The 60,948-nt window shown below is 40.2% G+C and overlaps 1 protein-coding gene across 1 annotated transcript; it reads right to left on the reverse strand.

The window, feature by feature from the left end:
* Positions 1-38,300: 38,300 nt before the first annotated feature.
* Positions 38,301-58,866, reverse strand: LOC117595356 (NACHT, LRR and PYD domains-containing protein 12-like; the record flags this gene model as incomplete). The annotated part of the gene is made up of 11 exons (XM_034295679.1): positions 58,656-58,866; positions 54,533-55,535; positions 53,853-54,026; positions 49,861-50,034; positions 48,802-48,975; positions 47,715-47,888; positions 46,556-46,729; positions 45,424-45,597; positions 41,946-42,119; positions 38,970-39,016; positions 38,301-38,809 (listed from the first exon to the last, which is right to left on the reverse strand). Coding segments are annotated over exons 1-11 (2,988 nt in total), but the record flags the coding sequence as incomplete, so codon positions are not given.
* Positions 58,867-60,948: the final 2,082 nt, after the last annotated feature.

Consider the following 60,948-nt stretch of genomic DNA (forward strand, 5'->3'; position numbering starts at 1 on the left):
AGTTGCGATGTTGAAAATGTTACCCAAGTTAAACACCTGATCACAGTTAAAGGTCAAGCCTTGTGGAAGGTGAACCTTTGACATTTTCTTTCTTTAACTGCAAATTGACTTGTTATACTCCTATTTATAGAAATACACATTTTGAAAAGGATTGCGATGTTGTAAATGTTCTTATCATAATCAAAAAGGATTGGAAGCAGTTGCTTGCAAACATATATTTAATATAGTTTCATCAGTGCCATGACACAAGCACATACCAATGTTAATTTGTTTTAAACAGAATATCACAACATTAGGTTCATTAATAGCCATGAAAAAGTAATCACCCTTTACAAAAAACATACAGTATAACATTAGATCAACTACATTTTTTTTGTACATACAATACAGTAATATAAAAGCACTTCTATTTACAGTCCATCTAGCTCACTCAGGAAATATGCAACTTAAAGTTGACAAAAACATCTGACTGGTTTGGCTCCTTTAATGTCAAAAGGTCCCTGAATGTTCGACATGAGGCAGCAGATGGCCCACAGCTGATTCAGTAAACCCACTGTGGAAAGAGGAACAAGCCCATCCCAGATATGGTACTCCTTCACCCTTCCGTATGGCCCTCTTTACTAGTCCACAGCCAGGCGATGGACTGGGTCTTCAGGGTGTCCTCCCTGCTGAGCTGAGGCGATTTCTTCAGTGGAGGGATGATGAGTGTTGCCCCCACTTCTGACAACATCCTCTCGATCAGGAAACCCTTGTCAGCCATTACTTCATCTCCGATCTGACATTTCCGTGTTATTTTCATGTTGGAGATGGAGCCTGTGTAGAGTTTTGATACAAATGTGATATCACCACATGGTGCTACACCAATCAGCCCTTTAAAGGTGGTGGTCTTTTTGTAGCTCGAAAAGGTTTCTGACTGTATTGAGAGGGAGCATGGTGTTTCACCGCGGATCTCGGTGCAGTCTGCTATAACTCAGCTGAGGGCAGTGGAGCTTGAACTTATCAGGCATTGTGGCCTGCATCTGCTCTCTTGTCATCCACACCAGCAGTTAGCCAAGAACCTGGTAAAGGTAGCTAGTCCATGTTAAAATGATGCGGCTAACTGTGGAAAGGGTGACCTCAGAGATGGTAGACAAGGTTTTCTCCTGATGTCCAGCTGCAACATAAACAGTTAATCAATAAGTGGAAGTTTTCGCTGAGGGCTAGGTGTCACTTGAGCCATTTGCTGTGCCTCAGACCAGTATACAAGCTGTGAAGCAGAGGGATAAACAGACTCCCAAAACACAGTGAAGACCTCCTTTGAGCTGAATCTGGTGTAGTAGCGATAGTCCTCATCTGTGATACAAAACCTAAAAAGGAGTGGATGCTGCTTCTTAAATGTCAGGTGCTGGATCTCAATATCTAGGGACAACACTTGCAGCTCCAACTCTCAAATTCTTTGAGTAGCACTGTCCAGTTTACCTTAAGGGGAAGAAAAAGCATCCATGTTGGTAGGTTAGTTATTATCCATTTTCAATAAATAAAACTGAAGGTTTAAAACGTCTTTTCACAGAGAGATCAGTTACTCCAAATACTGCTACAAAATAGTAATTTTACTTAACAGCCATATACTTGTACTTTTTTTTGCCAAACAGATAGTAAGTGGTTACTCTTATTTGTAATACTAACCAGGAGAAGGATGGCAGGTATAGTCGTGATCATTTGCCAGTGCAGGCAAAGTACCGTCTGTGCTGTCAGGCATCTCATGATCAGAATCCTCCAAGACAGCAACACCAAGACGCTTTCTTGCTCGATGGTAAACTGATTCCCGAGCTCGTGAGCCGCCTCCTAGATGTGTGAAATTAGCCATACACTTGTCATGATACATTTTGGTAATCCTTTTTCAGTCCCCAAAATGAAAACAATTTAACAGCTTTATTGCATCAGGATTAAATATTTAAACATGTTGTACAAGTACAATATATTGTACAATATATTATTGGATTAGTATTTAACACTGTCCACCTACCCTTACCCCAATCATTCCAGTGGAATCTAGACAGCACTGATCCCTGTTTAATACGGATCCGTCCACTGGCCGATGTGCATCTATCCTCAGAGGGAAAGTGCTGACTGCACACAAAGGTGCTCCCATGAAGAATCCTAAAACTTGGTCCCTCATCTCTCCTGATCGCCCTCACCCAACGGGCACGTATTTTTCCATCAACAGGGAAATCATGAAAACTCAGATATGGGAATTTCTGTTTGTTGTTTGAACAAAATGGTACACTGCAATAGCATCTCCTCGAGGATTGTGCCATGTTTAGGTGTTGGATGGGATACTGTTGCAACACAGACACCGGGAGAAAAGAAACAGCTAAATTAGCATTCAGCTTTGACCAGGAATCAATATTTATCTAGCTATTCTGCACAACAGTATTGAAATAGGTGAGTTACTACACATTCATGAATAGAGTTACTGCCTAACAAAGCGTTAAGTAAACTTACAGTACAGGCATCAATGTAACGTTATCGGCACCTGGTACTAAAGTTTTTGCTAGCTAACGTTAGCCCACTTTCCTAAGGCAGTTTACAATTGTGAATTAACAATAATGTTAGCAACTTACAAACCATTGCATATATACGTAAACATTATTACTCTTAACTTGACTAATTTAACTTAAATTAAATTTGAATTTCTTCAAATAGCTAGGTAGTTTGTGGTCAACAGTTGTATGTTCGGTGAGAAGTCTCAGGTTACCATGGTAAAACGGAAGTGAAGTTGAACTGCTACGCAAAAAGGCGGAAGTTAGATGACGTCATCGTGAAAAGGGCCTATTTCAGAAACAAACGTGACGAGTAGGACCATAGACATCATATATAAAGGCTAGATACCTTGTCCGCGCTAAAGGCTAATGGAGGTCGACGTCTGCACATGGCGGCCATCTTGCCACAGGCCGCTCGCTCACTCGTAACATTGTGTTTTATGGTGCATGCACATTTAAATAACCATAACCTGCAAATTTTTCTACCGATTTTCAAACGGTTTGGTTTGTTATAAACGTCAGAGATAAAGTTATGACACTGCATACATATGAACCATTAAAACCATGGACTTCCATATGAAAATATCATTGAACAGAACCAGATAGGTGTAATGAATATACAAACAAGGTATGCATGTTAAATCAATAAATAGGCTACAGACTGGCAACAAGACATTCACTTTTGTACTATTATAATAAAATTACTATTATAAAATAATTTTAATTACTACATGTTTTTTCTTTATGCTGGATAACAAGCATCTCTGAACTGACCACATTTCAGCCCTCTAGGTCACTTGATATGACTTTAGAACAACAACTGAGCCCTAGCACCAGGTCTTGTGAAGCTGTGTGCAAAAGCAGATCAATATCGAATGAAATTGAGTACTTGAGACCATCATTTGCCAAGGTATGGTCATGCGTATTGTAAAATGCCCTATGGAAACTCCCCATAGGACTTAGTCAGACAAAATGCTGACAATAAAATGCTTACTGTGGGGCAACCTCTTCGTGTAGAAGCATAATCAAATCAAATCAAATGAAAGGTAACACTGATGTTACTTGTAGACTATTTGGATTGTATGTCAGGGGTTCTGATATAGAATGACTACAAGAAATATGGAATAATTACACAAGTCTCTATTTTTAAACTATTATAAGAGTGACATTTATTTGCACACAAAAAATAGGTACATGATTCCCCTTTACAAATATAAATAAATAATTTATATATACAAATAAATAAATTCTGTAGAGAGCACTACACTACTGTTGAAGTAAAAGAGGACAGTACCTTGAAAACACATACCTTGGGCTAATGCCCTTTGAAAAGGACAGTTTTATTAAGTTTCTGTTGCATGTTGTTGCTCTGTAAGCTGAGGATTGTAATTCTGGCGATGTGGTGCAGCCTTAACTTAAAAAACAGGGACAGAATTATTTTTAACAGCCTATGGTGGTGGATGTCTATCCCATACTGTCTATCCCAACACAAACATCCTCTGAACTGATCCTTTTTCAGACAATGTAAACAACCTCAAGCAGTGTGATGGGCTGTGATCGTCTGGTACTGCCTGATGACTGCCGAATGACCCATTCTGCTGCCCTGACGACACTCACGGTTCCCTCTGATGGAATCACCAGACCTCCATTGTTTTTTAAAATCAGCAGGTGGTAGCTCTGGTCCTTGATGGCAGATGCAGCATGTCACCAGGCTGGCACGGCAGACATCACACGAAAGCTTCTTCAGAGCCTGTCGCACAACAAATCCTGAAATTTTTGTTAGTAATATCATAACTAATAACAATAAGCATGGGGAAATTAAGGGAACACTTCCCTTTTTGGACAATCGTGAGATGTTTTTTCCCCAGATTGTGACTATTGTGACTTTCAGTTAGCCTTCACCTGAAATGTACATGAGAGCGTTGTCCACAAGACCATCGAAGTGTACGGGAAGGTACCTGTGATCATGTACTAGGGCAGGAATGTCAGCAAACAGGGATGGAAGATCTTCTCCTCCTGCTGCAGAGGACACATCTACAGCTGACAGGCTTGTAGAGGTGTCGATGACAGCTGGTAGGGACTCTGCGTCATCCTGTGCCGTCACATTGCCTCTGCAAGGTTTAACAACCCCACACTGGGCCATCAGCTTTACATCCTAAAGATGTACTTGAACTGGCTGGCATTAGGGTTGTTATTCGTTTAAGGAAAAAAAAAAGATATACAAGAATAGTACACAGATATTCAATACATGCTTTAAAATGTTTTATGCTTAAAACATGACATTATCATACAATTCAGACTGTATCAGTGATGACAAGTTCTGCAAAGAAATAGTCAAACACAGGCATTTTTCTAAATACTCTAAATGGTTTGTGACCCTTCCAGGTATTGTGTGTCTTAGGGTTAAGGTGTGTCTGCAGAAAACACATGTTACCAAAAGTAAAAAAAACATATGGACCGACAAACTGAAAACAATACAAGTCACTTAGTGTTGCGGCTGGTAAATATAAATTATGAACCCTACCAGATACTCTGATGGAGTTGAAGAGAAGCTCCAAGTGGTCCTGGCTGAACCTGTAGGTCAGGACATATTGCTGTCCTTCAAGCAGCACAGGAACCAACCGGATTGAAAAGCATGTGCAACTTTGCTGGTTAGCAGCTAAACTGTAACGTTAGCTGCCATAGGTCTCACTCAAAGCTTATTGTTATTAGTCAGCAAATAACTACAACCACATCCACAAATATTGTAATTTAGACAAAAGATTAGTTGTCATAAAATCGTTATTGGTGTAAGTAAAACCTCTATAATCGAACAGCTCGTTTGTGATATCTGCCTTGATAACTTGCGCAAGTAGCCGTGATCCAACTATGCTGCACGATTTAGACGTTTTTAGAAAAGAAAAGCTGCAATTTCAACATTTTCAAGCATTCAGAATTATAGCCACGTTAATAACGTTTGTAAGAAACCAAACTGTTTGTAACTCCGTCAAGGTTTCAGCGAGATAAGAGTATTTGTGTTAGTGCTGATCACTCACCTTATATTAGGTACCACAGAGCCCGCCAGGAAGCCTGCCTGTGACAAGATGGCCGCCGGTGATGCCGGAAGTGACTGCGCCTTGAGACGTCTAGCCTTTAAATAAGATGTCTATGAGTAGGACCGTTCCTTTGAGGTTCGGACCATCCCTTTCAGGAGACCTCTTGAAGCCCAATTGGTAGGTAGGAAGATCACAGGGTATACAGCTACGGAAAAAATTAAGAGACCAATGCACCTTTTTCTTTCCTTTCCAAAAAAGTTCAAAAGGAAGGTTTTGAGTGAGGAACAGAAGGGTTAAAATTAAGAGACCACTGCAAATTGAACAATGTTGGAACAGACATTAAACATAAAATGACAGACTAGTTTGACAGACAATATTGTTAACTATATTGCGGTATATATTTCAATGATGGCTTTTATTTTGAAAAAGCAAATCTGAGTTAGCGCTGCTAGCTTTATATACAGATGCTGGGAAGATTGATAATGAAGCCTGGAGTGTCCATCACTATGTGCGCATGTCAGGGTTTACGTTAGCCGGCAAACGCAGGCGGTATCATGTTTAGTTGTCATGCAGATTAAAATATCAACGACCAAAATGTCACTTGGGATGTATGCCAAATTAAAAAAATGAAAAGCATATTGAATAGCCTAATACTGTGGGACCTATATGATATGTTGCCAAGAAAAGAGTGAGCTCGCTCGCTCATACAATAAGATATCACTGAGTGTTTGGTCGTATGACTAAACAAAATATATTTCAATGTTTAATATGCAATGGGACATTGCAATGTATTTATATATGTATTTATATCCATACATTTTAATGGGCATTATCTAATTGGGAAATAGGGTTGGAAATGACAAAATTTGACATAGAATATTAGCCATAATAATTTAGCCATTCTTGAGTGTTTTTCTTTGGTGGATCAGAGTTGATGCCACAAATGGGACTGAAACGTTTGTCTAATGATAATGTTTCGAAATTAGGTTACATTACTGTTCATTGCAAAACATTTCTAAACTATGTTTAAGCATACTGAAATTAATACGCAAACGCGTTTCGATAAATTATCTGATCCTATAACTTTCAGCAGAGCCTGTCAAACACTCTTCTGCACGCATGGGCTAGACATCCTATGGAAATTTACATAAATCACGTGGTATTTGTTGAGACGTTTATAATGTCCTAAAATACTGTAACTCCCCTGGCCGGGATGCTAAATCAGGAGTTGGAATCAAAGAACACCAGGTAGAATTTATTAACCCTAGCAAAGACAGCTGTTTGGCCACTGTCTACACCCAACAATATCAGTTAACACCATAGTCACTTGACAAACTCTCCCCTAGATCTGTAGCTAGCTCAACGGGTATCTCATGTTACAGCTCTCTGTCACACACAGCAGTGGAGCCATAAGAGAGAGAGATGCCGGCCAAAACCCTACCTTATATAAGCTATGGCCAGAGACCCCTGGGCACGCCCCTGCTGTCCCAGAGCACCCAGAGATGCCCTCCTCGCTGCGGGACGTCCCACCCGGTAAAACAGATCCATTTAACTGTAAGAACCTGCCCCCTAATGAAACATAACTGAACAACTTAGTACAGCATTTTAAATGAACACAGGGTCGCCACAATACCTTATTCAGACTGGAAACATGATTTTGGAATCAAAATATTGTGCAAGATCTTTGTCTATAAAAATAATTGTGATCTGGCTCGCATAATTGTGATCAGGCAGTTGTGTAATAATTGCAACAGCCCTAGAGCCTATTATGCTCACCCAGCAAAGATTGTGAAATAGTTCATTCTTCTAACTAATTTAAATGAAAAACATTGTTGAAACAGTGAAAGATGAATTATAGCCTTGCAAAAGCATGTAGATGGCCTAAAAGTGACATGTTTACCCTATCATGTACACTATTCAATTACACTGTTCAATGGCAATAAAGTTGCATCTAATTTAACTATTATGTACACTATAATTATATATACAATATCATGTATATGGCCTACAATTAACCACTGGGATAAAAATGTTGTTCATATTCTTCAAAGTGTGAAACACATCAGTCTCTCAGCATTTTATTGTTACAATAGTTAAATTAAATACTAGATAAAAAAAAATAAGAAATTGTAAAGATGCATGTTGCACTGTTTCCTTCCATTAATATCGGCATGTCGCTTATGTGTGCGACAAAGGCCTCAACTTAAATGATCATACGTTATGATCTCCCAGAACTCCACTGTCCACTGTGAGCAGTTTATGTAATACAATACACACAAATACAATAAATACCATGTCTCAGAAATAATGGGAAAATGCATGCTTCAGTTTCATATCAGCAAACAAATTTTTGGCAATCCGAATGTTTCCATAATGTGCGATCGAGCCACACATTATGGAAACATTCGGATTGTCCTGCCAACAACTGGCCGTAACCCCACAGCCTCCTACTAATTACAATGCCACACGTCCACACTCAATGCAGACTTTTGGTGCATTTCAAGTAAAACTGGTAAACAATCCCAAACCTTGCTTCTCTTTGCCTCTTTGAATCTGTAGATAAACAGTAAGCTACTAAACTGTAATTTCCAATTTACCCTGAATAACAAGCTGTGCATCCAATCAGCGACAAATGTCTTGTATCTACCCTTTCTGTTTTGACTTAATGCTGTTTTCGTATTTTGGGGGAATGCGTTTATGTTTGGGGAAGGTCTATGGTATTGGGAGTGTGTCATTGTATTAGTGGTTATGTTTTGCGCTATAGGGGGGAGTATTTTTATTGGGGTGTGTTAATTGTATTAGTTGTGTTTTGCACTATTGTGGTCAGTATTTTTATTGGTTGTGTGTAATTGTATTTGTGGTTATGTTTTGCACTTTTGGGGGAAGTATTTTTATTGGGAATGTGTAAATGTATTAGTGGTTATGTTTTGTGTTATTGGGGGAGTATTTGTATTGGGGGTGTGTACTTGTATTAGTGGTTGTGTTTTGCACTTCTGGACCACCGTATAATTGAGCGACACTTCATCAACAGATGCTCTCTTGTGGGAATTCAAAAAGGATTTACTCCATTAGTTGCGCTTTATTGATCTGATAGCGAGCAAATGCATAAACAGTGGTGTCTACATGGTAACACTTGTTCAAAACTGTGTCAAGAAAGTTAGGTTTATTTCAATGGGTGAGCAACGTATAACTACGAATGGTGACATTCCTATTAGCCAACGTGAATTCCCCCGGGACACATAACATTAAACAGTAGCCTATGGTGGGAACCATGGGTGTAGTTCTCAAATTATATAGCCTACAGTGGATATAAAAAGCCCTATGAAAATGCCAGGTTTTTGTGATGTAAAAGAATGTGACAAAGATAAATAATTTCAGAACTTTTGCAATTGTTTATGTGACATATAAAGTGAACAATCTAATTAGACTCCTATCCAAAAAGATTGGTGTTTCAACAAAGTATTAGTTTAAGGATGTGTACACTTATGCAACCAGGTTATTGTAAGCAATTACCTCCATGTTTACACGAATAGGACCTGAATGAGCAAGCTAACAAAGTGCTTACCAAAACTAACAAACACTTGACTGGAGCCAGCATACAGCTACCTGGAGCCAGCTAATAACCAACCTAAGCCAGCTAACGGTTAACGGGAACTAGCTAATCGCTAATCCTTACAGTGCAACAATTGCAAAGTTCCTAAACAATGCAGTTACAAAATTCAAAAATGAAATTACAAAATAGGTAAATTGTCAAGATTGTTGTTTTTACAGTACAGTAACATATTCTTTTTTTTTTAAAGGAATGTTACGATGCTTTTCTAACACTTTACATACAATCTAACAGACAGGTTATCAAACTGTATAGACATTTCCTGTGTACTTTTGTACTTCACCAACCTGGAAAACAGAATAAATGATCAGAAAGAAAACTTTTCCTTCAAGAGTTCTGATAACACACAGTCGTTTGGATCATTTACAGTCCCAACGCAACGTGACCACGTCTCTGTCTGCCCCTACTGGCCATCATAACCTTTGAAAACTGACATTTTCAATATTATTCCCATTACAAACAAAAAATACTTAACCCAAAATTTCGACCACACATTTTGTGTGCGAGATGCAAGTAGCAACTATTATATCATACAAAATATTCGAATGATGTTAAACTATCATTATCTAATCTACCTTATTAATTATGGTTAGCCTACTGTAAACATCATAACAAATTGGATTATCTCATGAATAATGTATATTACTTAGCCTATTGTTCATGCAAACAACTAATTACATGAATGGATGTCCTGTGTCAACACGGACAAATGAAAGTACACATTTTGTTCATGCATTTGTAAATCATTATTAAAGCAAGGGTTATCATTATTAACTTTTTTTTGACTTCTTTGTTCATCATTCGTTGACGTTAACTACTTTATTTGTTAATAGTCATTCATGTACCCTTATTGGAAAATGTTACCCCGAACTGTTCTGTTCTTCAAAATACTTTTTTCCTTACAATTTAAATTCTTAGAAGTAATAATTCCCAAATATTTTACCTACATATTATGTATGTACAGTATAGTGGTTAATGGGTGATATTGGATTGCCATTAACTGACAGCTTCGCCAATTGACTGAAAACCAATTAACTTCCCATTACATTCAACTGTTGAATATCCTCACAATGCTTTATCCTAATTTCTAATAGCTCAGCAACCGTTAGGAAGTGCAGGGACAAGGCTGGGTGTCAGGTGCTGGTTGAGGGCCTCTAGGCATTTCTATGTGCCTGGGGGCCACAGTCAGGGCCTGACCACAGAGGTGTTTCTAGGCATCACTGTGGTGCCATTTTGACTGTCCCCAATTAGAGACAGCTCCCCTTATTTAAGTTGCCTTTTTGGATGTTTGTGTTGTGGATCATAGTTTGTGCCAGTCGTGTTTGTACCTAAGTTTGCGGTTGTGCCTCTCCTTTTGTTATTTTATTTTACAAAGAACATTAAAAGGATGTTACCCTCATATATATAAAGCATGGATGGGACATATTGTTCTATCTGACGTCTCAACAGCTCCGCCATCTTACCTGGGACCAGTTGGGAAAAATGTCAAGCCACTTAACACTAGTCACGGTGGTATTTTGTGCAGCAGTAATTTGGTCCAGAAAAAGGATGAACGATACAAAGCAGGTGGGAAACATTGTTCCCGCATCAGCAATAGTGTAGAAATGTATGATAACATACTTAACTGTACACACCATGTTTTTAATTAATGAACAAGCTAATCCAGCCTAACCTTAGCTGTTGAGCTACGTAACTTTAGAGTATCAGAATTATTATTTTAAAATTATTATTATTATTATAATGGTCTCAGCTAGCTTGCTGCACTATGTTGAACACAACGTGAAATAACGCGTTTTTGTCGGAAAACATAATTACTTTATATAATCAGCAGATGGTGAAGTTGCCCTTGTCCACAAAAAGGTAGCCTTGTTACACCTATTTCCGTCCTCCAATTACATTGCTGCTGTTAGCATACCATATTCAGTGAGCTAGCTTGCTCCATTTAGCGTAGTGTTACTAAAAGTGATTTCTACAGTGAAATGAAATGATAATATGTATATGCATATACAATATATATAATGTATTATACAATACATATAATGTATTGCCACTTGTACCAACTGTTTGTATTGTAGATTGTTTAGAACAGGTCCCAGGTCAGATGGCTGTCAAATTGCCATACTGATTTATTGGGCCTTTATGACATCAGTCCATCTGCTGTTCTATTATCTATGGTTACCCTACTCTTGCTCTGCGCTTCGTGTCCTGCCTTCCTTTGACTGTGACACTGGGCATCCTTGATGAATTCCCCTTCTCGCTTCAAATGTTTTGCATGCACCCAATGGTAATATCACAAAAATATTGATATTACCATATAACATCCTAATTACCTTTTGGAAGTGTTCTTTATAACCAAAATGTTCCACTCAATCAAATGCGTTACAAAAATCCCAAAACAAAATTATACCACAATCTTCAATTTATTCACCATAATCTACTAAATCTAGTACGTATCTAAAGTTGTTATGGATAGATCTCCCTTTAAGCAATGCTGAGTAAGGATCTGTTTTTGAGTTAAAAGCTTTCCAGAGTAATAGCTTAACTGTTTTTACACCATTCTCAACCAGCCCGTTAGACTGTGGGTATAATGGACTGGATGTGACATGCTTAAACCCGTAATGCTGAGCGAAATCACTGAAAGCTGTACAGCTGAACAGGTCTATTCCTACTTTACCCCACGGCCTCAACACCTTGTTTTCGTCAACCCACATTGGCTCTTTGCTCTGTTTTGACCTGTATTTCTGTCATGTTTCATAGGCTCTGACTGAATAACACTGTTTTTGCCCGGCTTTTACATTTCAGCAGTGGCACATGAAATCACTGTCCACATTTCATCTTATACAGGGCAACTCTTTCTGATAAGATTTACATGTGTGGTATTTTGTTACTCATACATGTGGTTTGGTTCTGAACTATCAACAGCTCTGGATAATGTATCGGCTATGAGCAATTATTTTCCAGGTCGGTATTCGAGTCCTATTTCAGAAGTTTCAGGAACAGCCTCTGTACCTTAGAGGTGTGAATGCTAGAGCCTTCTTGGCTATTGGTTACCAGTGGTTTATGATCTTTTTTGGCTCAGTCTGTTTTACCATAAATGAACACATGGAATTTCTCACATGCATATGACAGAGCCAATGCCTCTTTATCAATCTGCGCATAGTTACACTCAGATGTTGTCAGTGCCCTGGAGGCATATGCCACTGGGCGCCATCTAGTGCTACACTGTTGTAAAAGTACAGCACCCACACCTGCTTTAGAGGCATCTGCTGAGATTTTGGTCATGCGTTTCTCATCATAAAACCTTAGTACTGGAGCATTCGTGATTAATGCCTTGAGCTCCTTAAACTCTTTCTGGTCCCAGTGCCACTCAGTAGATTGACGCAGTAGTTGACTCATCTAATTGTAATGTCAATGTGGGTTACCGGCATAGTGTTACCAATTGTTTTCATGGTGACTATGGTCTCAGCTGCCTTGAGATCATTGACAAGATCCTCCTGTGTAGTTCTGGGCTGATTCCTCACCGTTCTCATGATCACTACAACTCCACGAGGTGAGATCTTGCATGGATCCCAAGAACGAGGGAGATTGACAGTTATTTTGTGTGTCTTCCATTTGCGAAAAATGGCACCAACTGTTGTCACCTTCTCACAAAGCTGCTTGACGATGATCTTGTAGCCCATTCCAGCCTTGTGTAGGTCTAGAATCTTGTCCCTGACATCCTTGGGCAGCTCTTTGGTCTTGGCCATGGTGGAAAGTTTGGAATCTGATTGATTGCTTCTGTGGACAGGTGTCTTTTATACAGGTAACAAGCTGAGATTAGGAGCACGCCATTTAAGAGTGTGCTCCTAATTTCAGCTCATTACCTGTATAAAAGACACCATGAGCCAGAAATCTTTCTGATTGAGAGCGGATGAAATACTAATTTCACTCATTAAAATGCAAATACATTTATACAATTTTTAACATGTGTTTTTCTGGATTTTTTTGGTCTCTCACTATTCAACTAAACCTACCATAAAAATTAAAGACTGATAATTTCTTTGTCAGTGTGCAAACGTACAAAATTAGCAGGGGATCAAATAATTTTTTACCTCACTGTATCTGCCAAAACTCAGAGGAGGCTTGAAGCTTTGTGAAGACTTTAGCCCCTGCTATGTCCCCAAAGATCTCACCCCTGCTGGGTAGTTGAAAGTGATCCCTTTTTACATATTTGTTTAGTTCTCTGGGATCCATAGCCTGAGTGAGCCATCTTTCTCCTAAACTATGACTAGTGAGTGTACCCATTCAGTAGGCTCTTCCATTTTTTCAACACTGTCTAACGACTCCAGTCTGCCTTTGCTAATATACTCTGCTTTGCACTCTGTGTCCCCCACAACACCACTGCCCATCGATCGTATACAATTCGGTGTCACTTCCCTAGCTTGACTCTCTACTGCCCGTTCCAGCGTCAAATCATTCTCACCAAGTAGCTTTTCCCTGAGTGCTTTTGTCCCTTACTCCGATAACAATTAGATCTCGTATTAACGAGTCTGCAAGTTGACCGAAATTACACGACTGACATTTTAATCTTACACCCATAATAAATTCTTCAACAGTTTCAGATTCATTCTGACATCTACTTTTGAAAATGTACCTGTCAAATGTCTCATTACTCTTGGTAGTGCAAAAGGTCTGAAATCGGGCTAATACCAATTCACAGTCCATTTGTTCGTCATCCGTCAACTGAAAACTATTGAAGACATCAATGGTGTCCAAGCCAGCCACTGTAAGAAACAGCGCAACATTCTATTAGTCATCTTTTTCTGCTGCTCCTATCGCCATAAGGCATTGCCAGTAAGTTTCAGTTCCGCTGGAGGCTTTAATTGATCAATGGCAGTAACGTTGGTACACCGCTGAAATCCATAGTTATGGTAGGCCAGTTAACTAGCTACCATCAGCCAGCTCCTCACCTCACGTCTTTCCTTAGTTTTGTACTAAAATCCAATCCAAGTTCAGTCACTTCTGGTACCATGTTGTTTCTTGAATATGAAAACCCGAGATGAAAAAATGTAGACAATTAAATAAATTATTTATTTTTGTATCTCCACATAACGCGTATTACAAAGTCTGCGTCTCCATGTTCCCGCCACACTCTGTCTGACCTCGCGCCCACTGTTGCCTACTTCTCAGTAAGGAAAGTAGCTATTGGCTGTCCTAAAAGTCACTAGAATTCGCTAAATGATGTAATCACCTAATTTGCATAATTGGCCATGTGCATGTAATTGGTGGACTTAGACATCGCCAAGCAGATTCCACCTGACTGTGGAGATGAAATCTCAATCACCTTCAAGACCTTTCAAAAGATGAGGTTTTCATTCCAGGGACAGGAGGAAGCACCTCTGTCCCTGTCCCAGACACTGGACACACTCATTTACACACTCAAGAGACCAGAGTCGTTAAAAACTAATTTAAACCACAGGATTAAAAAATTGTCCTTACAATTTACATGTATTGTGACTGGAAGAAACTGGACATAATAATAAAAGTATTATTTTAACAATATGATTTGTTCATTTAATCGCTTCTTTTACCTGATTCCAGCCTGCTGAGGTCAATAAGAGATTGATAAGGTGGAAGGATCCTTGACCCCTTGATTCCATCCCACATATTAGAAAGGTAATAAAATAGAACCTTTTGGAAAAACATTATGAAGAAGCATCTTTGTAGTTGTGGTGTTTCATAATTGGAAAAGTGTGATCATTTACTTCTTTTAAACTTTATTTTAACAGGGAAATCAGACTGAGACCTGGCTCTCTTTTTAGGCTGTGTCCTGTGTAAACATGTTTACATTTACATTTTAGGCACATAAACATATTTATAAATTGAACATTTCAAAACATATAAAACAAAGGCAGACAATTCAACAGAAACCATCACAGACATCACCATAAGGATCCATTAAATTTTTAAAAGGTGTGTAGGAGCCATTTCATGTATTGTATTTCCTGGTTGTTTTGGGACGTCACTCTTCCAGGGCACTAGGTGTCAGTCATGTTTATGTCACGAGGTGGGTATTTTGTAAATGCTTATATGGAAGAGATGACTATTGTATCTAACTTAAGGCTTGTTATCATGAAGTTGCCATACAAACTAAGGGAAAGATGGAGAACTGTAGCTTGCGAGCAACAGGAGCGGCGTGGCTACAGAGACATGTTTTCTGATGTAGTCAACTTTATTGAACGACAATTCAAGTTCCTGTCTGACCCAGATTTTTGGGAATATTCAGGCTTCACAACTAGGCTCTGCTGCTAAGTCAGCTGGCAGGATTAAAGTACCATTGAAATCAAGTAACAGAAGCAGTTTTGCTTATACATCTGTTTGCTTATGCAACTTTTGCAGCTGTTAATACAGATGTGGATTTAAAACATATAAAACAACAGGCAAGTGGAAATAAAGGCCCAACTTATAACAGTGCAAAGACTTCTTGTTTGTTTTGCAATGGTGGTCATTTATTGGGATGGTGTCTACAGCTGGGGAAAAAGATGCATTGGGAAAAGATCTACTTTCTGAGGGAGAAAGGGGTTTGTTTTGGCTGCTTACGGACTGGCCATATAAGCAAGGACAGTAGAAGTCGCTTATCTTGCAATGTGTGCAGTCAAAACCATCCAAGCATCCTTCATATTCCGACCAGAGACAAAGAAAATAAATTGGAACCACCAGAGGAAATACGAGTGGATAGTGCTCTCGTCTCCCTACAAACATGTGGTCATATTGGGGCCAGGGACCAAGACTGTGTCCTCTCCATCGTACCGGTGCAGTTCAAATCTAGGAAAGGAGACAAGGTGCTGCAGACATATGTCTTTTTGGACCCTGGAAGTTCAGCTACATTCTGCACTGAACATCTGATAAAACGGCTTAATCTAACAGGGACAAAGACGAGCATTTTGTTGCGTACAATGGGTGAGGAAAACTCTGTTACCAGCTACTTTGTTACAGGTTTGGATGTGTCTAACCTGGAAGAAAATTGTTTCATGGAGTTACCAGAAGTCTACACTCAAAACATACCTGTTTCAAAGGACAACATTACCACACAGAAAGATCTGAGACAGTGGCCATATTTGGATAGTGTTCGGATTCCTGATCTTGATGCAGATGTTGAATTGTTGATTGGCATCAATGCTCCAAAGCTGATGGAGCCATGGGAAGTAATCAATAGTCATTGCGATGGACCCTATGCTGTGAGGACCCTATTGGGGTGGGTCGTTAATGGTCCTTTTGAGAGGAGGCAATGCCAGTAGGGACAAAAATGGCTGCCCCATTGTCAATGCCAATAGGATTTATTTTGACTATTGATTGCTCAGTACAATCAAGACTTCAATGAGAAGTTCTCAGAGGAAGAGCTGGAGATGACAAGGGAAGATGTAATGTAAAAAAAATTAATAAACATCATGGGGACTTGCCATTCAAAAAGGATGACATCACCTTGCCAAACAACCGCACCATTGCAGAACAGCGTCTGGGAGTATGTTTAAAAGAAATGACCAGTATCATGAGGAATATACATCTTTTCTCTCTGATGTAATCAGAAAGGGATATGCTGAGATGGTACCACAACATCAGTTGAAGCTTAGTGATGGTAAGTCTGGTACATTCCACATCATGGGGTGTATCATTCTAGGAAGAAAACACTGAGGGTGGTATTTGACTGTGGAGCGGTGTTCAAAGGAACCTCTCTTAACTTCCAACTGCTACAGGGTCCTGATCTCACCAACTCTCTCTTTGGTGTCCTTACAAGGTTTAGACAGGAACCTGTTGCTTTGATGCCAGATATAGAACTATGTTGCACCAGGTGAAGGTGTCTGAAAAGGATGTAGACTTACTTCGCTTCTTGTGGTGGCCTAAGGGGGATGTGAATAAAAAACTTATGGAGTACAGGATGACTGTGCATTTTTTTGGAGCAACATCATCACCCAGTTGTGCCAATAATGCTTTGAAGAGGACTGCGGAGGACAACAAGGCTTTCTTCGAGGCAGAAGTAATTGACACTCTTCGGTGTAACTTCTATGTGGATGACTGCCTGAAATCCATGCCCTCAGAGGAAGAGGCTGCACAAATGGTACATGACCTTACTACTGCTTGTATGCAGGGTGGATTTCACCAATCAAAATGGATCACGAACAGCCCTGCAGTGTTGGCTACTATTCCAAAGGAAAATAGAATAAAGACGACAAAGGAGCTGCAATTGGATAAGGACAGTTTACCTGTGGAAAGTGTGCTTGGACTCTGCTGGTATGTTGAGACCGATACATTCATGTTTACGTTTTGTTATTGAAGAGAGGCCCCACACAAGATGTAGAATTGTATCTGTGGTCTGCTCAATTTATGACCCTTTGGGATTTTATCTCCCTTTACTTTGCTACCTTTTGTTGCAGGAGATGTGCAAACATTACATTGGTTGGGATGATAACATATCCCAAGGATTTTCTCAGCAGTGGAAAGAATGGTTGCTGGATCTAGGGAAGATAGCAGAGTTCAATGTGGACCGATGTATCAAGCCCAGAGATTTTGGACAGCCTAAGTATGCACAGTTACATAATTTTTCAGATGCCAGTGAATATGCATATGGCACAGTGTCGTACTTGAGACTGGAAAACAACAACAAACGGGTGCATGTTGCATTGATGTTGGGTAAAGCCAGAGTTGCCCGATTTGAAGTCGATAACAATTCCAAGACTTGAACTTACAGCTGAGGTATTGTTGGTTCGAGATGACAAAATGCTGAGGAAGGAGTTAAAGATTCAGTTGGATAAGTCACATTTTTGGACAGACCGCATGATTGTACTTAAGTACATTAGAAATGAGACTAAGAATTAAGAACTAAGAACTAAGTATGTGCTGTAATTTTCAAGAATTCAGAAAATGCTACTAACCAACTTATAAAATGTCATTCAACATGGACAGGCTTCAGGACTTCAGTTGCATGGTTACTAAAACTCAGAGACACCCTTCTAGAACTAAGGAGAAGAAAGAAGGAGATTGTGTATTCATGTTATCTTTACTGGCAGTTACAAAACACTGTCACTCATAGTGGAACAGGAAATGCAAAAGGTTAAAATAGCACTAGGTGATCGATCATTGACTGTGGAAGTTCTCTTTAATGCTGAAAAGGCAATCATTCGCTTTAGTCAACGAGAAACATTTAGGGAAGAGATTTCTGTGTTGGAAAATTTAACTTTAACTTTTGGATTGAAAAGAAGCAGTAATATTCTTAAATTGGATCCTGTGCTCGAGGATGGGTTGTTGCGGGTGGGAGGACGACTCTGTAAGGCAGCGATGCCTGAGGAAGTGAAACATCCAGTAATTTTGTCATAAAATCAACACACATCTAGACTCCTCTAGCAACACACCCATGAGCAGCTGGGACATGCTGGAAGAAATCATATGCTTTCTACTCTGCAAAGAAAATATTGGATTACCCGTGCTAACTCGGCCTGCAGAAAAATATTTTCTGATTGTGTTTGCCGTCGCTATCAAGGAAAGGTCGGAGAACAAAAAATGGCTGATTTGCCAAAAGAAAGGATTGTTGCTGATTTACCTCCTTTTACTAATGTGGGGGTTGACTACTTTGGTCCAATTGAAATCAAGAGGTCGTAATCTGGTGAAGAGGTATGGAGTAATTTTCACCTGTATGACAAGCAGAGCGGTGCATCTTGAAGTTGCCTACTCGTTAAACACTGACTCCTGTGTTAAATGCAATAAGGAGATTTATGTGTCGTAGAAGTCAAGTGAGTCATATGAGGTCTTATAATGGAACATATTTTATTGGTGCAGAATGGGAATTAAGCATTAGCTGCTTTGGATCACAGTAAAATACAGCATACTTTACAGCAAAGAGGAATCAGTTGGAGGAAGGTTTTGTACTCCATTCTCCATCTACAGACATTGGATGATGAGGGATTCCATACCATTCTGTGTGAGGTGGAGGCTATTCTCAATGATCGTCCTATTACAAAGCTTTCGGATAACTGGAACGATTTGGAAGCACTCACTCCTAACCATATTCTGCTTTTGAAAGGGAAACCGCTCCTACTTCCTGGACTCTTTCAGGACAGTGATCTTTACATCAAGAGAAGGTGGAGACAAGTAAAGTACATGGCCAACCTTTTCTGGAAGAGGTGGGTTTAAAGAGTTTTACCTTTGCTGCAAGAGCGGCAGAAGTGGACCAAGCCAAGGAGATGTTTTATTCCTGGAGATATTGTAATTATTATGAATGCTACAGCTCCTAGAGGCTCTTGGATAATGGGAAAGGTGTTGAAGACCTACCCTGACAAGAAGGGTTTTGTACGGTCAGTGCAACTAAAGACCAATACGGGACAATTGGACAGACCTGTGTCAAAGATCTGTCCACTATTGTAGGCCACATGAAAGGACTGATGTAGACCTGGTCATAACATGGATTATATACCAGTAACCTAACCTACAGAAGAAAAGAGGATTTACATTATGCTATATTTTAAGGCTCCTTTATTTCTGTGAAAGGGTAATTGTTAGGTGCACACCATATACAATTATGGGGCTGGTGTGTAGGAGCCATTTCATGTATTGTATTGCCAAGTTGTTTTGGGACGTCACTCTTCCAGGGCACTAGGTGTCAGTCATGTTTATGTCACGAGGTGGGTATTTTGTGATAAATGGACAGGTGTTTCTTACCACTATCACTATGATACTTTACAACTAACACTACAGGATTATTTTCTCTCTGAACCATCACTCAGCACTACGGTAACAATATCAAAGTCATTTTCTAAACGTTATGAAATAATATCAAATGGAACATCAAAATCACATCTTGAATTGATTTAATGCGCGTGATGAGACCAGCACCACCATAACCAATTAACAAGTGGCTAATGGACATTTAGGATATGATAGTCACTACAATGGGTAAGGGACACCAGAGCGTCTTACTCAAGTTGGATCTGTAGGTTGTTCCATAAATAAGGTGTGAAGGAACTGAATGCAGTCCTACCCAAATCTTTGGAGACCACAAGAATCTATAATGTAATCCATGTGTAATCTGGTTTTGAAATTAGTAAGAAAGTCTAATGGAAATTAATGATGTATATGGAGGTAGTTTTAAAAGAAGTTCTTTATAAATAAACAGTGCATGTTGCTCTTGCCTCACAAAAAGAGGCCCAACCCCCATGTTGATATAGAATAGTGATGAGCTATGTAACTACCACCCATCATAAACCTGAGTGCACAGTGGTAGGTTGCATCCTATGGTTTTAATGTGGTTGCAGAAGCATGCGTATTAATACTATCAGCATAATCTAAGACTGACATTTGTTCAGGATACTTTTATCTTCTATTTACAGAGGACAGACGAGCCCTGTTTCCATAAAGGAACCTTCTCTGGAATTTTAACCTTTTTTTCACAATTCTGTAACATGTTTTTTAATGGAAAGCCCCTAAGTATTTATATGCAGAGACCTGTTCGATTTGAGAACCATCCAAGCTAATAATTACAAATGTTTCTCTTACAAATGAGTTATGATGTTGAAAAAAACAAACATGAAATTAGTTTTCTTTGCATTGAAAACAAGTTTAAGCTGTAAAAGTGACCTCTGTAGTATCTTAAAATCAGACTCCAGCTGTACTAATGCTTGGTCAAACCTGGAGCTCAGATAGGCTGGATCCTGGAGAGAGAGAGAGTGAGTGAGAGACAAAAACAGAGTCAATAAAGGCGTGAAGATTGTGCCTTATTTTTTCTGGTTTATCATGTTGTGCCTTGTGAGTTTTTTTTCATGTCAGGCAAAGATTTGTGGAGTTCAGGTTGTGGAATTGACCATTTGCATCTTTATCAGTTTGTGATGGGATGAACTTTCAGGTGCACAAAGACTTGGTGTCCTCCTCCCATGTTGCTCCTTCTAAAAGAGCAATGACTGTGAGCACCTCACCTAGAGGAAAACAGACCAATTAGTGATACCATGTGTGATTGATTGATTGAGTGCACTGAATACCTAACCCCTTCAGGGGTCGCTGTTGTTCTTCCTCTGGCTGGCCACTGAATTCCCACACATTCTTTTCAGGTACGTTGTGTTGTCTTTTAATTAATAGGCTTTATTACATTGACAATGTGTTTTATGTTATCTGGTCATGTCAAGGATGGAGCTTCATTAAAATAGTAGGTTTAATGAGTACAGTATCATAGACATGTACAAATGTACATGTATGAAAATGTATTTTCATTTCATGTCTGTCTGGTTTAAACTGAGAAATATGAGGGTTCAGGTAGTGATTTGACTATTTCCATCTTCACCCATTTAGTAAAAGACATATAAACATCAGTACAGTGATCATTGTCCTTCCTTCAATAATTTCGTCCATCTACAACACCAGAAGACAACATAGACTGGTTACATTCAGATACAGACACATGATAAAGAGTCTACACTACTGCAGGGTGATTCTCCAAGCACAAGGAAGTGATACAGAGAGTATACTATATGTGCATTCATCCAACTGCAAACCAATATTAACTGAAATCCAAATCAAGATATTACATCCCAAAAGTAACACACCAGAATCTTCATCTGCAACCAGAAGCTTGCCTGCGCTTATGTGGAAATGGTTCAACAGCTGGATTTTCTGAGCACAATGAGTGCTTTGGGTAGGCGCCAGCTCAAGCCGGGGAAAAGTTGATGGGCATTCTGAGTATTTTTGGTTAGGCTCTTCTAGCTCCGTTTACCGGAAAGAGCCGGCTCATTTGGTTCCAGACGGCTCTCCCTTTAAATACAAAATATATAAAAAGTGCAAATCTCGAATGTAAAGGCGAACATTCGGCTACAATTGTGTTAGTGTGAAATGCACGTTCAAACTGCTTACATCTTACCTATCCTAGTTATTAGACCGACAGCTGCTTTGTACTGACGTTAGTAGGCTCCCGGAGAAATACACATGGAAAAGACGTCCTCCCCAATATTTGATTCTACAGTGTGAATACACAATCTTTAACGAATATTTTTTACATTAGCAGCAAGTAGCCAAATCGTTGGCTCACGGCTCCTTTCACCAAAGCGATTCGGTTCCCAAATTTCACCAAGAGCCGTTCATTTCGCGAAAGACCCACCTCTAGAAAAGGTTCCCTGCTAAATTACTGTGTTTGAAGCATAGACTGTAAAAAAAATGGACAACGCCCTTTCGCTCTTTTCCATTGGTGAAAACTGAAGCCGCCAGTGTCCCGATACGGCGCTGACATCTTGGACTTGCGCCTGCGCAGATAGCGATCTTGGGACCAGTTCTGCGCAGTAGTTATGCGCAGTAGCGAGCAGGAAGTAAAGCCGTAAAGCCGCGATATCAACGGCCCCACCCCTGTGCCCCGCCCTCACTCTCCCTCGCAGAATGCGCATACCGTAATCAATCGCAAGTCCAAGTACAGTACAACCTTTGCTTGTTAAACCTAGACGATATGTTATAGCCTAACTTACATCATGTTTAACCTTAATTTAGAATAGGCCTAATACAAAAATAATTGGTAACTTCTAGCTAACGATCACCTGCTAGCTATTAACATGGCTAGTAACGAGGCTTGTTGTCTTTTAGCTAACGTTAGCTAGCCCATTACATTTATTTACTAATTAAATAGCTTATAAATTTAACTTACCAAAAAAAATTCTAAGATCGATTGGAAATGCCAGATCGGTTAGCACAATGTACTGCAGAACAACCCATTATGTCTGTGTGAAATTATATCAATTATAGAAATTTAGAGATTAAATGTAAAGCTCCAATCTCCTTAGTCCTCCGAAGATCGCGAAAAAAGCCTGATGGCGCTTCAGTGGCTCCTTGGCTCAGATAGCTGTCAATCACAGCTGTGAATCACGACGTCACACCACCGTTTTTAGAGCATTAAATAACTAACTAAAAACCAACTTATTTTAAAAACAAACTCTTGAATTTACATTAGCGTGATACAAACTACAGTAAATGACAGAAACCAGCTTCAGAAAAAAGATATTTGAAGGGTAATTTCATTGTTTAGTTGGTCTCGCGTCCCATTGAATAACATGGGGAGGGCGGGGTTTATGACCTATACTGGGACCACTCACCAGGGGGCGATCGAGACGTTTTGGCTTCACTTTTCAGGGCTTGTGCGGCACGCTTGGTTTGAAGACCCAAAAGGGATTACGTTAACTCCGAAACCAAGAAAGGACTGCGTTATATATTCTGTTTACTTATTAAGTGTGCTTTCATATACCAGTAGGTTTTGCTGTTTACATTTTTAATAAGAAGAAGTATGACCTGTAGGATGTTAAGAGTTAGGCTATTGAAAAAATGACAGTTTTCATCTGTATGTCATTTACCGTGACGTGCTAGCCACAGTACTCAAGTAATTAAGCGGAATGTGGGGAATGTTAATATTGAAGTCAGTCCTGTTATACGCACAGTATAGTATATGTGCAACTTACAGACTGGTGACAAATGAAAGAAAACACTTTGTAATGTGTACTATAATATCCCTCTCTGTGTAGTTGTCGACGGACTGTTCTTGCTGACACGTCGATGGACGTTCTCAGTCACCTGTGAAAGTGATCTTTTGTTTTTCTCTTACATATCGCAGTAATGCACGAGCATCACGGCCATAGGATGTGCGCTTTGGACCATAATTAAAGAGCCTATTCCCATAATTAAAGAGCCTATTTAATGATGTCTGGCGCACCTCTGAAAATGAATTAATGTTTACTTATCCACTGTTTGGATGCGTGAACACTCTCCTGAGTTAATACTTGGCGGAACGACCTTTTGCTTGGATAACAGCCATGAATTTCTTTGAATGTCTTATACTAACATTTCACACCTTGACTCTGCAGTATTTGCCCATTCATCCTTGTAAAATAACATTTTATTTAAGGATGAATGTGACCCCGTTTTCATATCAGAAAATCCTGCCATAATAGATTGTTTTTCATCTGTAAATGCAGGTGTAACTTTAGTCACTGTTCCTATTGAAACACTGGCCAGTTGAGCGTTCTTTGTGAGGAAACTCCTCCCATCCATGCCCCAATAATGAACCCTCTTTCAAATTCACTTAGATCCTTTCCTTATTTTGACATTTTGATCCAAAATCAAAGTCAGCTGGGCCTGCTCAGCATTTTCCTACATGCCACAGCATATTAGGATGTTAATTGCATGATTTAAAAAGCACACCATTCGATTCCATGGGAATCTGTTTTTGTCAATATAGCCACGCAGCAAATTAAACACACCTTGTGCCATTTCATACTCTGGAATCATAAGACTAAACGGTATTTCCTCATGAATAGTATCTTCTGACATGTAGTTAAAGAAATCACTGTATGGCATCTTGGCCTTCACAGCTAACGTCTGTTTGGAGAGTTACTGTTCTTCGGCCTCACCACAGATTGTTTTCATTGCATCTGGTACTAACATCTCTGCAACCGTGTGTGGTTTCATTGCTTGTGTTATAAGATGGCTAACCTCAAATTATGCTTTGTGGACAATCATAGATTGTCATGTCTTTTTGAATTTCACCTGCTATTTATCTTGTTTGTCTCGTTTCCTTTTGGAAAAAAGCCTTTAGTTGGTTAATGATGTTCTTAATGCTTAATCAAACATTTTGGAGCCTGTTTTCCGCTATTGTGCTGGTCAGCATCCTTGGGTTCGCCTGATGTGCTGCAGTAGCCATCAAACTAGCAGGGGACGGATGGGGTGTAAGGAAACGTTCCATTTTACGGCAGTATAGCGGGCCGAACCATTTCATGTACTGTAAGTCACTTGTGGCCTTTTCCCACACTCTCTCTGGCTACATTTTTATCTGTTAGATTTGAATACAAAATTATATTGTTTATCACATAACAATGATTGAGATACTGACAATATTGTATTATGATATAGTTTGGATAATATAAAAATAGTATTTTGGAAATTCTCCTGTGACCCCATTTTCATATCAGGCGACCCCATATGGGGACTTCTGCGATAATAGATTAGGTTTTCCTCCGACAGTTCACCTGAAGTAGAATGTAAATTAAAGCACTATCATGTGACTATACCACAGGTCCTTAAACTAACCTTTGGGTCAACCAGCTGCCACTAAGGGTGAGAAGGTTACCGATGACCTTGTCTCTCTTGGAGAACATCTGCTAGATTGAATCTGACTAGTTTTTACTAGCAGTTGCAGTTCAAACTCCTAACATGGAAAACACACCCTCCTCCTTCCATGTCTCTTCCTACATAACGTGAATTACTTTGTTCTGTTGTCAGAATCCCAAACTCACAAAAGGAAAACTATTTAGACTATTAACCGGTTTTTTAACCCTGTTTAAAATCCTCCAGGGTCCAAGGGGATTTCGGCCGGATTTCACTACTTGGACATTTTGGGTCCTAGATTCATTTCTGTAAGAGATATAGTATTGTATATCCTTGTATTCACAAGGCCCTCAGCTACAAGAATAACACCCAAAAACAGACTTCTGGGTCACCATTTCGAAAACTAATCTGTTTGCAGGGCAAAAATATATTTTTCAGAAAACATTTCTGCCATTCAGGATACAATTTGATTGAAACCCTTGTTTCAATGGTATCCCTGATAGTTCCATGCCTTTACTGTCATATTACATTGCATTGAGTTGAAACTAATGAATAAAACAAATAGGTCAAAATATAGGTACCCCAAAAAAGTGGTTCTTGTACCTAGAAATAAAACATTATAAAATTATTTAAAAATAAAATAATTTCATTTTTCGTGTAATGATGCCAAATGCACGAGATTGTTAGAGTAGTTCAGACTTTATGAAATCAGAAATTACCAACTTATTCCAAAAACCCATGAACATCCTCATACTATGTTGACAAAATAAAATGTTCATATCAATTTTATAATACAAATGACATAATTGGGTGCCATTTATCAAAAATAGCCATGTACTCACTTATAATCTGGATGCGTCACCTGACTGAGCTGTCTGAGCTGGTTGGTCATTGCACGTGCCTGGTAGAAAGTGTTCCTGGACAGAATAACCTTCCCGCCTCTTGATTACGTTCAAATATGTTTTGGATGAAAACCGAGCTATCTTGCATAAACGGAACGAAAACTACTAATCGCCATTATTGATCAGTGATCCTTGAGATCAGGCAATGTTGTTTATCGTCTCTATGGAAGTGACTTCTATGACGTACCGTCATTCCTAGGTTGCATAGATCATTTTCCCCCTAGAACAAGTATGGTACAAGGGCTATTTGTGATTGGGGCGACAAGTAAACATAGGAAGACTTGGCTAATTCAATGCGTAATGGTGACCGGTTTGGTCCAAATCTACCAGGCGGACTCTATTATCCATATGTATACAAACTCTTGTCCAGTCGCTTCGTTAGGATGCCTAGATATTTTGCAAAACCTGCCTTAAGATCCTGTCGATTTATTTTTCAGGATAATTATGGAAGTGTAGCCTACGCAATGCGCTTCGGTTGGCGACCATTTTGTGGTCTGTTTGGCTGTTTATTCTCATAGGGATTCACGAAGATATAATCCCAAAAAAACTACATCATAACAGCCTTCTGAGAAACTCATTATACTGTATATATGCAACAAATGCAAAACACACATGCATTTTTTAAATTTTTTATTATCCATATTTACAAGAACTGAACCACCATGAGGTTTGGTTTTAAACACAAATAACAATAAAGAAATAGAACTATGAACATGTATTGGGATACTTTTTTTACCCATAAATAAATAGGTGAACAGAAAATGTACAATGTCTTTTGTAGCTGTGCCACAGGTGGAAGCAGTTCCTATCTGCTATAAACTGTTTTGTGATATTTTTTTTTTTTAAACTATTTAAATTTTTTGGGGAATTTCTCATGAATCAGTTGTTACTCAAAAATAAATGAGCAAGCAGAAATTGTCATTTTAGCTTTGCCACAGATGGAAGCAGTTCCTGTCTGCAATCAAACAGAGGGGCACATTGCATTCACTGCATTTCCAGGGAGTGTCTTTCTTCAAACCTTTTTGCTTGCAGAGCTCACACCTGAGGCGTCCAGCTGTGGCCCTCGACCTTTGGTCAGTTGTCTCTCTGGTAGGCACAGGGGTAGGTCCGGTCTGTTTTGGTGTGGCAGCAGCAACCAATGTCACCCCACACAACTCAGCTGCAAGCTGTTCAACGAAAACCTTATGTGTCAGGGGCCGACTCTGTGCACTCTGGCACAGCTCCTGGTGGAGGATGTAGCTGTTGGTAATAGAAATGTCCAGGAAATGGAGGAAGAGGGTCCTGTACCACCTCTTGCATGTGTAGTGTACTGAGTAGTACTGGATGTGTTGGTTAGACAAGTCAACACCTCCCATGTACTTATTGTATTCTATGATGGAATGTGACTTGTCTCCCAGTGTCCTTCCCTGTTCTTCTGCCTTCTCTGTACTGTCTCACCTGACTATGCAGTATGAATGGTGGAGCATGTAGGAGCCAAATTGAGCTTTGAATTAATTTCATGTTTCTTGTGAATAGTAGTGTATGCGTGTGTGTGTTCTGGATGAATGTGTGAGTGTTTATATATATATATATATATATATATATGGCAACAGGTCTGTCTACTGCCACCTAAAGGACAGTTGGGAGGCTGAATGTGGAGCCCAAGGGGAATGGCCTTAAAGTCAGGAAGCCCAGTATCGGAGGGGGCGGAGAGGGCAAACAGTCTTTTGACCGTGTGGTGGTGTGCTCTATGGTGCCATGACGTGACAAGCCGTTTGCTACCATATGAGAAGAGAATACTTTAATTTAATTGTTTATGTTATTTACTTCAAGATTATTTAACATTCTTCATCATTAACAATAAATGGTCATTGGACCGACTGAATCAACTTTCTTTTACCCATCTTTACAACCAACTGCACGCGTCAAGCTATATCCAGCTCAGCCAACATTAGTAGCAATTGGGAATAAAGGTCTGATTGAAAAAGGCTACTACATTTAGTCAAAAGACTCCTCTGGATGGATATACTTGGGTCAAAGGAATATTGGATACTTTGAACAAAGGAATAACAGAAAAGGAAGTGCAAGCGCCATCTTGGATCTTTTGAAGGCCAAAGTGAATACAAGTGAATCCAAAAGAATCGGTATGTGAAACAAAGAACTTTTAAAAGCAATCTTGCTCTGTGTAATTATAACAATTTATTTTGATGAATATTGAGTTATATTTGTGGAAGAAAAAGGTTTGAGTTTGCCACATGGAACAAAGAGCCTCAATCACTATGGATGTTACTGACATGTATGTTGCACCTGTTGAGGAAGAAAAGGAAGAATGGTTCGAAAAGAAGAAGAAAGAAGCAAGAATGGCTAGAAAGAATAAGTGTGCTTTGTTGACTCGTAAAATGAACAAAACACTGAACTTCTGTATGATCCAGTCAATCTGGAGAAAGTAAAGGAGAATGTTCAGAAATACACTGAAATGTTAGAAGACTTGAAAGTCCTGCACAAACAATACCAACAGTTATTGTCAAAGGATGAGCGTGCTGCAGACACAGTACAGTGGTATGAGCCAAAGTTGACAAACATCAATGATTTTAAGAAAAAGGCTGATGAGTGGATTAAATTCTGTCTTGTTCAACCACTGTCAGAAAGAGGAGATGATGATATTAGTCCTAAAGAAAGTGTATCTTTGGTGAGTCAGGATTCAAGTAAAAGTTTGCGTACAAGCTCAGCGTCAGCTCGCCTGGTAGCACAGGCTGAGAAGGCAGCGCTTTTAGCTAAGGCTGCTGCTTTGACAGAAAGACATGCTTTGGAAGAAAAGGAAGAGCGCTTAGGCAAAGAGAGGAAATAAGAAGGCAAAAGGAGAGAATGAACTTCACAGCTGAGTTGTCTGCTGCAAATGCAAAGCTCTCAGTGTTGGATGCTGCTGAAGAACGAGTTTATTCCACCCCAGTTGATGGCATGAACACATACTTTAAAGAGAAGAACTTGGAACTCACCAACATGGAAACTCCGCAAACACGGTCTCCAACAACCAATGTGCATGAACATAGGAGTGTGCGCCCAAAGGAGGGAGTACAGCATCTGCCGTTGTATCAGCTACCCTATCCACAAGAAAGTTGTAATGGTGACCAGAGAGGACACTGGTTATATCAGGAGACCCAGGATGATGTAGGGGTAGCAGAAAGGCAGGCAGAATCTCTACAGTCAGACCGAGATATAGACAGAGATGTTGGGAAATCCCATGAGCAATCCGACAGGGTAGAGCTTAGTACAGAATATGGACAGTTAGCAGTTCAATCACATGCAGATACAGCAGGTCCTACATTATCAAAAAGGGAGCTTGAGCGCAAACCGTTAGAGAGCAATGTAGCTTCCAAAAGTCTCATTGCCGTCTTAAACAGACAAAATTAAATTACATCTATGCTTCTCAAACTGCAGCAATTGTCATTATTGCCACCTGAAGGTGTTATCATATTTGATGGGGACATTTTACAGTTCAGGTCATTTATGACATCTTTTGAACACAACATTGAGATGAAAACAGACAAGATAGGTTGTTTTATCTTGAGCAATTTACTAGAGGGCAAGCTAGAGACCTAGTAAGAAGTTGCCAGCATATGGATGGAGATCAGGATTATCGCAGGGCAAAGCGCTTGTTGCTTGAACATTTTGGAAATGAGTATACAATTTCAACTACCTATATTGAAAAGGTTCTCAATTGGCCAAATATAAAACCTGAAGATCCTAAAGCCTTGAATGAGTATTTCCTGTACCTCAAAGGATGCTGTAATGCCATGGCGAAGATGAACTACATGGAGGAATTGAACGTAGCCTCTACCTTGAAAGCCATTGTTATGAAATTACCCTACAAGCTGCGGGATAGGCGGACTAAAGCTCAAAATAAACTGGACGACAACAACAGCAGGATTACATTTTCAGACCTTGTACAGTTCATTGAGGAACAGGCCAAGATATGTTCCAACCCGATATTCGGAAATATACAAGAACCAGTTCCAAGCAGGAATAACAGTCCCAATGTAAGTAAGACCCTTTTTCGGCCTAAGTCTACCTATGCAACTAATGTAACAACACTGTGTGATGTGAAAATGCCATGCCTCTGCTGTTATGGTGCTCATTGTCTGGAGAACTGCTCTCCCCTCAAGAAGAAAACACACAGGGAAAAGTTAAACTTTTTAAGTAAAAAAGGAATCTGCTCCGGTCCCGTCCCACCGGGAGGAGACCCCGGGGAAGACCTAGGACACGCTGGAGGGACTATGTCTCCCGGCTGGCCTGGGAACGCCTCGGTGTCCCCCCGGAAGAGCTAGAGGAAGTGTCTGGGGAGAGGGAAGTCTGGGCATCCCTGCTTAGACTGCTGCCCCCGCGACCCGGCCCCGGATAAGCGGATGAAGATGGTATGGTATGGAATCTGCTTTGGATGTTTGTGTAAAGGGCACATGAGCAAAGACTGCAAAAACCGTCTCACATGTAACATCTGCAATCAAGCACATCCCAATGTGCTTCACATCAACTTTGAGGTTAAAGGTCACGCTTCAAGGTCAGGTCCTTTCAATGGTAGGCTCTATATATATCCATTGGGTTTTTTGTCTCCGCTTACCTTGCCAGCTAAATTGTTGTTGCAGGAGTTGTGCCGAAAGAACCTTGGATGGGACATGACCATTCCCAACACGTTTTCTGACCAGTGGACCAAATGGACCAGCGGTCTCTCACAACTCACAGACTTTGACGTTCCACGCTGCTTTAAGCCAAATAGTTTTGGTGAGTCAGTACATAACCAGATTCACCACTTCTCTGATGCCAGCGAGCTAGGCTATGGAACAGTCAGCTATCTCAGAATGACAAACGCAGAAGGAAAGGTCTATGTAGCATTCTTGATGGGCAAGGCAAGCCATCCCAAGGCTGGAGTTAGCAGCTGCAGCTTTGTCAGTTAAGGTGGATAAAATGTTAAAGGAAGAACTGCTACCACTTACAGATAGGTCAGTGTTTTGGTCTGACAGCACATCTGTCTTAAAGTACATTTCAAATGACCACACTCGTTTTCACACCTATGTGGCGAATAGAACATCTAGGATTAGAGAGGCCACACAAGTCTTTCAATGGAGATATATTGACACAAAGAGAAATCCTGCTGATGATTGCTCTAGAGGTGTGAGCGTAGAGAGGTTCATGAAGAACACAAGATGGATCTCTGGACCAGAGTTCCTCTGGTCATCAGAAGAGGACTGGCCGAATGAATCTGTGAACAAAGTTGAACTTTGTGAAGGTGAGGAAATCTGCAACAGTGAATGCAATCAAGCAGACAAATGAGGAAAGGCCCACAGACAAGTTGCTCACTCACTTTTCAGACTGGCTGAAGTTAAAAGTAGCAGTTGCATGGATCCTAAAAATAATAAATGCACTAAAACACCTTGTGCAGAAAGGAAATGACTCAAAGAAAGATGGTAAGCAGACTCAAAGGGTAACCAGATCGACAAAAAGGTATGTCAAAGACAACATAAAAGAAATAATCACAGTTGATGATCTTATAATGGCAGAAAAGGCTATTATCTTATATGTACAGAGACAAAGCTTCCCGGAGGAAATTGACATGCTGCAAGAGGGTGCTTCCAATGTGAAAAAGGGCAGTAGCATATACAGATTGGATCCAGTGCTGGACGATGGAATCCTCAGAATGTGTGGTCGTCTCAGAAGAACAGCAATGCCTGAGGAAAGAAAAAACCCTGCCATTTTGGCCAAAAATCACCACGTGTCAACTCTGATTATGCGTTACTTCCATGTTCAAACTGGACATGGGGGAAGGAACCACATGCTATCTCAGGTACGAAAAACATACTGGATAACAAATGGTAAAACTGCTGCAAGAAAGGTTCTCTCTCACTGTGTGACTTGTAGAAGGTACAGAGGTAAAGCAGGCGAACAAAAGATGGCTGACCTGCCAAATGAAAGACTGGTCACAGACTTACCACCATTCTCCAACGTTGGCCTTGACTATTTCGGTCCTTTTGAGGTAAGAAGGGGAAGAAGCACAATGAAGAGAGACGCCGTAATCTTTACCTGCATGACAAGCCGAGCAGTACATCTGGAGGTAGCATGTTCTTTAAATACAGACTCATGCATCAATACAATCAGAAGGTTTCAGTGTCGAAGAGGGCGGGTAAAACACCTAATATCAGATAATGGCACTAACCTTGTAGGTGCAGAAAGAGAACTAAGAGAAGCACTCGGATCTTTAGATCAAAGGAAGATCTACCAGACTCTGATGAAGGAAGGAGTTCAGTGGAGCTTTAACCCCCCTACAGCCTCTCACCATGGTGGGTTCTGGGAACGCCTCATTAGAATGGTAAGGCATGTCTTATGCTCAGTCTTAAAACAACAAGCCTTAGACGATGAAGGGCTACACACTGTTTTCAGTGAGGTTGAGGCAATTCTTAACAGCCGTCCCATTACAAAGGTATCTGATGACACACAAGATCTAGAGGCCCTAACACCGAATCATATTCTGTTGCTCAGAACTAACCCAATTCTGCCCCCTGGAGTTTTTTCAAGGTCGGATCTATACCACAGAAGACGCTGGAGACAGGTCCAGTATATGGCCGAGCTGTTTTGGAAGAGATGGCTTCTAGAATACCTTCCTCTTCTACAAGAACGACAAAAATGGTCAAGGACAAGAAGACATTTTATCCCAGGGGACATCGTCTTGATCACAGACAATGGCCTTCATGTATTGGTTCATCCCTGTTTTAGCCTTTGTGGCAATCATCCATTCGTCAATGGAGAGGTTCTGCTGGGGTTGGTAGAATGACTTGCATGCTATTTTGATGTCATCCATAAGTGGCCTCACACGGAAGAGCGTGTCATATTCAGGGGTCCCCTTCTTACGGTCGTTGACCACATCCTCAGCAGGGTCACTCGTGGAGATTCCAGGAGATGACACGGAAGCTGTCCCTTGGCATCAGTGAGGCTGGAAAAGGGACACTGAACATGTTTTTGTCTCCAATAGTCCGCTACAGCAGGCAACTTGAGGATGGCCATGTAAACAACAAGTCCAATGTACTAAAAAATACAGGGGGGTGAGGGAAGTCCACTTGTACTTTTTCCTGCTTTCAATCAAATCAATCAATCAATTTTATTTATAAAGCCCTTTTTACAACAGCAGTTGTCACAAAGTGCTTTACAGAGACACCCAGCCTTAAACCCCAAGGAACAAACAACAGTAGTGTTGAATTGCAGTGGCTAGGAAAAACTCCCTAAGAAGGCCGAATTTTAGGAAGAAACCTAGATAGGACCCAGGCTCAGAGGGGTGACCAGTCCTCATCTGGCTGTGCCGGGTGAGATATTAAGAGTCCAATTGGAATAATAAATACATTTATCTGGGCTAAATCCAGAGTCTATTTGATTTTAGACCAGGTCAGAAGTATGACCAGGTGGACAAGGACAGGGACAGCAACGGGCCCCCCAAACCAGGTAATCCGCAGGTGTGGACCAGGACCTCATCTCCTCCTAAAATTTAAAACTGGAGGAGACTGAGAAAAGTTAGTAGTACATTCCTCATATCCCCCAGCACAATAATATAGCAGCGTAACACCTTGGAACTGAGACGGGGGGGTCCGGTGACACCGGCCCTAATGCCTAGCCGAACATTAAAAATGCAGTTTGCACTTTCTTAGTTACGTTTTCCTTCTTGTTACTATGGCGTAAATGTCTCTCTCTCTCATCTTCGTCCGCTTATCCGAATGGGTCGCGGGGGCAGCAGCTCCAGCAGGGGACCCCAAACTTTCCCTTCCCGAGCCACATTTGCCAGCTCTGACTGGGGGATCCCGAGGCGTTCCCAGGCCAGTGTCTAAATATAATCTCTCCACCTAGTCCTGGGCCTACCCCGAGGTCTCCTCACAGCAGGACGTACCTGGAACACCTCCCTAGGGAGACGGCCTGGGGTGCTCTGGTACCACGTACACTTATGAGCATCATTATGGTGTTTGTTATTGATAATCCATGACTAGAACAGAACTCTAACAACAAACGACCACTCGAGTTCAGATCAGGGAGGCCGTTCCTCCCTATCACGCCTCACCAGGTGTCTCCATCATTGTGTGCGTTGAAGTCCCCCAGCAGAATTATGGAGTCCCCTACTGGAGCCCCATACAGGACTCCATTCAGGGTCTCCAAGAAGGCCAAGAACTCCGACCTGCTGTTAGGGGCATAAGCACAAACAACAGTCAGAGACCCCCCCCCCACAACCCGTAGGCGTAGGGAGGAGACCCTCTCATCCACTGGGGTAAACTCCAACATAGCGGCACTCAGCCGGGGGCTTGTGAGCATCCCAACCCCCGCCCGGCGCCTCACACCCTGGGCAACTCCAGAGAAGAATGAAGTCCATCCCCTATTCAGGAGTACGGTTCCAGAACCGAGACTGTGAGTGGATGTAAGCTCCACCAGATCTAACTGATAGCCCGGGTACACTTCCTGTGTAAAACATTTGCATATTCCACCGAAACTTGATCTGTTACTTAGATTTTGTTCATTGTTTTTTGTACCTGATTTGGCAATGAGCACGTTTGTTTCCCATGAAAGTAAAACCTTTTGAATTGAATAGAAGAGCAGAGAGGAAGAACAGAGGAAGAGAGAAGGAGAGTTGAAGGAAGAAAGAAAGAAAGAAAGAAAGAAAGGGGAAGAACAGGAGAGGAAGAAAAGAAGAGGAAACAGAGGATAAAAGAAGAGAGGAGAGATGGGTGTTGTGAGAGGGAGAGAAAAGGAGGAGGAGAGAAGGGGGAGGACAGGAAGTGAGAAGGGGGAGAGCAGGGGAGAGGGACAGGGAGAAGAGGGGTGGAAAGGAGGTATGGAGAAGAATAGAAACAGCAGAGATGAAATGAGGAAGAAAGAGGGAGAAAAGGATGGGAGAGGCAGAGAGGATGAGGAGGAAGGAGAAGACAGGAAGAGAGTGGGAGAGGAAGAGTAGAAGACTAGAGGAGGGGAGGAAGAGAGGAGAGGGAGTAAGGTGTAATTTAAGAGAAAATAAAGACAGGATGAGAGGGAGACACCAGAGGAGGATAGGGGAGTTGAAGAGAGGAGGAGAAGTGAAGAGGATGAGAGGGAGGGATGAGAGGAGTAGATGGGGCAGACGAAAAGGGGAGTAGGGAAAGAAGAGGAGAGGAAAAGAAGAGATGAAAAGGAGGGAGAAAGTGACATGGCCAGGAAGAGAGGAGAAATGAGGAGATGGGGAGTGGAAAAAAGGGAAATAGGAGTACAGGGGGAGAGGAAAAGAGGATACGAAGTTAAGAAGGCAGGAAGAGAGGACAGATGAAGATGAAAAGAGGATAGGAAGAAAGGAGCAGAGCAGAAGGAGAAGGAGAGATGAAGACGGAAGAACAAAGAGGGAGAAATGGGAAAGATAAAGAGAGGAGCAGAGGAGGAGAGGAGGAAAGAAGGAGAGGAGAGTAGGAAATGGGGAGAGGAAAAGTGAAGCAGAATGGGAGACAAGGAGTGGGAGCAGAGGGGGAGAGGAGATGAGGAAGTGACAAATATAGGAGGAGGAGTAGAGGGAGAAAGGAGGAGAGGGGGAGAGGAGGAAAGTGGAAGGAAACAAGAAAGACACTAAGGAGAGGGGGTGACAAAGAAAGGAGGAAGAGAGGAGAGGAAGAAAGGAACAGAGGAAGATGAAGATAGAAGAGCAGAGGGGGAGAAGAAAGGAGGAAAGGGGGAGAGCAGGAGAGGAAGACAGGAAGTTAAGAGGGGAGCAAGAGGAGGAAAGGAGAAGAGATTGAGAAAGGAGAGGTGGACATTAGGAGAGAAATGAGAGGATGAGAGGGAGAACAGGAGAGGAGGAGAGGCAGAGGAGCAGAAGAGAAGAGGAAAGAAAGAGTGGAAGAGAAAGAGAGGAAGAGAGGAGAAAGGGCAAGGAAAAGAGGAGCAGAAGTGGAAAGGAGTGGGAGACAGAGATAGGAGAAGAACTGAGGGGGAGATGAAGAGATGGAATAGAAGATGAGAGGATGATGGAGAGAGGAGAGGAAGAGAGACTGAGGAGGTGAATAGAAGAAGAAAGAGGGAGAGGAGCAGTGGAATAGAGGAGGAGAGGATAACAGAGAGGAGAGGTGGACATTAGGAGAGGAAGTGAGGATGAGGAGGAGAAAGGGAGAGGAAGAAAAAGGAGAGGAGCAGAAGGAGAGACGTCGAGAGGGATAGGAGAGAAGAGGAGGAGAGGAAAAGAGAAGACAAGGAGGAGACAGGAAGAGAGGAACACAGGGAGAGACGAAAATAGAAGAAGCAAGGAGGGAGAGCAAGGGAGAAAGACGGGGGGATGAAGAGAGGAGGAGAGGAGATGGGCAAGGGAGTGGGAGAGTAAGAGGAGGATAGGAGAGACAGAGAGGATGAGGAGGAAAGAGGAGACAGGAGACAGGAGGAGAGGAAGAGAGAAACAGGAGGAATAGCAAAAATAGCAGAAAGGGGAGAGGAAGAGAGGAACACAGGGAGAGACGAAAATAGAAGAAGCAAGGAGGGAGAGCAAGGGAGAAAGACGGGGGGATGAAGAGAGGAGGAGAGGAGATGGGCAAGGGAGTGGGAGAGTAAGAGGAGGATAGGAGAGACAGAGAGGATGAGGAGGAAAGAGGAGACAGGAGACAGGAGGAGAGGAAGAGAGAAACAGGAGGAATAGCAAAAATAGCAGAAAGGGGAGAGGAAGTGAGGAAGAGAAGAGGAAGAGAAAAGGAGAGTGGGACAGGAGAGGGAGGTAGAGAGGAGACACTGGATCAGAGGGGACAGAAGAGGGAGGTAGAGAGGAGACACTGGATCAGAGGGGACAGGAGAGGGAGGTAGAGAGGAGACACTGGATCAGAGGGGACAGGAGAGGGAGGTAGAGAGGAGACACTGGATCAGAGGGGACAGGAGAGGGAGGTAGAGAGGAGACACTGGATCAGAGGGGACAGGAGAGGGAGGTAGAGAGGAGACTCTGGATCAGAGGGGACAGGAGAGGGAGGTAGAGAGGAGACACTGGATCAGAGGGGACAGGAGAGGGAGGTAGAGAGGAGACACTAGATCAGAGGGGACAGGAGAGGGAGGTAGAGAGGAGACACTGGATCAGAGGGGACAGGAGAGGGAGGTAGAGAGGAGACACTGTATCAGAGGGGACAGGAGAGGGAGGTAGAGAGGAGACACTGGATCAGAGGGGACAGGAGAGGGAGGTAGAGAGAGACACTGGATCAGAGGGGACAGGAGAGGGAGGTAGAGAGGAGACACTGGATCAGAGGGGACAGGAGAGGGAGGTAGAGAGGAGACACTGGATCAGAGAGGACAGGAGAGGGAGGTAGAGAGGAGACACTGGATCAGAGGGGACAGAGACACCCTGAAACACAGGAGAAGATGTGTGTGTGTTTTCTATCCATGTTTCTATCAGGTTCTGTTCACCTGGTGTGCTGCATGGTTCTCTTTCTTCATGGTTAGTAGATCAGTTAACAGGAGGAGGTTCACTAAGTTTCTGTTGTTGGATGGTCAACTGTCACATCAATCCAATGGCTTTGGTGGTCTGTGTTTAGTAAAGTATTTACAGCATCTGTCCACACACACACGCAGGCGCACACAAACACACGCACACACATTATAAATAAAACACATTTTTTGTATTCTGTCAAATCTGGGACACTGAAATTAATTTACATAAGCATGAATGTTTTGTCAACAATTAAATAAATAAACATTCTACAGACATCAATGTTTACAAACACCAATGATAAACAATAACAACCAGATGAATGATTTCTAATTGTGAAGGTTTTACAGACCAGTGTGGTGATTCATTCTATTGAATAATGACTCTAGTTTACAGGTTACATCTTCAGTGGTGTTTAATCAGGAATATTTACAGTCATTTGATATATTTACTCACTACTAGAGAGTTATTGTCAGTGTTTTACTACGGTGTGTTTTACTGAACATGACCATGGTGTGGTAGGAGGTAGGAGTGGTGGGTGGGTAACAGGTGGACACCATCAGCTGATACGTCACTGACCAATGACCACTCAGGTTTCCTGTCTGAACTGGATGTGGTAATTTATTCTGTTTTACTACGGTGTGTCCTACTGAACATGACCATGATTAGAGTGAAACATCATGTTGTGTTTGACACAGGGACCATCTGACACAGAGACACTGAGGAGTCATTATAAACATAAAACCCTGGATAGAGGGGCTCAGTGAATGTGGTGTTGAATGTGTACAGGTGGGTCAGTGTGTCAGAGGAGACCCTGTAGAAGGACAGAGTGCCGGCTGGCCAGTCCAGATACACTCCTACTCTGTGGGGGTCTGAGGAGGTGACAGGTATGTAAGTTGTCTTCTTATTGTGCCAGACTGAGTAACAGTTGTCATAACAGTCCAGACTCCAGGACTTGTCATTGTGTCCAAGACAACAGTCATCACCCACTCCTCTCCTGTTGATTCCTTTATATGTCACTCCTATACAAGCCCTTCTCCCACTCCACTCTACCTCCCAGTAACAGCGTCCAGACAGACCCTCTCTACACAACACCTGTGGCCAGTCCTCAAATCTCTCTGGGTGATCAGGATACGGCTGCTCCTCTCTCCTCCATGTCACCTTTCTGTTCTCCTCAGACAGAGAGAGTTCTCTGTTTACTGTGTTTGGGTCCAGTGTGAGATCACAGACATCTGATGGATGAGACCAAGACACAATATTACACATCATCATCATTCATATTATATACACAAATGCAGAATGAAACAAATATGCACAAACTTACAGACACACACACACAGACATACACACACACACCAGCTGTATATGTGTTCTGTATAATAAATCACTTACATTTCTTCAGGCCTGATTTCAACCTCCACTCTCCACCATGATCCATACTGTGGAAGAAGCAGAGGAGCAGACTGTCATTCAGTGACACACAACCTGTCTTACACACACACACACACACACACACACACACACACACACACACACACAACCACACACAAAACCACACACACCTTATATACCTGCAACACAAACATCCACACAGACATTACACCCAACACACACACATACGCACACTCACACACCACCTCTCCCTGTCCCCCTTCATAAACACAACACACTTGGGTTAGACGAATTATGCAATTATGATCTAAATTTCGATCTACACTTGGGCACTTGTTACACTTAAGTAAATGAAAAATGTAAGTAAATTAACGGTTTCATTCACTAATGTGAATTGGTTTCCAGCCCTTCAAAAAAAGATGATTGTTCATCACTAGTCAGGGTTCGTTGTTATTCAATGAAAACTGAAAACTGAAAGTCTGTGTTAGAGATCAAACATTAGAGGTATTTTATCCCTTTAATGTATGAAACAACACAGAAGAGTCAGTCTCAGAATGAACAATATAGACCACATGGAAAGTGCAAACATACTTCATACAGGAGAAAAAGTCACTCAAGGCTTGATACATTTTGTACCCAAGTGTTTGAAAATGGCAAATCAGAATTGTTCTTGCAATCACACACACACACACACACACACACACACTCAAACACACACCATATAACGTCTTAGTTTTTTTTATAAAAACTTCCTCCATTCTCCCAGAACATGTATCCTGCCTCATCTCTGCAATGTTACACCCCGAAAACACAAACCACAACCCCCCAATCACACACAAACATAATACACAACCCCCCAATCACACACAACTCCCCAGTCATAAACAATACACAACCCCCCAATCACACACAAACATAATACACAACCCCCAATTACACACAAACACACCACACAACCCCCCAATCACACACAACACCCCAGTCATGAACAATACACAACCCCCCAATCACACACAAACACAATACACAACCCCCCAATCACACACAAACACAATACACAACCCCCAATTATAAAACAAACACACCACACAAACACAATACACACAAAAAAAAATACACAACCCCCCAATCACACACAAACACACCACACAACCCCCAATCACACAGAAACACAATACACAACCACCCAATCACACACACACACAATACCCTAAAAATACACTCACACCTCCTCCAATAACACACCATACACAACCCCTCCTCTAATAACACACCATACACAACCCCTCCTCTAATAACACATCATACACAACCCCTCCTCTAATAACACACCATACACAACCCCTCCTCTAATAACACACCATACACAACCCCTCCTCTAATAACACACCATACACAACCCCTCCTCTAATAACACATCATACACAACCCCTCCTCTAATAACACATCATACACAACCCCTCCTCCAATAACATAAAAAATATGATTTCTGGATTATGAGTTTAGGAAAAATATACAATAAGAGTGTTAGAATTGGGAAAACTTCTAGGTGAATCCTAGTCATTACCAGTTTGGTGTTTTGGTATAAAGGTTAGGTTATTGAGGATTACGGTTAGGTTAGGTTTAGGTTAGGTCTAAGTTCTCCAAAGGAATAAAGGAACAAGTGTAAATGTGTGTGTGTGTGTTTGTGTTTGTACATGAGTAAGTAAACACAAAGCAACATACGAAATATAGAAATCCACTTATTACCACAAAATGAGTCCCCATATAAAAATAACATGCTTAAAAAGACACAAGAGATACAAAGTGCAAACCTCCCAATCACTGGAATTCATCTCTAACAATGTACATCCAGTTACTCTTTAAATAGTTCAATTATAAGGTTTTAATGTTTGTCCCTTAAACAGTGAACAAACTATCCATAATGACTGTGATGATGGAATTAAGGATAGATTATTGGGAAGGGAAAAGGATAGAAGGATAGAAGCAGGAACATTGGGAAGGAAAAGTGACTGCATGTGTCACCCTGAGTGACTATTATAGAAATGAACTGTGTTGATTAATTATACCATTGTATAAGAGAGTGTAAAATCACCAGCTACCTACTGTGTTGATAGTAAAGTACTGAGTCCATGTATTTAGACAGTGGAAAAATGCCAGATGTGTTAATACAGAGATAAACTAATCAAAGGACCAGGCTGATTGAGACCAGTCATGTGTTTCTCAAAGGTCGGTTATTCTGTGAGATGTTGTCCCACCTTCTTGTTCATACAAAAGGAGGTGTTTCTGAACTGTAGAGGTCAGGAAGGGGAGGGGTACTATGAACCCTGTGTTCTGTTTAGAAGCAGAGGTCAGGAAGGGGAGGGGTACTATGGACCCTGTGTTCTGTTTAGAAGCAGAGGTCAGGAAGGGGAGGGGTACTATGGACCCTGTGTTCTGTTTAGAAGCAGAGGTCAGGAAGACACAGGTGAACAGGGAGACAGTGGTGGATGTCTTTTTACACAAGAAAAATTACACCTGATAGGGAAACATCCAACAGGTCAGTGTGACCATTGTCAGGAAGTTGAGACAGTGGATCATGTGTTGAGGCAGTGTGGCTGATATGAGGGGGAGAGGCTGAGATTAAGACTGGGTTTGAGAGAAGAAGGGATACAAGAGTTGAGGATAAGTAGCAGAAACGTTGATGTTGTGGTTATTACCAGTGAAAACAAAGACAGACCAGCTGATGTCTGAACATATTAACACTGATGGTCCAGTCATATTTACATAGTAATTAATACATTATAAATAATAAATGTGTTTTCCTCATATTCACAATTATCCAGCTTGATTTCATAGCAGTGTAGTTAGACTTTGAAACTGTGCTCATGCTATGCAAAATGAGTTCAGGTAGGCAGGTCTGTATTTAACACAAAGCAAAACAACATGACAACTTTATGCCACATTAATGGAAAAGAAAACTTCTACAGGACTTACTTGAGTATCTCCAGTCTCCAGTGTGGATCCTCCAGACCAGCAGAGAGCAGTCTGACTCCCAAGTCTCCTGGATGATTGTAGCTCAGATCCAGTTCTTTCAGGTGTGAGGGGTTTGACTTCAGAGCAGAGACCAGAGAAGAACAGCCTTGCTCTGTGACCAGACAGCCTGACAGCCTGCACAGAGATTATCATGTTATCATGATTTCATAAACGACTCACATTAACAAAAGTCTATGAACTTAGTAAAGTTCTGATGGGCAATCAAAGCTTCTTAAGCCCTTACAAGATTGTAAAAAAAATATGAAATAGTTAATAAAGATTAATTTAGTCATTAAACAGTTCACAATAGTGACATCTCCAGATCAGCAATAAATCACTTGAGGTTACGAGTTCAATTAGAACGGGGGGGGGGGCAGTGAGTGAAAGCAACTTGGCATAAAAGACAGAACTTTTGTAACAAGTTTTAAAAAGGCATTGAATCAAACAGAGATTCAGACATCATTGATCAAAAGGTTTGGTAAATTTGAAGCAGTAACTTCCCATTTTGAAACCACATGTTTTAAATGTATGACTAAATCAAACAACCTAGCCAATTTAATTAAATCTCAATTGAAAAAAAGCCACGTTTTCAAAATAAAACATGACGAGTCAATTCTTTGCTTTCCAAGACGAAAGATTAACCTGGCGTGAGTCTAACTCTGTCCAGCCTAAGTCAACTATCCACTTAAATGACAATGAAGAATATAAATTCTAGGTCTTTCAGTGTCCCAACCAGTAGATCTATAGATGTATAGAGATGTGGTTGTGCAATGGGGTAAAGATAAAGAAGTGGACATTTTTTTAATGTATTATGATATTAGGGAAGGTGCTTGTAATAGGAATATACAGTACAGTGTAAAAGTCTTAGACACCTGAAAGTTGAACTAAATCCATGTATTTGGGTAGTTGGTGTTTATCTGTACAACCCAGTTTCCAAAGAAGTTGTGACGCTGTGTAAAACACAGAAAAACCTAAAGCATTAATGTACAAATCATTTAAACCCCTATATTCAGTGAGTGATGGGACACATAAAGCCGACGCTCTGAAATATCAACCCAGATTGTTGGCAGCACAAGAGTCGAGGCTTGTATCCAAGCAACTAGATCACATGATTGATGAGGTTTGAAGCTTCAGGCGTCCTTCAACCTTAACCAGCATTTCAAATGCATGGCACTTTCTGACCATGCTTCAAAACATATGAAACTTAATTAGTTTACAGCCTCATTATGAAGAACTAATGAGATTCACAAGGAGGTGAATGTCAGAATGTTTCTGCTACACATCATTCTATATCAATAACAAACGGGTATCCCCAATACTGTAGACTATTGTTAGAATGATGTTATAAGAATGGTAGGAGCGTCAGCTGGCCGATAGCTCAACATGTAGAGCTGTGGATGGATATGTCGATGTTTTAAAAGCCTCAGTATGAGTGACAATTAGGACTTTTCATACATCAAATACTCCCCCCTGTAACTATTATACCTATAGGACTGTTACACACTTATGTAATGTAGCTTAATCTGTTGAGTTGAAAGTAACGTTTTAAGGCAAACATGTGTTGCAACATTTCTGTTGAGTAATAACCCTAAAAAGGGATGTTTTTTAGGTCTTTGCCTGCCATAATAACAGTTATAAACAGAAAATAATAATAAAAAACATTGTTAAAGTAAATTAAGTTAAGTTCAATTATGAAAACGGTGTTGCATGGAAAAAAAAAAATGCATAAATATAATGAGCAAGTTAAGAGTGTTACCATGTTGGTTAAAACAGTAATCTGGCCCACGATGCTCTCTGGCATTTTCAATGTGGCCCCCCAGTGAAAATATTGCCCACCCCTGCTCTATATATTATAACTTGTCATGTCAGCATTAATTAAGGGCATACATTTAAAACTGACATTGCCAATACATGACACTAGAATGTAAATCATCAAAGCTGACCAATAGCTCAACATGTAGAGCTGTGGATGAATATGTAGTTGTTTTAAAAGGCTCAGTATGAGCGCCAATTATGACTTTTCATACATAGTTTTGCTGCATTTGTAATTTCAACTGCATTTGTCATTTCTACATCAGGAATATTTGCTTGTCTGGTTTTAATTTCACATCTTAAATCAACCATTGGATCTACAGTATTTTATGAATGTTTAACTCCAGTGTTTCTCTGGTAGAGATGTATTATTCTACACATGATCACCAGGTGATTAATGATGTCTGAAGCTTTGTTTGATCCCATGTCTTTTTAGAAGTGGAATGTAGATGTCAATCTATTGACAGGCACTGGGGCTTTCCTCCATGCCAAGTTATTTACTAATGATTCCCAAATCTATAACATACATGACAGCCAAGCTTATGTAAAGGTGCCATTTAGATGATAAATCTGACATTACTGTCACAGTGTTGAATCTGATTTTAGTTCAGGTTTTATGTGACAGCACAGATATTGAATAATTATATTTATTTACATATTAATTATGTTAATATTTTTTCTTCAGCCGCCACAATAAAACAATGATGCAAACTTTTTGTTGATCAGGAGATTGACCTAAATTCTCACTGTGGATCATTGTTGTTTTCGTGTTTGATGTCTTGTGTGTTGCTGTTAATTGTAAGTACCTTATACCATTGCTTGCATTCGTTTTGCTGCTGAAGTCAGCCCTTTTCTTCCATTGTGTTTTTGTTGTGCTCTGTGTTTGTTTGATTAAAAAGATGGACACCAACTACCTCTGCCTCCCGTACTCCCACAACACCGTACCTAACTGACACTGGCCCACGATGCTCTCTGGCATTTCCAGTGTGGCCCCCCAGTGAAAATACTGCCCACCCCTGATCTATATATTATATCTTGTCATGTCAGCATTAATTAAGGGCATACTTTTAAAACTATGGATTTTACATTATTTGACAATACAGAAACTGTATGCCCATATTAAAGTGTCTGGGATCTTTTATTTCAGCTCGGGAAACACTGGACCAAGACTTTACGTGCTGTTTAGATTTTGGTTCAATGTAAAAGCAAACACCACATAGACCGTGAGTCATGTTTTTACTTTTGCGATTGTTCAAATAATCTTGTATTAAGGTATAGAAGAATCCATTATGAAAATAATCCATAGCAGCACCCCTTCTGGAGAGAAAATAATAATGTAATAATGTGTTGTTGTGTTTTCATGGAGGCCCTGCTGGTTGTGGGTGTTTCACCTCCATGTCTGATAGGAGGTCTGGTGGGGCTTCATCTATCAGACCTTTAGAAAATCCCATTGGGCAGGAGGTTGGGGACTTTGTCCTGCTGGGAGCTCAGGGCTGGTGGAGGTTCACCCATTGACAACAGCAGCTGTTTTTAATCTCTTGTTGTAGTGTAACACCTCTGTTGTATTATTATAATGTTAATGACCACTATGTCATATTAAATATACAAATAAACTACTATTACTCACCTCAGAGTCTCCAGTCTACATTGTGGATCCTTCAGCAGAGCAGAGAGTTTCTTCACTCCTGAATCCTCTGGCTGATTGTTACTCAGATCCAGTTCTTTCAGGTGTGAGGGGTTTGACTTCAGAGCTGAGACCAGAGAAGCACAGCCTTCCTCAGTGATTCCACAACCTGACAGTCTGGAGAGAGAATATCATCATGTCACTAACAGAACAATAGTTCAGAATAATTAGAATATCCTCTATATATCACATCATTATCATGTCAGCATTAATTAAGGACATACTTTTAATTAATGTTCTCAGTCAATAAAAATACAGTACTGTAGTTCAAGGAAGAGTAAGTGTGTGTGTGTGTGTGTGTGTGTGTGTGTGTGTGTGTGTGTGAATGTGTGTGTGTGTGTGTGTGTGTGTGTGTGAATGTGTGTGTGTATGTGTGTGTGTGTTAATGTGTAGGTGTGTGTGTGTGTGTGTTAATGTGTATGTGTGTGTGTGTTAATGTGTATGTGTGTGTGTGTGTATGTGTGTGTGTGTATGTGTGTGTGTATGTGTGAGGGGAGGAGTAGCAGGAATGATAATAAACAGACAAAGAGGTGTGGATCTGTGGACATCAGAGGGTTGAAATGAAAATTAGTTTGAATGGTTGATAAACCTGGAAAATAGGACTGTAACGATAATTAGACTAAGTCAACTTACTTATCTAGTAAAATCAGTTCTGTTACGGCCTTTGATTAGTCAATTATATTTCCTATCAGAATATATACAGTATATTTGGAATCTCTGAAAACAACAAACTCACACATTACCTGAAATATTTCTGATCAAACAGGCAGCAGTGAAATATACAGTGACCCAATACGCAGGTGAAACAATCTAATATATATTCAGTCTAATATATATTCATGCTGGTTTAATTATAGAAGAGCAGTGAACATTTATATTGTACCAGTGAACAGTGGACTTCACCAGGTGGTTGGGGACTTTGTCCTGCTGGGAGCTCAGGGCTGGTGGAGGTTCACCCATTGACAACAGCAGCTGTTTTTAGTCCCTTGTTGTAGTGTAACACCTCTGTTGTATTATTATAATGATAATGATCACTATGTCATATTAAATATAAAAATGAACTACTATTACTCACCTCAGAGTCTCCAGTCTACATTGTGGATCCTCCATCAAAGCAGAGAGTTTCTTCACTCCTAAATCCTCTGGCTGATTGTAGCTCAGATCCAGTTCTTTCAGGTGTGAGGGGTTTGACTTCAGAGCTGAGACCAGAGAAGCACAGCCTTCCTCAGTGATTCTACAACCTGACAGTCTGGAGAGAGATTATCATTGTCAACAACAGAACAATAGTTCAGAATAACATTAGAATATACTCTATATAGCACATCATTATCATGTCAACTTTACTAAAAGACATACTTTTAAAACTGACATTGCCAATACATGACCCTAGAATGTATAGAAATCCTGTATAGAGAATCATCAATGTTCTCAGTCAATAAATATACAGTACTGTTGTTCAAGGAGGAGTAAGTGTGTGTGTGTGTGTGTGTGTGTGTGTGTGTGTGTGTGTGTGAATGTGTGTGTGTGTGTGTGTGTGTGTGTGTGTGTGTGTGTGTGTGTGTGTGTGTGTGTGTGTGTGTGTGTGTGAATGTGTGTGTGTGTGTGTGTGTGTGTGTGTTGATGTGTATGTGTGTGTGTGTGTATGTTTGAGGGGAGGAGTAGCAGGTATGATAATAAACAGACAAAGAGGTGTGGATCTGTGGACATCAGAGGGTTGAAATGAAAATTAGTTTGAATGGTTGATAAACCTGGAAAATAGGACTGTAACGATAATTAGACTAAATCAACTTACTTATCTAGTAAAATCTGTTCTGTTACGGCCTTTGATTAGTCAATTATATTTCCTATTAGAATATATACAGTATATTTGGAATATCTGAACACAACAAACTCACACATTACCTGAAATATTTCTGATCAAACAGGCAGCAGTGGAATATCCAGTGACCCAATACGCAGGTGAAACAATCTAATATATATTCAATCTAATATATATTCATGCTGGTTTATTTATAGAAGAGCAGTGAACATTTATATTGTACCAGTTAACAGTGGACTTCACCAGGTGTTAAGGGACTTTGTCCTGCTGGGAGCTCAGGGCTGGTGGAGGTTCAACCATTGACAACAACAGCTGTTTTAAGTCCCTTGTTGTAGTGTAACAATTCTGTTGTATTATTATAATGTTAATGACCACTATGTCATATTAAATATACAAATAAACTACTATTACTCACCTCAGAGTCTCCAGTCTACATTGTGGATCCTCCATCAAAGCAGAGAGTTTCTTCACTCCTGAATCCTCTGGCTGATTGTTACTCAGATCCAGTTCTTTCAGGTGTGAGGGGTTTGACTTCAGAGCTGAGACCAGAGAAGCACAGCCTTTCTTTGTGATTCCACAACCTGACAGTCTGGAGAGAGAATATCATTGTCAACAACAGAACAATAGTTCAGAATAACATTAGAATATACTCTATATATCACATCATTGTCATGTCAACTTTACTTAAGGACATACTTTTAAAACTGACATTGCCAATACATGACCCTAGAATGTATAGAAATCCTGTATAGAGAATCATCAATGTTCTCAGTCAATAAATATACAGTACTGTTGTTCAAGGAGGAGTAAGTGTGTGTGTGTGTGTGTGTGTGTGTGTGTGTGTGTGTGTGTGTGAATGTGTGTGTGTGTGTGTGTGTGAATGTGTGTGTGTGTGTGTGTGTGTTGATGTATATGTGTGTGTGTGTATGTTTGAGGGGAGGAGTAGCAGGTATGATAATAAACAGACAAAGAGGTGTGGATCTGTGGACATCAGAGGGTTGAAATGAAAATTAGTTTGAATGGTTGATAAACCTGGAAAATAGGACTGTAACGACAATTAGACTAAATCAACTTACTTATCTAGTAAAATCTGTTCTGTTACGGCCTTTGATTAGTCAATTATATTTCCTATTAGAATATATACAGTATATTTGGAATCTCTGAACACAACAAACTCACACATTACCTGAAATATTTCTTATCAAACAGGCAGCAGTGAAATATACAGTGACCCAATACGCAGGTGAAACAATCTAATATATATTCATGCTGGTTTATTTATAGAAGAGCAGTGAACATTTATATTGTACCAGTGAACAGTGGACTTCACCAGGTGTTAAGGGACTTTGTCCTGCTGGGAGCTCAGGGCTGGTGGAGGTTCACCCATTGACAACAGCAGCTGTTTTTAGTCCCTTGTTGTAGTGTAACACCTCTGTTGTATTATTATACTGTTAATGATCACTATGTCATATTAAATATAAAAATGAACTACTATTACTCACCTCAGAGTCTCCAGTCTACATTGTGGATCCTCCATCAAAGCAGAGAGTTTCTTCACTCCTAAATCCTCTGGCTGATTGTTACTCAGATCCAGTTCTTTCAGGTGTGAGGGGTTTGACTTCAGAGCTGAGACCAGAGAAGCACAGCCTTCCTCAGTGATTCTACAACCTGACAGTCTGGAGAGAGAATATCATCATGTCACTAACAGAACAATAGTTCAGAATAACATTAGAATATCCTCTATATATCACATCATTGTCATGTCAACTTTACTAAAGGACATACTTTTAAAACTGACATTGCCAATACATGACCCTAGAATGTATAGAAATCCTGTATAGAAAATCATCAATGTTCTCAGTCAATGAATATACAGTACTGTTGTTCAAGGAGGAGTAAGTGTGTGTGTGCGAATGTGTGTGTGTGTGTGTTAATGTGTATGTGTGTGTGTGTGTGTATGTGTGTGTGTATGTGTGAGGGGAGGAGTAGCAGGAATGATATTAAACAGACAAAGAGGTGTGGATCTGTGGACATCAGAGGGTTGAAATGAAAATTAGTTTGAATGGTTGATAAACCTGGAAAATAGGACTGTAACGATAATTAGACTAAATCAACTTACTTATCTAGTAAAATCTGTTCTGTTACAGCCTTTGATTAGTCAATTATATTTCCTATTAGAATATATACAGTATATTTGGAATCTCTGAAGACAACAAACTCACACATTACCTGAAATATTTCTGATCAAACAGGCAGCAGTGAAATATACAGTGACCCAATACGCAGGTGAAACAATCTAATATATATTCAGTCTAATATATATTCATGCTGGTTTAATTATAGAAGAGCAGTGAACATTTATATTGTACCAGTGAACAGTGGACTTCACCAGGTGGTTGGGGACTTTGTCCTGCTGGGAGCTCAGGGCTGGTGGAGGTTCACCCATTGACAACAGCAGCTGTTTTTAGTCCCTTGTTGTAGTGTAACACCTCTGTTGTATTATTATAATGTTAATGATCACTATGTCATATTAAATATAAAAATGAACTACTATTACTCACCTCAGAGTCTCCAGTCTACATTGTGGATCCTCCATCAAAGCAGAGAGTTTCTTCACTCCTAAATCCTCTGGCTGATTGTTACTCAGATCCAGTTCTTTCAGGTGTGAGGGGTTTGACTTCAGAGCTGAGACCAGAGAAGCACAGCCTTCCTCAGTGATTCTACAACCTGACAGTCTGGAGAGAGAATATCATCATGTCACTAACAGAACAATAGTTCAGAATAACATTAGAATATCCTCTATATATCACATCATTGTCATGTCAACTTTACTAAAGGACATACTTTTAAAACTGACATTGCCAATACATGACCCTAGAATGTATAGAAATCCTGTATAGAAAATCATCAATGTTCTCAGTCAATGAATATACAGTACTGTTGTTCAAGGAGGAGTAAGTGTGTGTGTGCGAATGTGTGTGTGTGTGTGTTAATGTGTATGTGTGTGTGTGTGTGTATGTGTGTGTGTATGTGTGAGGGGAGGAGTAGCAGGAATGATATTAAACAGACAAAGAGGTGTGGATCTGTGGACATCAGAGGGTTGAAATGAAAATTAGTTTGAATGGTTGATAAACCTGGAAAATAGGACTGTAACGATAATTAGACTAAATCAACTTACTTATCTAGTAAAATCTGTTCTGTTACAGCCTTTGATTAGTCAATTATATTTCCTATTAGAATATATACAGTATATTTGGAATCTCTGAAGACAACAAACTCACACATTACCTGAAATATTTCTGATCAAACAGGCAGCAGTGAAATATACAGTGACCCAATACGCAGGTGAAACAATCTAATATATATTCAGTCTAATATATATTCATGCTGGTTTAATTATAGAAGAGCAGTGAACATTTATATTGTACCAGTGAACAGTGGACTTCACCAGGTGGTTGGGGACTTTGTCCTGCTGGGAGCTCAGGGCTGGTGGAGGTTCACCCATTGACAACAGCAGCTGTTTTTAGTCCCTTGTTGTAGTGTAACACCTCTGTTGTATTATTATAATGTTAATGATCACCAGAGATGGGGACAAGTCACACATGGTCAAGTCCAAACAAGTCTCAAGTCTTAACCATTAAGTCTCGAGTCAAGTCTCAAGTCACAGTTCAGATAAATCAAGTCAAGTCAAGTCAAGGGTTCACCCTAAGCAAGTCAAGTCGAGTCCTTATAAGTTTCAAGTCAAGTCACAGTACTAAAGAGATGAACACACACACACACACACACACTGTCCTCTGTTTCTGACGTGCGCTCGGTGCGAAGCTCGATTTCAAAATTAAATATTTTTCTCCCCCACGGTCAAGGGCGTAGATTTGGTTTGAACATTGGGGGGGTTTAAAGTTGTGTGCTGCCTGTTTTTTTTTTCATGTGTATTGTTATTGGATCATCTTTCTTTCTTTCTATATGCTTTAACTGATTACAAAATCAACATATACAAATATGAAAGAGACAAAATTTAGACATTTATTTTAAGATTTTTACATTCCATTTTAATGCATTTAATTTTTTTAAAGGGAAACACATGGGCTCTTGAACAACTGTAAACATTAAATTTAGATACACCACTTGCTCAAAGGCACAGAACAGTGATTATGATTACACAGTTTAAATGAAAGCTCCAAATATCTGCTTGCGTCTCTCACAACCAACAACAAATTCTTGAGATCCTAGAGTAAAATGCCCAATTTTAATTTGACGATTGCTTGCTGATAAAAAGGAAATTAGCATATTTAGACCCGACAGCACTCACCATGAGAGAGAGACCTTTCCAGTGATATATGATATGACAGGGTACAAACAGCGATCGCGCGGAGCAGCAAGTTGATTTAGAACGACAACTTTTGATGAATTTAGGCGAAATCAAGAGACTCAAATAGACTAGAAATGTAGTAAAATAAAGACCTAATGTGTATTTTTGACTTTTTTTACACTACAAGTCTGAAAGAAGTCATGTTATTGAAGACAAATAGCCCCCATAGAGCCCCAAATCTCAACATTGACCAGTGAAAAAAACGATGTTTTTGCCTGCCGTGTCTCGCCTTAAGTACAGAAACCGCCAGTAAATCGTTCATTCATCCAATTCGTTAAAAAGTCAGATTAATTTAGGAAGAAAACAAACACCGATGTGAATACTTTTGTCATTGATAATTACAGACACTATTGAAAAATGAACTAGCAAAACAGACGGCTGATTTGGTAACTTGTTATACTGATAAGTGAGCTATAAGTTAAATACATTGAAATGGAGATTAGCTAGCTAAAATATATCTGGTTTCACTGGTGTGTACTTAGCTATTACACAATATTCTCATACCTCATTCTCAGTACATGGTTGTTGTTTTTTTACATCCCTCTCTGACCAGCAGTTAAATAAAGTCCGCTGTGCAGCGCTTCTCTTCATTTTTGAACGTTACCCGTCGTCGTGACTCGTGTGCTCTCCACTCGCGTTGTTTTGGAAAAAGTGCGCCTTGGGCGTTACCAATCGGTTCAATGGAGGGGAGTATTATTATTATTTTTTTTCCTATTTGATTAGGACAAACTCATATTTGAGTAGGAACAATTATTGTTACAAAATATATGAATTCTTCATACTTTTCATTTGATCTACTGTAATTCTCATGTCGAAATATTGGGGGGGTTGTAACTGATGGATTTGAATATTGAGGGGGTTACCTCCCCCCCATAAACTACGCCCCTGCCCACGGAACAATTCTTTGGGGGGACGAAGCGGAGGGATCTTGAATCAGCCTGAAGGGGTTGTATTCGCTATAACAATCGCCTCGCTATACCTTCTCCCGCTTATTACATGGCTACCTACCAAATAAATCTATAATTTGACACAAAATATTGATTTCAAAAGGAATTTATTGATTTAAAAACGACTGTATTGGTTCCTCTAAAGAAAATAGTCCGTTCCGTCTCTGGTTAGAATACTGCTGCGTCCATAGCAACGCGCTGTTTTTCATGGCAACGGTCTGTTATCAAGAAATAACACGCATTCTGCACTGGAATTCAGCCAATCCATGTAATAAGGGCTAATAATAACAACCTTATAAACTAATTATTGTGACTGAAAAACTGCCTAATATGTAATTACGCTGTAATTATTCTTGTCTGTATGAGTAAAAAATAAAAACCTCTTCGAAATGTTTAGGTGCTAGTAATCACATCGGCGCCTCCATGTTAGCCTTTCATGCAGTAAAGTTAACTGTTATGGTGTAAGCACATTGCTTTTTAGTTTCCACACGCAGTCCACAAACACTTGAAAATGCCCACATTTAATACAGACATTATAGCCTACGTGTAATAATATACATGCCCGCTCATTTTAAGATACCCATCAACATTAAAATGCAGGCTATGCCACTGTTCTAGTCAAATTCCCTTACATCTATTTACCAGACGTATTCAGTAATGATAATGGTCACATTTCTAACAAGGCCAAATTATGACAAACAAAAGATTAATTCATTACATTAGTAACTTAATCGTTATAGATCTAGTGAAACTGAATATAAAGAGATTACTTTCTTACCTTTCCTTGTGGTTCTTAAAATAACGAATGAAATTTGACGTTGTTGCATATTTTGCATCTGGCAAATCTTTTTTTATTCACACGGTCCAGTTCAAAGTCCTTGTATCCAAACGATACTATTTGTGGAGCTCGACTAACGTTACTGTCTGCCATGTTTGGCGCGGTTTGAATTGTGCAGCGTTAAATAGGCACATACGCTGATTAGTGGTGCTGATGTCACAACATATAAAATAATTGTATTGCTGTTTGTTTATTATAAGTTCAAGTCATTGTCGAGTCTTCCACTTCAAGTCAAGTCAAGTCTCAAGTAACTTGTTCTCAAGTCAATGTCAAGTCATTTTCATACTTTAATCAAGCAAGTCACAAGTCCTGAAAATTGTGACTGGAGGAGTCAAGTCATGTGACTCGAGTCCCCTCACTATGTCATATTTAATATAAAAATTAACTACTATTACTCACCTCAGAGTCTCCAGTCTACATTGTGGATCCTCCATCAAAGCAGAGATCACAATCACTCCTGAATCCTCTGGTTGATTGTTACTCAGATCCAGTTCTTTCAGGTGTGAGGGGTTTGACTTCAGAGCTGAGACCAGAGAAGCACAGCCTTTCTCAGTGATTCCACAACCTGACAATCTGGAGAGAGATTATCATTGTCAACAACAGAACAATAGTTCAGAATAACATCAGAATATCCTCTATATATTACATCATTATCATGTCAGCATTAATTAAGGACATACTTTTAATACTGACAATATATGACACACAAATGTAACCTCCTATCAGTGGTGTTGTTAGGCCTGGGCGTCTGGGTGTATAGCCACAGATCTTTTATGAAAAGCCCCATATCTCAAATTGACCAAAGAAAATAATAATAAATAAATAGCCCCATATCTATTCCTCTATAATGCTGATGCATTATGACAATGTAGACGTGTAGACTGCTAGTGTGTACATTCACAACCCTGTACTTCCTGTCTGGGGGCGGGGGGGGCTAAACCCCAAATGTATTGTGATCCCAGCGACGCCTCTGCTTCCTATTTAGTAAATCTTCAGTGCTGTCATGTCAGTAAATATACTGTAGATGTAAAAAGAGGGTTTGTGTTGGGGGGGGGGGGCATTTTCATGACTGTACTTACAGAGCAGTTCTGCAGGTTTGGATCACTGGCAACAACCCCAGAAGACCTTTCTCTGATGTGAAGTATTTCTTCAGGTCAAACACATCAATCTCCTCTTCTGAAGTCAGTAACACAAAGACCAGAGCTGACCACTGTGCAGGTGACAGTTCTTCTCTGGAGAGACTTCCTGAACTCAGGTATCTTTGGATCTCCTCCACTAGAGAATGGTCATTCAGTTCATTCAGACAGTGGAACAGATTGATGCACTTCTCTGAAGAGGGATTCTCCCTGATCTTCTCCTTGATGTACTTGACTGTTTCTTTATGGCTCTGTGAACTGCTTCTGGTCTTTGTCAGTAGACCTCGTAAATGGTTCTGATTTGACTCCAGTGAGAGACCCAGAAGGAAGCGAAGGAAAAGGTCCAGGTGTCCAGTCTTACTCTGGAAGGATTTATCCACAGCAGTCCTGTGAAAATCTATTTCAGGTATTGTCCAGAGGAGACGTGTTATGAAAGTTGATTGTTGTTCATCCAATAGATTCTTATTGCTGTTTTTGAATGTTAGAAACACATAGACAGCAGCTAGAAACTCCTGAATACTCAGATGGACAAAGCAGAACACCTTGTCCTGGTTCAGCCCACATTCCTCTTTAAAGATCTGTGTACAGACTCCTGAGTACACTGATGCTTCATTGATATCAATGTCACACTCTTTCAGGTCGTCTTCATAGAATATCAGATTGCCTTTCTGTAGCTGGTTAAAAGCCAGTTTTCCCAGTGTGAGAATGCTCTCTTTATTCCAGTGTGGATCGGTCTCTTTTTTCCCATCATACTTTACATTCCTGTGTGTGGACTGAAACACAAGGAAATGTGAGTACATGTCTGTTAGGGTCTTGGGCAGCTCTCCTTCATCATCTGTAGTCAACATGTACTCAAGGATTGTAGCAACGATCCAACAGAAGACTGGTATGTGACACATGATGTGGAGGCTCCTTGATGTCTTTATGTGTGAGATGATTCTGCTGGCTAAGACCTCATCACTGAATCTCTTCCTGAAGTACTCCTCTTTCTGTGTGTCATTGAACCCTCTCACCTCTGTCACCTGGTCAACACACTCTGAAGGGATCTGATTGGCTGCTGCAGGTCTGGTAGTTATCCACAGGAGAGCAGAGGGAAGCAGATTTCCCTTGATGAGGTTTGTCAGCAGCACATCCACTGAGGTTGACTCTGTCACATCACAACAGCTCTTGTTGTTCTGGAAGTCAAGGGGCAGTCGGCACTCATCCAGACCATCAAAGATGAACACAACTTTGTATTTGTTGTAGTTAGTGATTCTTGCTTTTTTGGTTTCAACTGAGAAATGATTGATGAGTTGGATCAAACTGAGATGATCCCCTTTCATTAAATTCAACTCCCTAAAAGGGAGGGGAAAAACTAATTGGAATTCCTGATTTGCTTTTCCTTCAGCCCAGTCCAGAATGAACTTCTGCACAGAAACAGTTTTTCCAATTCCAGCAACTCCCTTTGTCATCACAGTTCTGATAGGTTTTTCTTGTCCAGGTATGGGTTTGAAGATGTCATTACATTTGATTGCTGTCTCTGGTCTTGCTTGTTTCCTGGTTGTTGTCTCAATCTGTCTCACCTCGTGTTCATTATTGACTCCTCCACTTCCACCCTCTGTGATGTAGAGCTCTGTGTAGATCTTATTGAGAAGTGTTGGGTTCCCTTGTTTAGCAATACCCTCAAATAAGCACTGACACTTCTTCTTCAGGTAAGATTTGAGATCATGTTGGTAAATCACAGCAAGCTCATCTGAAATAAAAAACCCAGATGATATTAATGATGTTTCTATAATAAATAACAGAGACTTGCGGCAAACTGGGGTTCAGAACTGCCATGTGCACATTTACACTTGTACACTATACTTAATACTTACATTATACTTAATACTTACATTATACTTAATAATTATATTATACTTAATATTTATATTATACTTAATGCTTATATTATACTTAATTCTTGTACATTTTATACCCTCTTCTATTTGCACTTCTGGTTAGATGATACTACATTTTGTTGTACTGTACTTGTTGTACTGTTCAATGACAATGAAGTTGAATCTAAACTGAAGTGCCCGAAAAACTGGTCCAGGCGAGCCCATTCAAAATACATAGCAACGCCAGCCATGCATGTCATTGGTTGTGTCTGCCAGTGCATATATAAAGAGCAAGACATCTGTAGAAGGATCTAGAGCTGTTTCCACCATGAGAATGGCAAGTTATCACAATTTAAGCTATTTTCAACCCAGATTAATAGGTGGAGCTTGTGAGATGGGTCATAGCATTTCAGGGGTAGAGAAGTTTGGATCTCCACACACTACCATTTAAAGGGTGTACTGTCAATACAAGAATTCTGGGCAAACATCTAACTGACGACAGCAGTATGGCCATAAACAGACTGGGAGAACGTGACCAGCATCAACTAGCAGGAACTGTATCACGTGATAGACCTGCAACACTGCCTCAAATAACATCTGGATTCAATGCTGGGCCCTCAACAAGCATCAGCATGAGGACTGTGCAACGTTCCCTCATGGATAAAGGTGCTCCCATGGGAGACCAACCAAGTATTAGACTGGTGTACCAGGTTTTCTGGCATTTCAATGTAATCTAAAGTTTTTCTTAGGATATGCCCTGTTATGGAAATTTTGAACTAAGGTACATTTGAGAAATGTCTGTCTTTCCATTGGCTGGTATGTAAATCTTTACTTTGATTGTGACACACACGTCTGTATAATATCAGAGGATTGTTAGGTACTTTGACCATGTTCTCCTGACTAGACCAAGAAGAGTGTCAGTCCTTTTGTTCCTCAGGAATGTGATCCTTGGGGGGAAGTAGGAGCCATTGTCTTCTTTAGGTAAACACAACAGTAAACATTATGGCAGGAAGGATAAGGTGGGGGGACAGCCCGACCTTTGGGTTAAACCTATGTGACACGAGACAGATGGGAAAGAACTTACCTCACCCCTTTTAACTGTAATAAATACGGCCTGTTCATGTATTAAGTTAGAGACTCCTCGGACTATTATGTTTGTAAGCGTTTGACGCGTCTCTCTTATTTGCAAATAATGAATAAAACTGTTACATTTTGCCATCACAGCCCCCAGGTTCAGTCTCTACAGTAGAGAAATACTTGTCAAATCTCAAACAGGGCCAATCTGTCACGGTTAGGTGAGCAGCAGCGCCACCGTTCCGTGCACCTTCAGTTTCCCATCACTCACGAACACATCCCGGACTGTCACGTTTTCAATCTTTCACACCAGGTCCCAATTTGTATCGTTAGTATGTGTTTAAATGTTTCCCCTCTGCTCCTCACATGGTGGATCATTGTTGCTGTCATTCTGTTTGTGTGTGTACTGTTTGTGTGTGTACTGTTTGTGTGTGTACTGTTTGTGTGTGTACTGTTTGTGTGTGTACTGTTTGTGTGTGTACTGTTTGTGTGTACTGTTTGGATATAAGTTGTTAAGACGCGTTGTTGCGCACCTTTCTTTTCATACATTATATTAGTTATCGTTGTCCGTTCGTGTTCGTTTTTTTTTTTTTTGATTAAACCCCACGAACGAGAGAAATGCCTGCGCTGGGTTCCGTAACCAACACTACACCACAACTCCAACATTACACAATCACAGGTATTGGCTATTTAGACATGGTACTTAATCAACACTAAAAGCAAAATCATTTTGAAAACAAATGATCACATGGACACGGATTGTAAACTAGCTACACAAAGCTTTGTAATCTACCGCAAAGGGAATCTGATTGCTGTTCACTAGAAGAGTCTGGTGTTTCAGCCTTTGTAAAGGTGCCTATGGTATTTCTTGGCAGCTCATTCATCATTTGAGATTTAAAGTGATTAAATCTCAAATCTAGTGAAAAGTCATTTTCAATTTTGATATTAATCAACGTGTTATTGCGATAACTGTATTTAGTCAATATATCGTGCACCCCTAATTGTTAGATATCTGTCTCTCGTCTCTTCACTTGTTTCTATGTTAAGTTCTTCAACACAGAAGAGGTTGTTATATGTTGTCTCAAGGTCACTATAATATCATTTGGAACATTCAACAGTAAAGTCAGACTTACTTTTCTCCAGTGTGTCAGCAAGATCCTTCTGGTTCATGTTCCTCAGGACATGCAGTGTGATCTTCAGAGCCCCCTCTTTGGCACTGCTCTCCTGCTTCTCATCTTCAGGGTCCACACCTTCCTCATCCTCCCTCTGACTCTCAAAGCCTTCTGGGAGATCTGAACTCAGCATTGTCTTAAACCTCTTTAACTCTTTCTTCACAAATATCATGATATTCTGTTCAAGTAACTGAAAGAGAGAGAACAAGTTCAAATTAGACTGAAATAAAGTTAATTAAATATCAGAACAATATTAACAAATGCATGAATGATTGACAGATTAACTTTACTTAAGGTATACAGAAACAAATGTACATAACAGGACCACATACACTGAATATAGAAGACAGGTCTGTTTGACTCTGGACAGATTCACCAATGAGAATCTCAGACTCTGATCTCTCCTGTTGGTCTCTGTGGACAAAACATGACATTACATCTACACTTCCAGAGTTTGTACAGACTCACACACAGTTTTGTGCTTCAGATTTCTAGAGTAACACTGTTTTATAATTGCTACCATAATCCAACACTGACTATTGTATCTCAATAGAAACATGGGCTCTTAAAACCCATTAACTCACAAGTAAAAACCACAACACACAAAGGTGATCATAAAAATCGACCTGGATATAGTATTGTGAGAAGACGAAAGGAGTCTGAGATGGAAAATTCTTTTTAATGAAGAACTTAACTGATTCTCTGGTTCTTTTTTCAATATAATATAAGTCTCATTTGTCAAGGCCATACTACAATTTTAAATCGCAAAGATACAAAAAAATAATTGTAAAAAAGGCATTGGAAGTCATCTCCTAATCTCAATAGAATTTTTTGAAATGTATTATGTTTGACAAAAAAAGATTACATGTACATTGTTGCCCCGTGTGTGATACCGATAGACACATTTTCAATGCTAAAATCTATTTATAATGTAATGAAACTATAAAAACGCTCTCACAAAATAACAATTATATCATAAATATTGTCGGCTTAGCGTGGTGTTTCATATCGTATGTTTTATGAATTTCTCACCTTCAAATAATGTTCTGGTTCCTCAGCCTTTGTTTATTTGTCTTGTTCTCTATCTACTAACTGACTACTAGACAGGCTGGTGAGAACAACAGTAGAGTGAGAGCGGGTTAATCAACTACTAGAGTAAGTGTCTCCCTCTGCTGGCCAATACAAGACAAACAACCCCTGAGTCATTACTAAGAATATAAAGTCATTATGGATAATAAAAACAACACATGAAAAGTGTAAGCTAACAATTTTAAGATTATACTGATGTGTAATACATAAGTTGAAAGTGTAGTTTAACAACTGAATTATTACACTAAAATACCATCATTCAGACTCATCCATGTTATAAGTGGAAGTACCGCAGTAGGACTAAATGTTTTCCATATTTATAAGGGTAGACTTTCATAGTATATTTTTTTTAAGAAAAACAACACTGAGTGATGGAAAAATTTTATCGTTTCTGTGTTTATATTATGATGTCTTTAATGTTATCTTCATAAATGCTTTTGTTAAATGTATGTACATTGTAGAGTTTTGGTTTGCCTGTATGATGGACTTAGGAGTGATTGGTGTGTTTGAACCAACTCAGAATCTTTGACTCTTAACTGTCTTGTTTAAATGTTAAAATAAAAAAGTGTAAGTTAACAATATAAATATTATACTAAAACCACAGCTCTGATATGTAATACACATTTTGAAAGTTTAGTTAAACAATTTAAATATTAAACTAAAACACCAATAGCATCAATATTAAATACAAACCTGGATTTAAACATTAGTAAACAGATACAACAGTATCTAGAACAAATCAAAACCCAGCTTCTCTTTCTTTCTCACCCTGAATCTCCTGTTTTGAATGTAAAAGGTTGATCCATAGACTTGTCACTCTTCATGGACACACAACTGGGCACAGGGGAGGCTGGTCTCTTCTGCTGTTTTACCCTTCATCACAACAGAGGGAAATATTCAGTCACTTTTCTACTCTGACCTCAGATGTGGAAATCCATTCTCAAACCAAATTATTATTATTATTTCACCTTTTAGATGTGGTGTCTTGTTCACCAGAAATACAGATTTTAGAGGCAGAGCCCTCAAACTCCCTCTCCCCAGTAAGACTCATTTTAGAGGCAGTCCCCTCTTCTCTCTCTCTGATTATACCTGTAAGCACATAATGGAGAGAAACACACTTCCTGGATCAAGACTCAAAGACTAGAAGACACAATGTCTGGATCAG

The sequence above is a fragment of the Esox lucius genome, chromosome 11, assembly GCF_011004845.1.
Source record: "Esox lucius isolate fEsoLuc1 chromosome 11, fEsoLuc1.pri, whole genome shotgun sequence".
Taxonomy (NCBI): Eukaryota; Metazoa; Chordata; class Actinopteri; order Esociformes; family Esocidae; genus Esox; species Esox lucius.